Source organism: Mauremys reevesii, linkage group 22 (genome assembly GCF_016161935.1).
Source record: "Mauremys reevesii isolate NIE-2019 linkage group 22, ASM1616193v1, whole genome shotgun sequence".
Taxonomy (NCBI): Eukaryota; Metazoa; Chordata; order Testudines; family Geoemydidae; genus Mauremys; species Mauremys reevesii.
In genome coordinates, this window is record NC_052644.1 from 12,753,169 (window position 1) to 12,825,257 (window position 72,089).

At 43.4% G+C, this 72,089-nt stretch overlaps 4 long non-coding RNA genes across 4 annotated transcripts; all 4 read left to right on the plus strand.

Moving 5' to 3' along the window:
• The first annotated feature begins 17,317 nt into the window (after nt 1–17,317).
• Nucleotides 17,318–19,674, plus strand: LOC120388915. Its single transcript, XR_005590672.1, has 4 exons — nt 17,318–17,338; nt 18,268–18,288; nt 18,721–18,741; nt 19,653–19,674. It is a non-coding gene; the product is annotated as an uncharacterized LOC120388915 (long non-coding RNA).
• Nucleotides 19,675–23,335: 3,661 nt separating this feature from the next.
• On the plus strand, nt 23,336–25,682 carry LOC120388912. The gene is made up of 4 exons (XR_005590670.1): nt 23,336–23,356; nt 24,278–24,298; nt 24,730–24,750; nt 25,661–25,682. It is a non-coding gene; the product is annotated as an uncharacterized LOC120388912 (long non-coding RNA).
• Nucleotides 25,683–29,346: 3,664 nt separating this feature from the next.
• LOC120388914 lies at nt 29,347–31,696 on the plus strand. Its single transcript, XR_005590671.1, has 4 exons — nt 29,347–29,367; nt 30,292–30,312; nt 30,745–30,765; nt 31,675–31,696. It is a non-coding gene; the product is annotated as an uncharacterized LOC120388914 (long non-coding RNA).
• Nucleotides 31,697–37,356: 5,660 nt separating this feature from the next.
• Nucleotides 37,357–39,702, plus strand: LOC120388916. Its single transcript, XR_005590673.1, has 4 exons — nt 37,357–37,377; nt 38,300–38,320; nt 38,752–38,772; nt 39,681–39,702. It is a non-coding gene; the product is annotated as an uncharacterized LOC120388916 (long non-coding RNA).
• The last annotated feature ends 32,387 nt before the right edge of the window (nt 39,703–72,089 follow it).

Genomic DNA, 72,089 nt, shown 5'->3' on the forward strand with positions numbered 1-72,089 from the left:
TTAAGGCCTCATTTTCAATATTCTTTTATGTTGTACTCAGTAAAGCTTCCATGCCTCCTTTTCTATTATTTTTTACTTACAGTGTGTGCAGGATGTTGCCATAAGATATTCTTGTTTTTTAATTTTCAGGATGTAATTTTTTAATGACATGCTGTGTTGTATTAATTCAGGAATTTGTTTTGAGGAGATAAAAATATCTCTTGTGTACATTTTTTGCATCCTTGTGGAACCATAAATCTATAAATTTCAACAAATTATTTGCTTTGTATTCTTAGCCACACCTTTTTCGTGCTGCTCTCAATAAACAAATTCCTGCCCTAGAAAAAAAGAAAAAATGACCTATTAAACTTTTCTCACATTCTACTGTGTTCTGCATCATTCCCTTTTAATCCAGCTACTTATGTGCCATATTCTCAACTTGTTCCTTACTTTAAATTTTGCTACAGGTTTGCATATTGAAAGACTTGTATTATTTTGAAATAATTTTTATATTTTCATTTTTTTCAGAGGTGCTTAAGAATGAGAAAGGTAGGTTCACTTTGATGTTTGAGTTAAGTTTTCATCAGACTCTGGGCAAATTACTCAGAAGGTGGGCATTTTAAACCAGAAGGCCATGCAGTTTGGGCTGGGTCTCCTGTTTTGTGCAAGCTCAGGGCCTTTGATCTGTGTAGTTTTGGAAGGCAAGATTCTGAGTTGTGGCTGATGGATCAGGTGTTGTGTGTAGGAAAGGGGATGGATGAGAAAAATGGCAGCTGTGACTAGGGAGGTCTGCAGGGAGATCTCCCTGAGTGAGGTAAAATAAAATGTGTTCATCCAATTTCTAAATGAAATCATGCTGTTCATTTGCAGCCCAACTTCAAAACCAAAATGATAAGTCATTTCTGATTTCTCATCCATTTTTTTCCATTAGAAGAATGTACTCAAATGAAAACAGCTGTTTCTTCAGTTCCTTTTCTTTCTTGAATCCAAGGAGAGTTCATTATCCATGAGATTGCTTTTAAATCTCACAACAGAAATGTTGAAGCCTGTCTTTCAAAGGACATTATTGACCTAGACTAGAACATATGTCCTTATTTTCTCTCTAACCTCAAAGTAAAGGACTCATTTTCAATATCCCTTTACAGTATACATAGAACAAAAATGCCATATCTCCACTTCAGTTACTTTTCATTTTGAGTGTATGCATGAGGCAGACATAAGCACTTTATGGTATTCATTTTTGGGGATGTAATATTTTTTTGAAGATATGGTGTCTGTTAGTGATTCAGGAAATGGTTTTGAGATAACATAAGAACATAAGAACATAAGAAAGGCCGTACCGGGTCAGACCAAAGGTCCATCTAGCCCAGTATCTGTCTACCGACAGTGGCCAATGCCAGGTGCCCCTGAGGGAGTGAACCTAACAGGCAATGATCAAATGATCTCTCTCCTGCCATCCATCTCCATCCTCTGACGAACAGAGGCTAGGGACACCATTCTTACCCATCCTGGCTAATAGCCATTTATGGACTTAGCCACCATGAATTTATCCAGTCCCCTTTTAAACATTGTTATAGTCCTAGCCTTCACAACCTCCTCAGGTAAGGAGTTCCACAAGTTGACTGTGCGCTGCGTGAAGAAGAACTTCCTTTTATTTGTTTTAAACCTGCTGCCTATTAATTTCATTTGGTGACCCCTAGTTCTTGTATTATGTGAATAAGTAAATAACTTTTCCTTATCCACTTTCTCAACATCACTCATGATTTTATATACCTCTATCATGTCCCCCCTTAGTCTTCTCTTTTCCAAACTGAAGAGTCCTAGCCTCTTTAATCTTTCCTCATATGGGACCCTCTCTAAACCCCTAATCATTTTAGTTGCTCTTTTCTGAACCTTTTCTAGTGCTAGAATATCTTTTTGAGGTGAGCAGACCACATCTGTACACAGTATTCGAGATGTGGGCGTACCATGGATTTATATAAGGGCAATAATATATTCTCCGTCTTATTCTCTATCCCCTTTTTAATGATTCCTAACATCCTGTTTGCTTTTTTGACCGCCTCTGCACACTGCGTGGACATCTTCAGAGAACTATCCACGATAACTCCAAGATCTTTTTCCTGACTCGTTGTAGCTAAATTAGCCCCCATCATGTTGTATGTATAGTTGGGGTTATTTTTTCCAATGTGCATTACTTTACATTTATCCACATTAAATTTCATTTGCCATTTTGTTGCCCAATCACTTAGTTTTGTGAGATCTTTTTGAAGTTCTTCACAATCTGCTTTGGTCTTAACTATCTTGAGTAGTTTAGTATCATCTGCAAACTTTGCCACCTCACTGTTTACCCCTTTCTCCAGATCATTTATGAATAAATTGAATAGGATTGGTCCTAGGACTGACCCTTGGGGAACACCACTAGTTACCCCTCTCCATTCTGAGACATAACATATGTATAAATTCAAAGTTTTTCTCACATTCTAATATTTTCTGTATGCTTTCTCTTTAGTCTTGCTTCCTCTGTGCCATGTTGTCAATCTGTCCCTTACTTAAAAATTTGCTACTTTTTTGCATATTAAAAGACTTCCATTATTTTGAATTTCTTTTTTTCTTTTTTTTTACATTCTTCAGAAGCGCTTGTGAAGGAGACCAGTAGGTTTACTCTGATTTTTTATTTTAGTCTTAAAATAGTATTTTTTTAGTATCACAATAATTCCTTTAAGGTTCAAGCTGTTGTCAGTAATAAAAAAAATAATTGGAGATATACCAATCTCCTAGAACTGGAAGGGACCTTGAAGCCAGCCCCCTGCCTTCACTAGCAAGACCAATTTTTGCCCTAGATGGCCCCCTCAAGGATTGAACTCACAACCTGGGGTTTAGCAGGCCAATGCTCAAAACACTGAGCTATCCCTCCCCCAGTATGTGACTATGGCAATGCATGGCAGGCAGATGGGTATTTCTAACCAGGAGTGAGTGGGTTGTGGGCTGGGTTTCCAGCTTTGTGTGTGCCCAGGGCAGGGGCAGCTCTAGGATTTCCGCCACCCCAAGGAGGGCGGCACGCTGCGGGGGGCGCTCTGGCGGTCGCCGGTCCCGCGGCTCCAGTGGACCTCCTGCAGATGTGCCTCCAGAGGGTCCGCTGGTCCCGCGGCTCCGGTGGACCTCCCGCAGGCATGCCTGCGGATGCTCCACCGGAGCCGCGGGGCCAGCAGACCCTCCGCAGGCATGCCTGCAGGAGGTCCACTAGAGCCGCCTGCCGCCCTGCCACGGGATGCCGCCCCAAGCGCACGCTTGGCGCGCTGGGGTCTGGAGCCGGCCCTGGCCCAGGGCCTCCATTTTGTTTAGTTTTGGAAGGCAAGATTCTGGGCTGTTACTAGCTCTGCCTAATCTACCAAGTGTGGTGTGTAGGAAAGGGGATGGATGAGGAAACTGGCAGCTGTGAGTGGGAAGGTCTGCAGGGAGATCTCCTTCAGTGAAATAAGGAAAGATGTGCTCATCCAATTTCGAATTAAAATCACACTGTCTTTTTGGAGGCGCAATCTAAAAGTAAATTCCTAAATTCTCTTTTTTTTTAGTTTTTTCATGGTTAAATATTCTTTTTTTATTATCTGATGTGTATTAATTTGGAAAATCATTTTGAGAAAATACAAATGTTATCTATATTAAATGTTTTACACTGCTGTGGAATGGCAACTCTTTGAATGTAATAAAACACTTTGTTTCATATTCTAAGCCATATTGCAGCTTCTTCATGCTGCACTGATTAGAATTACTACCCCACTAAAAATTTTTTTATATGAATAGTAGAGGATTGCCTTTGTACAGGGGAATATTCATATGGTGCAGAACCACTAAATATGTTACTTTTTAACCCTCCTTCTGGCCCAGTGCAAGAGACTGGCTAGCAGTAAGGGAGTATGAGAAGAAAGGGATGGTGGGAAGCTTTGGCTTCTATATTATCTACTTTCTGCAATAGCCATGTGTCAAGGTTCCCTCCCCACTCTGAACTTTAGGGTACAGATGTGGGGACCTGCATGAAAGAACCCCTAAGCTTACTTTTACCAGCTTAGGTTAACAGTCCACTGCCACCACTCTGTTCCAAATATTTAGGGAGAGCCACTTGGACCTCTGCCTTTCCCCAAATATCTCCCAAGTCCCTAACCCGTCCTTTCCTGTGCAGACTTGAGAATAATTCCTCCCCCAAGCCCCTACACCCCTTTTCCCTGGGAAGGCTTGAGAATCCCCCTCACCAATTAGTCCTGGTGAACACAGATCCAAACCCTTGGATCTTAAAATGCTGAAAAATCAATCAGGTTCTTAAAAGAAGAATTTTAATTAAAGAAAAAAGATGAAAGGAGCATAAGAACATAAGAAAGGCCGTACCAGGTCAGACCAAAGGTCCATCTAGCCCAGTATCTGTCTACCGACAGTGGCCAATGCCAGGTGCCCCAGAGGGAGTGAACCTAACAGGCAATGATCAAGTGATCTCTCTCCTGCCATCCATCTCCATCCTCTGACGAACAGAGGCTAGGGACACCATTCTTACCCATCCTGGCTAATAGCCATTTATGGACTTAGCCACCATGAATTTATCCAGTCCCCTTTTAAACATTGTTATAGTCCTAGCCTTCACAACCTCCTCAGGTAAGGAGTTCCACAAGTTGACTGTGCGCTGCGTGAAGAAGAACTTCCTTTTCTTTGTTTTAAACCTGCTGCCTATTAATTTCATTTGGTGACCCCTAGTTCTTGTATTATGGGAATAAGTAAATAACTTTTCCTTATCCACTTTCTCAACATCACTCATGATTCTATATACCTCTATCATGTCCCCCCTTAGTCTTCTCTTTTCCAAACTGAAGAGTCCTAGCCTCTTTAATCTTTCCTCATATGGGACCCTCTCTAAACCCCTAATCATTTTAGTTGCTCTTTTCTGAACCTTTTCTAGTGCTAGAATATCTTTTTTGAGGTGAGGAGACCACATCTGTACACAGTATTCGAGATGTGGGCGTACCATGGATTTATATAAGGGCAATAATATATTCTCAGTCTTATTCTCTATCTCCTTTTTAATGATTCCTAACATCCTGTTTGCTTTTTTGACCGCCTCTGCACACTGCGTGGACATCTTTAGAGAACTATCCACGATAACTCCAAGATCTTTTTCCTGACTCGTTGTAGCTAAATTAGCCCCCATCATGTTGTATGTATAGTTGGGGTTATTTTTTCCAATGTGCATTACTTTACATTTATCCACATTAAATTTCATTTGCCATTTTGTTGCCCAATCACTTAGTTTTGTGAGATCTTTTTGAAGTTCTTCACAGTCTGCTTTGGTCTTAACTATCTTGAGTAGTTTAGTATCATCTGCAAACTTTGCCACCTCACTGTTTACCCCTTTCTCCAGATCATTTATGAATAAATTGAATAGGATTGGTCCCAGGACTGACCCTTGGGGAACACCACTAGTTACCCCTCTCCATTCTGAGAATTTACCATTAATTCCTACCCTTTGTTCCCTGTCCTTTAACCAGTTCTCAATCCATGAAAGGACCTTTCCTTTTATCCCATGACAGCTTAATTTACATAAGAGCCTTTGGTGAGGGACCTTGTCAAAGGCTTTCAGGAAATCTAAGTACACTATGTCCACCGGATCCCCCTTGTCTACATGTTTGTTGACCCCTTCAAAGAACTCTAATAGATTAGTAAGATATGATTTCCCTTTACAGAAACCATGTTGACTATTGCTCAAGAGTTTATGTTTTTCTATGTGTCTGACAATTTTATTCTTTACTATTGTTTCAACTAATTTGCCCGGTACCGACGTTAGACTTACCGGTCTGTAATTGCCGGGATCACCCCTAGAGCCCTTTTTAAATATTGGCGTTACATTAGCTAACTTCCAGTCATTGGGTACCAAAGCCGATTTAAAGGACAGGTTACAAACCTTGGTTAATAGTTCCGCAACTTCACATTTGAGTTCTTTCAGAACTTTTGGGTGAATGCCATCTGGTCCCGGTGACTTGTTAATGTTGAGTTTATCAATTAATTCCAAAACCTCCTCTAGTGACACTTCAATCTGTGACAGTTCCTCAGATTTGTCACCTACAAAAGCCAGCTCAGGTTTGGAAATCTCCCTAACATCCTCAGCCGTGAAGACTGAAGCAAAGAATCCATTTAGTTTCTCCGCAATGACTTTATCGTCTTTAAGCGCTCCGTTTGTATTTTCATTGTCAAGGGGCCCCACTGGTTGTTTAGCAGGCTTCCTGCTTCTGACGTACTTAAAAAACATTTTGTTATTACCTTTGGAGTTTTTGGCTAGCCGTTCTTCAAACTCCTCTTTGGCTTTTCTTATTACACTCTTGCACTTAAGTTGGCAGTGTTTGTGCTCCTTTCTATTTGCCTCACTGGGATTTGACTTCCACTTTTTAAAGGAAGTCTTTTTATCTCTCACTGCTTCTTTTACATGGTTGTTAAGCCACGGTGGCTCTTTTTTAGTTCTTTTACTGTTTTTCTTAATTTGGGGTATACATTGAAGTTGGGCCTCTATTATGGTGTCTTTAAAAAGGGCCCACGCAACTTGCAGGGATTTCACTTTAGTCACTGTACCTTTTAATTTCTGTTTAACTAATCCCCTCATTTTTGCATAGTTCCCCCTTTTGAAATTAAAGGCCACAGTGTTGGGCAGTTGAGATGTTCTTCCCACCACAGGGATGTTGAATGCTATTGTATTATGGTCACTATTTCCAAGCGGTCCTGCTATAGTTATCTCTTGGACCAGCTCCTGCGCTCCACTCAGGATTAAATCTAGAGTCGCCTCTCCCCTTGTGGGTTCCCGTACCAGCTGCTCCATGAAGCAGTCATTTAAAGTATCGAGAAATTTTATCTCTGCATTTCGTCCTGAAGTGAAATGTTCCCAGTCAATATGGGGATAATTGAAATCCCCCACTATTATTGGGTTCTTAATTTTGATAGCCTCTCTAATTTCCCTTAGCATTTCATCATCACTATTACTGTCCTGGTCAGGTGGTCGATAATAGATCCCAACTGTTATATTTTTACTAGAGCATGAAATTTCTATCCATAGAGACTCTATGGAACCTGTGGATTCGCTTAAGATTTTTACTTCATTTGAATCTACACTTTGTTTAACATATAGTGCCACTCCTCCCCCTGCATGGCCTGTTCTGTCCTTCCGATATATTTTGTACCCCGGAATGATTGTGTCCCATTGATTGGTCTCAGTCCACCAGGTTTCTGTGATGCCTATTATATCTATATCCTCCTTTATCACAAGGCACTCTAGTTCACCCATCTTATTATTTAGACTTCTGGCATTTGTGTACAAGCACTTTAAAAACTTGTCCCTGTTTATTAGCCTGCCTTTTTCTGATGTGCCAGCTTCTTTTTTATGTGACTGTTTATCATCTGATCCGGCCCTTACATTATACTTCTCATTCCTCTGCTCCTGACTATAACCTGGAGATTCTCTATCATCAGACTCTCCCCTAAGAGAAGTCTGTGTCCGATCCACACGCTCCTCTGCAGCAGTCGGCTTTCCCCCATCTCCTAGTTTAAAAACTGCTCTACAACCTTTTTAATGTTTAGTGCCAGCAGTCTGGTTCCACTTTGGTTTAGGTGGAGCCCATCTCTCCTATATAGGCTCCTCCCATCCCAGAAGTTTCCCCAGTTCCTAATGAACGTGAACCCCTCCTCTCTACACCATCGTCTCATCCACGCATTGAGACTCTGAAGCTCTGCCTGCCTACCTGGCTCTGCGCGTGGAACTGGGAGCATTTCTGAAAATGCCACCATAGAGGTCCTGGATTTCAGTCTCTTCCCTAGCAGCCTAAATTTGGCTTCCAGGACATCTCTCCTATCCTTCCCTATGTCATTGGTACCTACATGTACCACGACCACCGGCTCCTCCCCAGCACTACACATAAGTCTATCTAGATGCCTCGAGAGATCCGCAACCTTCGCACTAGGCAGGCAAGTCACCGTACGGTTCTCCCGGTCATTACAGACCCAGCTATCTACATTTCTAATAATCGAATCTCCCATTACTAACACCTGCCTTTTCCTAGAAACTGGAGTTCCCTCCCCCGGAAAGGCAACCTCAGTGTGAGAGGCAACCCCAGCACCATCTGGAAGGAGGGTCCCAACTACGGGAAGGTTTCCCTCTGCTCCCATCGACTGCTCTACTTCCCTGGGCCCTTCTTCCTCCTCAACAGCACAGGAGCTGTCTAAGCAGAGGTGGGACAATTCTACAGTGTCCCGGAAAGCCTCATCAACATACCTCTCTGCCTCTCTCAGCTCCTCCAGTTCCGCCACCCTGGCCTCCAAAGCCCGTACATGGTCTCTGAGGGCCAGGAGCTCCTTGCACCGACTGCACACATACGCCACCCGCCCACAGGGCAGGTAATCATACATGCAACAGTCAGTACAATAAACTGGATAGCCCCCACTCTGCTGCTGGGCTTCTGCCTGCATTGTCTCCTAGTTAGTGAAAGGGTGGTTTACGGAAAGTAGTTTTGGACTGTGGTTTGGTTTATAGGTTTTAGGGGGGGCCCACGGGGACGGGGTTAGGGCTGGCGAGGGGCTCCCACTCCCTTCCCACTCCCCTTCTAAACTCCCTTGCGAAACTCCCTGTTAGCAGCCCCTGTTCGCAAAGCTCCCTGGTCACTTGTGCGCGGCTTTATAAAGCCCTGGCCTGAGTGAATGCCCCGCCCACTGATTAAGGCTCAGCCAATTACCAGAGGCTTCGAGCTTTCAAACCTGCCTCCAACTGCCAGCCAAAGCACACGGTCCCTCAAACAAACAAACACACAAACAGACTGACAAACACAAGCTCAGCACACAGCAAGTAATCCCCAAACACAAACAAACACACACTACAGACAGTCACTTACCCCACAGATGCTGTATTAGCTCCTCCTTCACCTGGAGAACTCCCTTGCGAAACTCCCTGTTAGCAGCCCCTGTTCGCAAAAGAATACCTCTGTGAGATTGGAATGCAAGATAATCTCACAGACAAACAGATTCAAAACACAGAGGGTTTCCCTCTGGGCAAAACTTTAAAGTTACACAAAGAACCCAAATTTATCTTCCATCTTATTTGCAAAAGGACTCACAACCAGAAAATAAAGTAATCTACCACATTCCTTCTCTAAATACTCATTAAATTTAAAAAGGGTTAGATGTCTGTTTCCTGGATCTCTGGCTCCCACAAAAGCCCACACAGCACAGACAAAAGACTTTTCCCCCTTGATGTCCTCCCTTTTTGCTGCTGGGACCCGATAAGGCCTTAAAGTTACCTTTGCCCCAGGGTCCGTGATAAGGTGGTGATATGCTTCAGTAGTCTGGCCTGGTTTGGTTGAAACCACGTCCTACTATTGGTTGATCATCTAAGTTACCTCCTTCTTCTCGTTCAGTGTCAGATCAGTGGATATCCTGATCTGTTTATGCTGGTTATTTCCCTGGATCGGGGTCTCTAGAGCCACTACACATGCCTGTCATTGGTGCCAAGGCTTTAAGAGGTTAATGTGATAAATATGGTCTTGTTTTCGGTGTCCTGGCTGCCGCTCCTTGTAGGTTACTTCCCATGGGTTCAACCACCTCATAGGGCCCCTGCCATTGGGCCAAAAGTTTGCTTTCTTCCGTGGGTACCAACACCATCATCCGATCCACTGGTCGGAACTGTCGGACTTTTGCCTGGCAATTGTAATGGGTTCACTGGGCCTCCTGCGCCTTTTCCAAATGTTCCCGTACAATAGGGGTGATCTGGACGATCTGGTCTTGCATCTGCAAGACATGTTCAATTATACTTCTCCTCTCATTGGGTTCCTCTTCCCAGATTTCTTTGGTGATATCTAGTATGCTACAGGAGTGGTGCCCATATAATAATTCAAAGGGAGGAAAAACCAGTTGAGACCTGAGGTACCTCCCAGATGGCGAACATAGAGTAAGGTAGTAGGGTGTCCCAATCCTTCCCATCCCAACATACCACCTTCCTGTACCCTGCTCCATATACATACCCTGAGAAGTTCAGTCTATCATCCACAGACCGATGGGCTGGTAGAAAGGTTTAACCGAACCTTGCAACCTTGAGGGTTCGGTTAAACCTTTCTACCAGCCCATCGGTCTGTGGATGATAGACTGAACTTCTCAGGGTATGTATATGGAGCAGGGTACAGAGGTCCTTCATTAGCTTTGACATAAGTGGGGTTCCTTGGTCTGTTAATATCTCCTTCGGTAGCCCCACTCAGGCAAAAATCCCCACCAGCCTATCGTTTTAGAGGCCGTGTTCCACAAGGGGACGCCTTCTGGATAGCGAGTAGCACAGTCCAGAATGACAAGTATATATTGATGGCCTCAAGCCATCTTCTCCAGGGGTCCCACTAGGTCAATGGCTATTCACTCAAAGGGGACCTCTATTATGGGAAGGGTTACTAAAGGTGCCCTTAAGTGAGGGCCAGGACTGTGCAGCTGACACCCGGCAGGAGGCACAGTACCTCTACACTTCTTTATGTATTCTGGGCCAGAAGAACCATCACAGGACCTGTGCCAGGGTCTTTTCTACCCCCAAATGCCCCCCAAAAAGATGACTATGGGCAAGGCTTAATACAGCATTCTGGTGTTTTTGAGATACTATAAGCTGCTGTGCCTTCTGCCCCTGCACTGAAGCAACAAGAGATCCTTTTTCATTATGAAGTAGGGTCCTGATCCCTGGGTTTTCCCTTCCACGGGGACCCCATCTACCTCCTTCCTAATGTTGTCATACCTTGGGTCTTTAGCATGGTCCCGTCCAAAATTTTCTCTCATGGGACTAATCTGCCCAAGCTCTAGGGGGCCAGTCTGTGTTGCCTCTCATGGTTCAGAGACATTAGGGTGGGGGGTGACACTCAGATGCTTCCTCCTCTGGGGCAGCCTCCTTTCCAGCTACCCTGGTCCACCTGCCCCCAATCCTCTAATTTGTCTAGGTCCCTCTGTATCCTATCCCTACCCTCCAGCATATCTACCACTCCTCCCAGTTTAGTGTCATCTGCAAACTTGCTGAGAGTGCAGTCCACACCATCCTCTAGATCATTAATGAAGATATTGAACACAACCGGCCCCAGGACTGACCCTTGGGGCACTCTGCTTGATACCGGCTGCCAACTAGACATGGAGCCATTGATCACTACCTGTTGAGCCTGATGATCTAGCCATCTTATTATCCCCCTAGAGTACATTCTAATGAGAGTATCCTCTTCCCCTTCAGTGCTCCGACTCTTTGTGGCCTCCTGTGGGCCTTCAACCCCTCTTTTATCCACCTGGGCCCTCCTGGTGGCCCAGTCACCCAAGCGCTGGGGCTTGGTGCTGTTAGTTTAACCCAGGATGCCTCTTCCTTAACTGGTCGGATCAGCTCCCTCGCCGTCCTTCGCCTCTCTACCAGTGCAACAACCTCATCGTATGTGGAGGGTTTGTTCTGTCTTACCCAGGTGTGAAGGTTTAGCGGTAGTCCCCTCATGTACCGGTCAATGACCAGAACCTCTAGTATCTCCTCCGGACTCCGGGACTCAGTTTGTAACCACTTTCATGTGAGATGGATAAGGTTATATAATTGGGACCCTGAGGTTTTGTTTTCCTGGTACCACCATCATGATACCACTGGGCCTGCACTGCGGTCATTACCCCATATCTGGCCAGGACCTCTGCTTTCAGCTGGGGGTAGTCTACCACAGCCTCTTCAGACATATCATAGTAGACCTTCTGGGCCTCTCCACACAGGAATGGGGCAAGGATGCCAAACCACTGATCTTGAGGCCAAGCCTCCTGTAGGGCTGTCCTCTCAAAGGCCAGGAGGTATGCATCTACGTCATCCTCCTGCATCATTTTCTGCAGGCAATGTCTGGCCCATATGATCCGCATCCTATCATGGCTGCGGTTCAGCTCTGTAAAGGCCTTTACCTGGTTTACCAGTTCCTGCAACACAGTCTTGAGCAACCTGGTTCACCAAAAGGCTATTGGTCTCCTGCTGCAGCCGCACTGCCTCCTGTTGGGTGGCAGCATGGATACAGGTAGCCTCCTGCTGGGCAGTCGTGGCTCCTATCAGTGTCCACAATACGTCATCCATTGTGGTGAGAAAAAAACCCCAGAAAAACCCTAGCTTTTTTTTTAATAACACCAACCTTCTTCCTCCACGCTGTGCACACCAAAACCCACTGTTCACACCAGTTGTGACAAAATTCCTCCTCTACCTTGATGGGTCCTGCACCTATTGACGGATTTACTAGCCTCAGAGATTCACAGCAGCCCTCGGTTTGGCTATTTTTGCCACCTGCCGTTCACTCAGCAAACTTCATCACTGCCTAGCATGGGGAAAAGGAGGAGACCAATCCCAGCAGTCTCTGCTGATTCACCTACTGGGTCAGGGGACAGGCAAGGGACCTTCCCCTCTGGTGAAACCCATAGTCCAGGTCAACTCCTCTTGTAACAAAATAGGGAGCTGGGAGGATGGAAGAAACCCAGGCCCACTCTCTACTCCAGGTTCCAGCCCAGGGCCCTATGGATTGCACCTGTCTACAGTTTTTCCTGTAAAAGCTGTGTGACAGCTACAACTCCCTGGGCTACTATCCCATGGCCTCCTCCCAACACCTTCTTGTACTCATCGCAGAACCTTCCTCCTGATACCTGATGACATTTGTATTACTCAGTCCTAAAGCAAGACACCTTCTCACAATCAGCTATTTGCATGCCTCTTGCTCCCAGCTAGTCACACGCACCTCACTAACTAAAGTGAGATCCTTCTTAAAACAGGTGCCCTGATTTGCCTGCCTTTCCTAATTAATTCTAGGAGCATCTTCATTGGCTATAGGTTTACTAATTAGATTGCCTGCAATAACTGATTCCAGCAACTTCCTGATTGTTCTGGAACAGCCCATTATTTTCCCCAGGGAAAAGAGAACTGCTTAACCTACGGTTAATGTATCTATCCTCTATCACTCTTCCTGATCCTATCACAAAAATGAACTTTACTGCCTAGGGATCGCATCTTTTTTTTATACTTTCCGTTGATTTGCAGAGAGTGTGGGTTTAAGTTTCAGAGTTGTTGAGCACTCCTATTTCTCAATTAACTCAAGAGGAGAGACAGGATATCTGGACATATAAGGTCACAAATATACTCTCTGAAAATCAGGGACCACTCATACAAATTCAGCTACAAAATGTGCAACAGCATAAGGAAACTCAGTTTAGACTCTGAACAGACCTTTCCTTTTTCCTGGGTTTTCCTAATTCTCTTATATTTCCCAGAAAAATATGTTTTTACACGCCTCCAAGGTGGGATGGAGCCCATTTGTGAATGCTGAAATGTTGATTTTTTTTTCAGGACAACTGGAGGAAAAGATTAGTAAGTACTGATGGGATTGTCCAGGGGCTTCACAGGCCCCCAAGAAATGAAATGAAATACGTCCACATATAACTAAACAACAGTGGGGAAAAAACAAGAAAAACCCTCTATAATGGAAGAAAATTATGATTTGTTTCTCAAACTTTGTCTTTTCTAAGCTCAAAAATGAACTTTTACTGCCTAGGGATTGCATCTTTTCTTATACTTTCCGTTGATTTGTAGAGACAGTGTGGGTTTGATTTTCAGAGTTGTTCAGCACTCCTCACTCGCAAATAACTCAAGAGGAGAGACAGGATGTCTGAACATATAAGATCACTAAAATACGCTCTTAAAATCAGGGCCACTCTTAAAAATTCAACTTCAAGATTTCCAACAGCAAAAGGGAAGTCAGCTTAGACTCTCAACAGACCTTTCCCCTTTCCTTAGTTTACCCCTTTCTATTATTTATTGTGGGAGAAAAAAACACATTTCAATTTTCTCTCACATTCTAATGTTTTCTGCATCTTTCCTCTTTAATCTTCTTCCCAATGTGCCATGGTCTCATTCTTCCCGTTGCTCTTTCAGTCCTCCCATTTTGCGTACATCAAACCAATATAGAGATGAATAGAGTGTAAATTTTGTGATAGAGTCAGTTTTCAAGATTGCCTTTTCATTATTAAAATAGTGATCGTACATTATTCATTGCTTGTGGGTATCATAACCTTTCCATCAACAGACTCAGTGTTCAAGCCAGTGTAGATGAGGTGTCTGTGGCAACGGGTGTCTGGGAGATGGGCATTTCCAAGCACGAGTGAGTGGAGTTTGTGCGAGCCTAGGGCCTTTTCTTTGTTTGATTCCGGAAAGCAAGATTCTGAGTTGTTACTAGATCTGGCTGATGGGTGAGGTGTGGTGAGTAGGAAAAGGGATGATTGAGAACCCTAGCACCTGTCACTGGCGAGTTCTGCAAGGAGTGGGGGAAAGAAAGAAGTGTTCATCCAATTTCTAATTGAAATCACACTGTCCTTTTGCAGGTGAACTCCATAGATTAAATGGTATATTCTGTGAGATTTCTCAACTATATTTTTTTCCCGATAGAAGACTGTTTTTAAATAAAATCAGCTATTTCTTCATTTCCTTGTTTCCCCTCAATCCATGGAGACATCGTTACCCATCAGATTGCTTTTCACCCCATAGTGGAACCATTGAGGGCTCTTGCTCACAGAAAGTTATTTAACTAGCATAGAATAGTTTCTCTTTGGCCTCAAATTGAGGGACAGATTTTAAGTATCCTTTTTGGTATAAACAATAATAATGCCATGCCTCCTCTTCCATTAACTTTCACTTTCCCTGTATTCAGGAGGCTAGCATAAGATATTGATGGTGCTTATTTTTTGAGGATTAAACCTTTTTCTTTAGCTGGTGTGCGTTATTAATTATGGAAATCATTAGAAGAAGATGCAAAAATTATCTTTTTTATGTGCTGTGCACCTCTATGAAACAGTATTTCTATGAGTTTCAACAAATACTTTGTTTCCTCTTCTCAGTCGCACTGTAGCTTCTGCATGCTGCTCTCACTGCACAAACTCCCTCCCATGAAAACAAAAAAAAAAACTAAATAAAGGATGTGAGTTCTCGGGGAATGCCCTTGCATTGGGGAAATATTGTGTGGCATTGAGCCAGTCACTATGTCTCCATTTCCCCCTTTTTCTTCCCCAGTGTGGGGGGTTTGGCAAGGAAAAAGGGGCACGGCTCGGGATTCAGATAACCTGCCATCTGGAATACCCATGGTATGGGATCTGTTGGTATCGAGAACGGTTTATCGCATCCTTCAGGATGCTGTATCTGACAAGGTGGGGATTTCTGTCTGCAAGAGCTGTCTCAGAATTGGAAGGAAAGATGAAAGCAGAATCTTTCATCACTCATTCTCCCCACTCCTATCCTGAGCATCCTTGGGCGTTCTTTAGCCACTAATCCAGATCTCTCTAATAACCTTCAGGCCGGTGATTAGGGCACTCTGGTGAGTGGCGGGAAATCCAAGCTGAAATTCCTGATCCACCTCAGGCAGAGGGGAACTAACTGGGGCTCCCACCTCCTCGGTGAGCGGCGTAGCAAGAGGCCCTGGTTTACACATGGCTTGTGTGTGTATGCAAGAGGATCTTGAGCCGAGAAGGGCAGTTGCTCCCTTTGTCCATTTCTGAAGAAATGAACAACACTGCTGCAACTGACCTTTTGTGCATTTCCTCGCATTCTCATATAAGCTGTTTGCACGCCTCCAAGGTGGGCTTGAGCCCGTTTGTGAATGCTGAAATATTGATTTTCTTTTTCAGGAGAACTGCAGGAAAAGAATAGTAAGTACTGATGGGTTTGTCCGGTGGCTTCACCGGCCCCGAAGAAATGAAATAAAATACGTCCACCTATAACTAAAAAACAGTGGGGAGGGAAAACCAAGAAAATACCTCTATAATAGAAGAAAATTATGATTTGTTTCTCACTTTGTCTTTTCTGAGCTCAAAAATGAACTTTTACTGACTAGGGATCGTATCTTTTCTTATACTTTCCGTTGATTTGCAGAGAGTGTGGGTTTGATTTTCAGAGTCGTTGAGCACTCCTAACTCCCAATTAATTCAGGAGGAGAGACAGGATGTCTGGACATATAAGGTTACTAAAATACGCTCTTAATATCAGGAGCCACTCTTACAAATTCAACTTCAAAATGTGCAACAGCATAAGGAAACTCAGCTTAGACTCTGAACAGACCTTTCCATTTTCCTTAGTTTTCCTAATTCTGTTATATTTCCCAGAAAAAATATGTTTTAACTTTCTCCCCGTTTTAATGTTTTCTACATGGTTTCTCTTTAATCGTCTTACCAGTCTGCCATGGTCTCATTCCTCCTGTTGCTGTCTGAGTCCACCCATTTCTCCTCCGTCGAGTCAATTTAGCGATTAATACAGTTTAAGATTTGTGATAGAGTCAGTTTTCAAGACTACCTTTTCATTATTAAAATATTATAGACGTATCACCATCTCATGTCATGTCAGGATATTCGTGTACTCTTTCCTGTCTCATACCTCAAATGCTTGCCTTAATGTTGGATTTCATAGTGATGAATCACATGTCCCAGCTACTGTGTAGGCATATCCTGTGTGTCACCAAAGGAAGTAAAGCTGGACAGGGAATCTGTCCCTTACTTTTAATTTGGCTACGGGCTTCCAATTGAAAAACTTGCTTTGTATTTTGAAATAATTTTAATTTAGGATGTGCGTTTAATAAAGGATGTGCGTTCTCGGGGAATGCCCTTGAGATGGGGAAATATTGTGTGGCATTAAGCCAGTCTCTATGCCTCCATTTCCCCCTTCTTCTTCCCCAGTGTGGGGGGTTTGGCAAGGAAAAATGGGGCAAGGCTCGGGATTCATATGATGTGGCTTCTGGAATACCCATTGTGTGGGATCTGTTGGTATCGAGAACGGTTTATCGCATCCTTCAGGATGCTGTATCTCACAAGGTGGGGATTTCTGTCTGCAAGCGCTGTCTCAGAATTGGAAGGAAAGATGAAAGCAGAACCTTTCATCACTCCTCCTCCCCACTCCTATCCTGAGCATCCTTGGGCGTTCTTTAGCCACTACTCCAGATCTCTCTAATATCCTTCAGGCCGGTGATTAGGGCGCACTGGTGAGTGGTGGGAAATCCAAGCTGAAATTCCTGATCCACATCAGGCAGAGGGGAACTCACTGGGGCTCCCACCTCCTCGGTGAGCGGTGTAGCAAGAGGCCCTGGTTTACACATGGCTTGTGTGTATATGCAGGAGGATCTTGAGCTGAGAAGGGCAGTTGCATCCTTTCTTCAGAAATGGACAACACTGTTGCAACTGACCTTTTGTACATTTCCTCGCATTCTCATATAAGCTGTTTGCACGCCTCCAAAGTGGGATGGAGCCCGTTTGTGAATGCTGAAATATTGATTTTCTTTTTCAGGAGAAATGGAGGACAAGAATAGTAAGTACTGACGGGACTGTCCAGTGGCTTCACCGGCCCACAAGAAATGAAATGAAATACGTCCACCTATAACTAAAAAACAGGGCGGGAGGGGAAAATACCTCTATAATAGAAGAAAATTATGATTTGTTTCTCACTTTGTCTTTTCTGAGCTCAAAAATGAACTTTTACTGCCCAGGGATCGCATGTTTTCTCATATTTCTGTTGATTTGCAGAGTGTGGGTATGATTTTTAGAGTTGTTGAGCACTCCTAACTCCCAATTAACTCAAGAGGAGAGACAGCATGTCTGGACATATAAGGTCACTAAAGACGCTCTTAAAATCAGGGGCCACTCTTACAAATTCAACTTCAAGATGTGCAACAGCACGAGGGAAGTCAGCTTAGACTCTCAGCAGACCTTTCCCCTTTCCTTAGTTTACCCCTTTCTATTATTGATTGTGGGAGAAAAAAACACATTTCAATTTTCTCTCACATTCTAGTGTTTACTGCATCTTTCCTCCTTAATCTTCTTCCTAATGTGCCATGGTCTCATTCTTCCCGTTGCTCTTTCAGTCCTCCCATTTCGCGTCCATCGAACCAACATAGAGATGAATAGGGTGTAAAATTTGTGATAGAGTCAGTTTTCAAGATTACCTTTTCATTATTAAAATAGTGTAGATCTATCGCCCTCTCACGTCATGTCAGAACATTCTTGTATTCTTTCCTGTCTCATACATCCAATACATCCCTTGATGTTGGATTTCATAGTGCTGAATCACACCTCCCAGATGCTGTGCAGACAGACCGTGTGTGTCACAAAGGAAGTGAAGTAGGGCAGGGAGTGTGTTCCTATCTTTAAATTTCACTACGGGTTTGCATATTGAAAGACTTGCATTATTACTATTTTGAAATACTATTTTTCTTTTTCCTTTTTTTTCCACTTTTCCAGAGGCGCTTGAGACGCAGAATGGTAGGTTTGCTTTGATTTTTGAGTGTAGTGTTAATCAGAGTGATCGCAAATTATTCGTTGCTTGTGGGTATCACAATCATTCCGTCATCAAACTCAGGGTTCAAGCCAGTGTAGATGAGGTGTCTGTGGCAATGAGTGACTGGGAGATGGGCATTTCCAAGCACGAGTGAGTGGAGTGTGGGCTGGATCTCCAACCTCCTGGGTGAATGCCATAACAAGAGGCCTTAGTTTAGAGAAGGGTTGTGTGTGGATGTAGGAGGATCTTGAGCTGAGAACCGCAGTTGCATTGTCTGTCCTTTTTTAAGAAATGAACAATACTGTTGTAACCCGGCATTAGTGCATTTCCTTGCATTTTCATGTGTGCGCTTTCTACGTCTCCAAGGCGGGCTGGATCCCATTTGTGAATGTTGAAATATTGATTGTCTTTTTCAGGAGAACTTCAGGAAAACAATCGTAAGTATTGATGGCATTATCCAGTGCCTTCACTAGCAGCAAATGAAATGAAATTCACCAACCTATATATAAATAGCGAAGAGAAATCCCTTTATAATGGAAGAAAATTATGATTTGTTTCTCCAACTTTTTCTTGTCTGAGCTGAACAATGAATTTTACTCCTGTGGATCACTTTTTTTGTTATACTTTCCATTGATTTTGCATCTCCACCTTCAGAGATTGTGGGTCTGATTTTCAGAGTTGTTGAGCACTCCTATCTCTCAATTAACTCAAGAGGAGAGACAGGATCTCTGGACATATAAGGTCACAAATATACTCTCTGAAAATCAGGGGCCACTCATACAAATTCAGCTTCAAAATGTGCAACAGCATAAGGAAACTCAGCTTAGACTCTGAACAGACCTTTCCATTTTCCTTAGTTTTCCTAATTCTGTTATATTTCCCAGAAAAAATATGTTTTAACTTTCTCCCCGTTTTAATGTTTTCTACATGGTTTCTCTTTAATCGTCTTACCAGTCTGCCATGGTCTCATTCCTCCTGTTGCTGTCTGAGTCCACCCATTTCTCCTCCGTCGAGTCAATTTAGCGATTAATACAGTTTAAGATTTGTGATAGAGTCAGTTTTCAAGACTACCTTTTCATTATTAAAATATTATAGACGTATCACCATCTCATGTCATGTCAGGATATTCGTGTACTCTTTCCTGTCTCATACCTCAAATGCTTGCCTTAATGTTGGATTTCATAGTGATGAATCACATGTCCCAGCTACTGTGTAGGCATATCCTGTGTGTCACCAAAGGAAGTAAAGCTGGACAGGGAATCTGTCCCTTACTTTTAATTTGGCTACGGGCTTCCAATTGAAAAACTTGCTTTGTATTTTGAAATAATTTTAATTTTTCCTTTTTCAGAGGCCCTTGAGATGCAGAATGGAGGTTTACTTTGGTTTACTCCATTTTGTGTTAATCAGACTGATTGCAAATAATTTCTAGGTTGTTGGTATCACAATCATTCCTTCAACAGAGGCAGGGTTCAAGCCATTGTAGATGAGGTGTCTGTGGCAATGGGTGATTGGGAGATGGGCATTTCCAAGCAGGAGTGAGTGGAGTGTGGGCTGGGTCTCCAGTTTTGTGCGAGCCCAGGGCCTTTTCTCTGTTTAGTTCCGGAATGAAAGATTCTGAGCTGTCACTCCTCTGGCTGATGGATCAGGTGTGGTGTGTAGGAATGGGGATGAATGAGAAAACTGATGGTTGTAACTGGGCAGGGCCGCAGTGAGGTAAGGTAAGTTGTGTTGATCCAATTTCTAATTGAAATCTCACGGTTTTTTGCAGGCAAACTCCTGACATTGAACAGTAAGTTCTGCAAGATTTCTCAATTGCCTTTTTATCCTATAGAAGACTGTTCTTAAATGAAAACAGCTATTTCTTCATTTCCTAGTTTCCAGTCAATCCACGGAGTGATCGTTACCCATCAGATTGCTTTTCACCCCTTAGTGGAACCATTGAGGGCTCTTGCTCACAGAAAGTTATTTCACTAGCCTAGAATAGTTTCTCTTTGGCCTCTAATTGAGGGATAGATTTTAAGTATCCTTTTTGGCATAAACAGTAATAATGCCATGCCTCCTCTTCCATTAACTTTCACTTCCCCTGTATTCAGGAGGCTAGCATAAGATATTGATGGTGCTTATTTTTTGAGGATTAAACCTTTTTCTTTAGCTGGTGTGCGTTATTAATTATGGAAATCATTTGAAGAAGATGCAAAAATTATCTTTTTTATGTGCTGTGCGCCTCTATGGAACAGTATTTCTATGAGTTTCAACAAATACTTTGTTTCCTCTTCTCAGCCACTCTGTAGCTTCTGCATGCTGCTCTCGCTGCACAAACTCCCTCCCATGAAAACAAAAAAAACTAAATAAAGGATGTGCGTTCTCGGGGAATGCCCTTGAGATGGGGAAATATTGTGTGGCATTAAGCCAGTCTATATGTCTCCATTTCCCCCTTCTTCTTCCCCAGTGTGGGGGGTTTGGCAAGGAAAAACGGGGCAAGGCTCGGGATTCATATGACGTGGCTTCTGGAATACCCATTGTGTGGGATCTGTTGGTATCGAGAACGGTTTATCGCATCCTTCAGGATGCTGTATCTCACAAGGTGGGGATTTCTGTCTGCAAGCGCTGTCTCAGAATTGGAAGGAAAGATGAAAGCAGAACCTTTCATCACTCCTCCTCCCCACTCCTATCCTGAGCATCCTTGGGCGTTCTTTAGCCACTACTCCAGATCTCTCTAATATCCTTCAGGCCGGTGATTAGGGCGCACTGGTGAGTGGTGGGAAATCCAAGCTGAAATTCCTGATCCACATCAGGCAGAGGGGAACTCACTGGGGCTCCCACCTCCTCGGTGAGCGGTGTAGCAAGAGGCCCTGGTTTACACATGGCTTGTGTGTATATGCAGGAGGATCTTGAGCTGAGAAGGGCAGTTGCATCCTTTCTTCAGAAATGGACAACACTGTTGCAACTGACCTTTTGTACATTTCCTCGCATTCTCATATAAGCTGTTTGCACGCCTCCAAAGTGGGATGGAGCCCGTTTGTGAATGCTGAAATATTGATTTTCTTTTTCAGGAGAAATGGAGGACAAGAATAGTAAGTACTGACGGGACTGTCCAGTGGCTTCACCGGCCCACAAGAAATGAAATGAAATACGTCCACCTATAACTAAAAAACAGGGCGGGAGGGGAAAATACCTCTATAATAGAAGAAAATTATGATTTGTTTCTCACTTTGTCTTTTCTGAGCTCAAAAATGAACTTTTACTGCCCAGGGATCGCATGTTTTCTCATATTTCTGTTGATTTGCAGAGTGTGGGTATGATTTTTAGAGTTGTTGAGCACTCCTAACTCCCAATTAACTCAAGAGGAGAGACAGCATGTCTGGACATATAAGGTCACTAAAGACGCTCTTAAAATCAGGGGCCACTCTTACAAATTCAACTTCAAGATGTGCAACAGCACGAGGGAAGTCAGCTTAGACTCTCAGCAGACCTTTCCCCTTTCCTTAGTTTACCCTTTCTATTATTGATTGTGGGAGAAAAAAACACATTTCAATTTTCTCTCACATTCTAGTGTTTACTACATCTTTCCTCCTTAATCTTCTTCCTAATGTGCCATGGTCTCATTCTTCCCGTTGCTCTTTCAGTCCTCCCATTTCGCGTCCATCGAACCAACATAGAGATGAATAGGGTGTAAAATTTGTGATAGAGTCAGTTTTCAAGATTACCTTTTCATTATTAAAATAGTGTAGATCTATCGCCCTCTCACGTCATGTCAGAACATTCTTGTATTCTTTCCTGTCTCATACATCCAATACATCCCTTGATGTTGGATTTCATAGTGCTGAATCACACCTCCCAGATGCTGTGCAGACATACCGTGTGTGTCACAAAGGGAGTGAAGTAGGGCAGGAGTGTGTTCCTATCTTTAAATTTCACTACGGGTTTGCATATTGAAAGACTTGCATTATTACTATTTTGAAATACTATTTTTCTTTTCCTTTTTTCCACTTTTCCAGAGGCGCTTGAGACGCAGAATGGTAGGTTTGCTTTGATTTTTGAGTGTAGTGTTAATCAGAGTGATCGCAAATTATTCGTTGCTTGTGGGTATCACAATCATTCCGTCATCAAACTCAGGGTTCAAGCCAGTGTAGATGAGGTGTCTGTGGCAATGAGTGACTGGGAGATGGGCATTTCCAAGCACGAGTGAGTGGAGTGTGGGCTGGATCTCCAACCTCCTGGGTGAATGCCATAACAAGAGGCCTTAGTTTAGAGAAGGGTTGTGTGTGGATGTAGGAGGATCTTGAGCTGAGAACCGCAGTTGCATTGTCTGTCCATTTTTAAGAAATGAACAATACTGTTGTAACCTGGCATTAGTGCATTTCCTTGCATTTTCATGTGTGCGCTTTCTAATTAAGCCAGTCTCTATGCCTCCATTTCCCCTTCTTCTTCCCCAGTGTGGGGTTTGGCAAGGAAAATGGGGCAAGGCTCAGGATTCATATGACGTGGCTTCTGGAATACCCATTGTGTGGGATCTGTTGGTATCGAGAACGGTTTATCGCATCCTTCAGGATGCTGTATCTCACAAGGTGGGGATTTCTGTCTGCAAGCGCTGTCTCAGAATTGGAAGGAAAGATGAAAGCAGAACCTTTCATCACTCCTCCTCCCCACTCCTATCCTGAGCATCCTTGGGCGTTCTTTAGCCACTACTCCAGATCTCTCTAATATCCTTCAGGCCGGTGATTAGGCGCACTGGTGAGTGGTGGGAAATCCAAGCTGAAATTCCTGATCCACATCAGGCAGAGGAACTCACTGGGGCTCCACCTCCTCGGTGAGCGGTGTAGCAAGAGGCCCTGGTTTACACATGGCTTGTGTGTATATGCAGGAGGATCTTGAGCTGAGAAGGGCAGTTGCATCCTTTCTTCAGAAATGGACAACACTGTTGCAACTGACCTTTGTACATTTCCTCGCATTCTCATATAAGCTGTTTGCACGCCTCCAAAGTGGGATGGAGCCTGTTTGTGAATGCTGAAATATTGATTTTCTTTTCAGGAGAAATGGAGGACAAGAATAGTAAGTACTGACGGGACTGTCCAGTGGCTTCACCGCCCACAAGAAATGAAATGAAATACGTCCACCTATAACTAAAAACAGGGCGGAGGGGAAAATACCTCTATAATAGAAGAAAATTATGATTTGTTTCTCACTTTGTCTTTTCTGAGCTCAAAAATGAACTTTTACTGCCCAGGGATCGCATGTTTTCTCATATTTCTGTTGATTTGCAGAGTGTGGGTATGATTTTTAGAGTTGTTGAGCACTCCTAACTCCCAATTAACTCAAGAGGAGAGACAGCATGTCTGGACATATAAGGTCACTAAAGACGCTCTTAAAATCAGGGGCCACTCTTACAAATTCAACTTCAAGATGTGCAACAGCACGAGGGAAGTCAGCTTAGACTCTCAGCAGACCTTTCCCCTTTCCTTAGTTTACCCCTTTCTATTATTGATTGTGGGAGAAAAAAACACATTTCAATTTTCTCTCACATTCTAGTGTTTACTACATCTTTCCTCCTTAATCTTCTTCCTAATGTGCCATGGTCTCATTCTTCCCGTTGCTCTTTCAGTCCTCCCATTTCGCGTCCATCGAACCAACATAGAGATGAATAGGGTGTAAAATTTGTGATAGAGTCAGTTTTCAAGATTACCTTTTCATTATTAAAATAGTGTAGATCTATCGCCCTCTCACGTCATGTCAGAACATTCTTGTATTCTTTCCTGTCTCATACATCCAATACATCCCTTGATGTTGGATTTCATAGTGCTGAATCACACCTCCCAGATGCTGTGCAGACAGACCGTGTGTGTCACAAAGGAAGTGAAGTAGGGCAGGAGTGTGTTCCTATCTTTAAATTTCACTAGGGTTTGCATATTGAAAGACTTGCATTATTACTATTTTGAAATACTATTTTTCTTTTCCTTTTTTCCACTTTTCCAGAGGCGCTTGAGACGCAGAATGGTAGGTTTGCTTTGATTTTTGAGTGTAGTGTTAATCAGAGTGATCGCAAATTATTCGTTGCTTGTGGGTATCACAATCATTCCGTCATCAAACTCAGGGTTCAAGCCAGTGTAGATGAGGTGTCTGTGGCAATGAGTGACTGGGAGATGGGCATTTCCAAGCACGAGTGAGTGGAGTGTGGGCTGGATCTCCAACCTCCTGGGTGAATGCCATAACAAGAGGCCTTAGTTTAGAGAAGGGTTGTGTGTGGATGTAGGAGGATCTTGAGCTGAGAACCGCAGTTGCATTGTCTGTCCTTTTTAAGAAATGAACAATACTGTTGTAACCCGGCATTAGTGCATTTCCTTGCATTTTCATGTGTGCGCTTTCTACGTCTCCAAGGCGGGCTGGATCCCATTTGTGAATGTTGAAATATTGATTGTCTTTTTCAGGAGAACTTCAGGAAAACAATCGTAAGTATTGATGGCATTATCCAGTGCCTTCACTAGCAGCAAATGAAATGAAATTCACCAACCTATATATAAATAGCGAAGAGAAATCCCTTTATAATGGAAGAAAATTATGATTTGTTTCTCCAACTTTTTCTTGTCTGAGCTGAACAATGAATTTTACTCCTGTGGATCACTTTTTTGTTATACTTTCCATTGATTTTGCATCTCCACCTTCAGAGATTGTGGGTCTGATTTTCAGAGTTGTTGAGCACTCCTATCTCTCAATTAACTCAAGAGGAGAGACAGGATCTCTGGACATATAAGGTCACAAATATACTCTCTGAAAATCAGGGGCCACTCATACAAATTCAGCTTCAAAATGTGCAACAGCATAAGGAAACTCAGCTTAGACTCTGAACAGACCTTTCCATTTTCCTTAGTTTTCCTAATTCTGTTATATTTCCCAGAAAAAATATGTTTTAACTTTCTCCCCGTTTTAATGTTTTCTACATGGTTTCTCTTTAATCGTCTTACCAGTCTGCCATGGTCTCATTCCTCCTGTTGCTGTCTGAGTCCACCCATTTCTCCTCCGTCGAGTCAATTTAGCGATTAATACAGTTTAAGATTTGTGATAGAGTCAGTTTTCAAGACTACCTTTTCATTATTAAAATATTATAGACGTATCACCATCTCATGTCATGTCAGGATATTCGTGTACTCTTTCCTGTCTCATACCTCAAATGCTTGCCTTAATGTTGGATTTCATAGTGATGAATCACATGTCCCAGCTACTGTGTAGGCATATCCTGTGTGTCACCAAAGGAAGTAAAGCTGGACAGGGAATCTGTCCCTTACTTTTAATTTGGCTACAGGGCTTCAATTGAAAAACTTGCTTTGTATTTTGAAATAATTTTAATTTTTCCTTTTTCAGAGGCCCTTGAGATGCAGAATGGAGGTTTACTTTGGTTTACTCCATTTTGTGTTAATCAGACTGATTGCAAATAATTTCTAGGTTGTTGGTATCACAATCATTCCTTCAACAGAGGCAGGGTTCAAGCCATTGTAGATGAGGTGTCTGTGGCAATGGGTGATTGGGAGATGGGCATTTCCAAGCAGGAGTGAGTGGAGTGTGGGCTGGGTCTCCAGTTTTGTGCGAGCCCAGGGCCTTTTCTCTGTTTAGTTCCGGAATGAAAGATTCTGAGCTGTCACTCCTCTGGCTGATGGATCAGGTGTGGTGTGTAGGAATGGGGATGAATGAGAAAACTGATGGTTGTAACTGGGCAGGGCCGCAGTGAGGTAAGGTAAGTTGTGTTGATCCAATTTCTAATTGAAATCTCACGGTTTTTGCAGGCAAACTCCTGACATTGAACAGTAAGTTCTGCAAGATTTCTCAATTGCCTTTTTATCCTATAGAAGACTGTTCTTAAATGAAAACAGCTATTTCTTCATTTCCTAGTTTCCAGTCAATCCACGGAGTGATCGTTACCCATCAGATTGCTTTTCACCCTTAGTGGAACCATTGAGGGCTCTTGCTCACAGAAAGTTATTTCACTAGCCTAGAATAGTTTCTCTTTGGCCTCTAATTGAGGGATAGATTTTAAGTATCCTTTTTGGCATAAACAGTAATAATGCCATGCCTCCTCTTCCATTAACTTTCACTTCCCCTGTATTCAGGAGGCTAGCATAAAATATTGATGGTGCTTATTTTTTGAGGATTAAACCTTTTTCTTAGCTGGTGTGCGTTATTAATTATGGAAATCATTTGAAGAAGATGCAAAAATTATCTTTTTTATGTGCTGTGCGCCTCTATGGAACAGTATTTCTATGAGTTTCAACAAATACTTTGTTTCCTCTTCTCAGCCACTCTGTAGCTTCTGCATGCTGCTCTCGCTGCACAAACTCCCTCCCATGAAAACAAAAACTAAATAAAGGATGTGCGTTCTCGGGGAATGCCCTTGAGATGGGGAAATATTGTGTGGCATTAAGCCAGTCTATATGTCTCCATTTCCCCCTTCTTCTTCCCCAGTGTGGGGGGTTTGGCAAGGAAAAACGGGGCAAGGCTCGGGATTCATATGACGTGGCTTCTTGAATACCCATTGTGTGGATCTGTTGGTATCGAGAATGGTTTATCGCATCCTTCAGGATGCTGTATCTCACAAGGTGGGGATTTCTGTCTGCAAGCGCTGTCTCAGAATTGGAAGGAAAGATGAAAGCAGAACCTTTCATCACTCCTCCTCCCCACTCCTATCCTGAGCATCCTTGGGCGTTCTTTAGCCACTACTCCAGATCTCTCTAATATCCTTCAGGCCGGTGATTAGGGCGCACTGGTGAGTGGTGGGAAATCCAAGCTGAAATTCCTGATCCACATCAGGCAGAGGGGAACTCACTGGGGCCCACCTCCTCGGTGAGCGGTGTAGCAAGAGGCCCTGGTTTACACATGGCTTGTGTGTATATGCAGGAGGATCTTGAGCTGAGAAGGGCAGTTGCATCCTTTCTTCAGAAATGGACAACACTGTTACAACTGACCTTTTGTACATTTCCTCGCATTCTCATATAAGCTGTTTGCACGCCTCCAAAGTGGGATGGAGCCCGTTTGTGAATGCTGAAATATTGATTTTCTTTTCAGGAGAAATGGAGGACAAGAATAGTAAGTACTGACGGACTGTCCAGTGGCTTCACCGCCCACAAGAAATGAAATGAAATACGTCCACCTATAACTAAAAAACAGGGCGGGAGGGGAAAATACCTCTATAATAGAAGAAAATTATGATTTGTTTCTCACTTTGTCTTTTCTGAGCTCAAAAATGAACTTTTACTGCCCAGGGATCGCATGTTTTCTCATATTTCTGTTGATTTGCAGAGTGTGGGTATGATTTTTAGAGTTGTTGAGCACTCCTAACTCCCAATTAACTCAAGAGGAGAGACAGCATGTCTGGACATATAAGGTCACTAAAGACGCTCTTAAAATCAGGGCCACTCTTACAAATTCAACTTCAAGATGTGCAACAGCACGAGGGAAGTCAGCTTAGACTCTCAGCAGACCTTTCCCCTTTCCTTAGTTTACCCCTTTCTATTATTGATTGTGGGAGAAAAAAACACATTTCAATTTTCTCTCACATTCTAGTGTTTACTACATCTTTCCTCCTTAATCTTCTTCCTAATGTGCCATGGTCTCATTCTTCCCGTTGCTCTTTCAGTCCTCCCATTTCGCGTCCATCGAACCAACATAGAGATGAATAGGGTGTAAAATTTGTGATAGAGTCAGTTTTCAAGATTACCTTTTCATTATTAAAATAGTGTAGATCTATCGCCCTCTCACGTCATGTCAGAACATTCTTGTATTCTTTCCTGTCTCATACATCCAATACATCCCTTGATGTTGGATTTCATAGTGCTGAATCACACCTCCCAGATGCTGTGCAGACATACCGTGTGTGTCACAAAGGGAGTGAAGTAGGGCAGGGAGTGTGTTCCTATCTTTAAATTTCACTACGGGTTTGCATATTGAAAGACTTGCATTATTACTATTTTGAAATACTATTTTTCTTTTTCCTTTTTTTTCCACTTTTCCAGAGGCGCTTGAGACGCAGAATGGTAGGTTTGCTTTGATTTTTGAGTGTAGTGTTAATCAGAGTGATCGCAAATTATTCGTTGCTTGTGGGTATCACAATCATTCCGTCATCAAACTCAGGGTTCAAGCCAGTGTAGATGAGGTGTCTGTGGCAATGAGTGACTGGGAGATGGGCATTTCCAAGCATGAGTGAGTGGAGTGTGGGCTGGATCTCCAACCTCCTGGGTGAATGCCATAACAAGAGGCCTTAGTTTAGAGAAGGGTTGTGTGTGGATGTAGGAGGATCTTGAGCTGAGAACCGCAGTTGCATTGTCTGTCCATTTTTAAGAAATGAACAATACTGTTGTAACCTGGCATTAGTGCATTTCCTTGCATTTTCATGTGTGCGCTTTCTACGCAATTAAGCCAGTCTCTATGCCTCCATTTCCCCCTTCTTCTTCCCCAGTGTGGGGGGTTTGGCAAGGAAAAATGGGGCAAGGCTCGGGATTCATATGACGTGGCTTCTGGAATACCCATTGTGTGGGATCTGTTGGTATCGAGAACGGTTTATCGCATCCTTCAGGATGCTGTATCTCACAAGGTGGGGATTTCTGTCTGCAAGCGCTGTCTCAGAATTGGAAGGAAAGATGAAAGCAGAACCTTTCATCACTCCTCCTCCCACTCCTATCCTGAGCATCCTTGGGCGTTCTTTAGCCACTACTCCAGATCTCTCTAATATCCTTCAGGCCGGTGATTAGGGCGCACTGGTGAGTGGTGGGAAATCCAAGCTGAAATTCCTGATCCACATCAGGCAGAGGGGAACTCACTGGGGCTCCCACCTCCTCGGTGAGCGGTGTAGCAAGAGGCCCTGGTTTACACATGGCTTGTGTGTATATGCAGGAGGATCTTGAGCTGAGAAGGGCAGTTGCATCCTTTCTTCAGAAATGGACAACACTGTTGCAACTGACCTTTTGTACATTTCCTCGCATTCTCATATAAGCTGTTTGCACGCCTCCAAAGTGGGATGGAGCCGTTTGTGAATGCTGAAATATTGATTTTCTTTTCAGGAGAAATGGAGGACAAGAATAGTAAGTACTGACGGGACTGTCCAGTGGCTTCACCGGCCCACAAGAAATGAAATGAAATACGTCCACCTATAACTAAAAACAGGGCGGGAGGAAAATACCTCTATAATAGAAGAAAATTATTATTTGTGTTTCTCTTTGTCTTTTCTGAGCTCAAAATGAACTTTTACTGCCCAGGGATCGCATGTTTTCTCATATTTCTGTTGATTTGCAGAGTGTGGGTATGATTTTTAGAGTTGTTGAGCACTCCTAACTCCCAATTAACTCAAGAGGAGAGACAGCATGTCTGGACATATAAGGTCACTAAAGACGCTCTTAAAATCAGGGGCCACTCTTACAAATTCAACTTCAAGATGTGCAACAGCACGAGGGAAGTCAGCTTAGACTCTCAGCAGACCTTTCCCCTTTCCTTAGTTTACCCCTTTCTATTATTGATTGTGGGAGAAAAAAACACATTTCAATTTTCTCTCACATTCTAGTGTTTACTACATCTTTCCTCCTTAATCTTCTTCCTAATGTGCCATGGTCTCATTCTTCCCGTTGCTCTTTCAGTCCTCCCATTTCGCGTCCATCGAACCAACATAGAGATGAATAGGTGTAAAATTTGTGATAGAGTCAGTTTTCAAGATTACCTTTTCATTATTAAAATAGTGTAGATCTATCGCCCTCTCACGTCATGTCAGAACATTCTTGTATTCTTTCCTGTCTCATACATCCAATACATCCCTTGATGTTGGATTTCATAGTGCTGAATCACACCTCCCAGATGCTGTGCAGACATACCGTGTGTGTCACAAAGGAAGTGAAGTAGGGCAGGGAGTGTGTTCCTATCTTTAAATTTCACTACGGGTTTGCATATTGAAAGACTTGCATTATTACTATTTTGAAATACTATTTTTCTTTTTCCTTTTTTTTCCACTTTTCCAGAGGCGCTTGAGACGCAGAATGGTAGGTTTGCTTTGATTTTTGAGTGTAGTGTTAATCAGAGTGATCGCAAATTATTCGTTGCTTGTGGGTATCACAATCATTCCGTCATCAAACTCAGGGTTCAAGCCAGTGTAGATGAGGTGTCTGTGGCAATGAGTGACTGGGAGATGGGCATTTCCAAGCACGAGTGAGTGGAGTGTGGGCTGGATCTCCAACCTCCTGGGTGAATGCCATAACAAGAGGCCTTAGTTTAGAGAAGGGTTGTGTGTGGATGTAGGAGGATCTTGAGCTGAGAACCGCAGTTGCATTGTCTGTCCATTTTTAAGAAATGAACAATACTGTTGTAACCCGGCATTAGTGCATTTCCTTGCATTTTCATGTGTGCGCTTTCTACGTCTCCAAGGCGGGCTGGATCCCATTTGTGAATGTTGAAATATTGATTGTCTTTTTCAGGAGAACTTCAGGAAAACAATCGTAAGTATTGATGGCATTATCCAGTGCCTTCACTAGCAGCAAATGAAATGAAATTCACCAACCTATATATAAATAGCGAAGAGAAATCCCTTTATAATGGAAGAAAATTATGATTTGTTTCTCCAACTTTTTCTTGTCTGAGCTGAACAATGAATTTTACTCCCTGTGGATCACTTTTTTTGTTATACTTTCCATTGATTTTGCATCTCCACCTTCAGAGATTGTGGGTCTGATTTTCAGAGTTGTTGAGCACTCCTATCTCTCAATTAACTCAAGAGGAGAGACAGGATCTCTGGACATATAAGGTCACAAATATACTCTCTGAAAATCAGGGGCCACTCATACAAATTCAGCTTCAAAATGTGCAACAGCATAAGGAAACTCAGCTTAGACTCTGAACAGACCTTTCCATTTTCCTTAGTTTTCCTAATTCTGTTATATTTCCCAGAAAAAATATGTTTTAACTTTCTCCCCGTTTTAATGTTTTCTACATGGTTTCTCTTTAATCGTCTTACCAGTCTGCCATGGTCTCATTCCTCCTGTTGCTGTCTGAGTCCACCCATTTCTCCTCCGTCGAGTCAATTTAGCGATTAATACAGTTTAAGATTTGTGATAGAGTCAGTTTTCAAGACTACCTTTTCATTATTAAAATATTATAGACGTATCACCATCTCATGTCATGTCAGGATATTCGTGTACTCTTTCCTGTCTCATACCTCAAATGCTTGCCTTAATGTTGGATTTCATAGTGATGAATCACATGTCCCAGCTACTGTGTAGGCATATCCTGTGTGTCACCAAAGGAAGTAAAGCTGGACAGGGAATCTGTCCTTACTTTTAATTTGGCTACAGGCTTCCAATTGAAAACTTGCTTTGTATTTTGAAATAATTTTAATTTTTCCTTTTCAGAGGCCCTTGAGATGCAGAATGGAGGTTTACTTTGGTTTACTCCATTTTGTGTTAATCAGACTGATTGCAAATAATTTCTAGGTTGTTGGTATCACAATCATTCCTTCAACAGAGGCAGGGTTCAAGCCATTGTAGATGAGGTGTCTGTGGCAATGGGTGATTGGGAGATGGGCATTTCCAAGCAGGAGTGAGTGGAGTGTGGGCTGGGTCTCCAGTTTTGTGCGAGCCCAGGGCCTTTTCTCTGTTTAGTTCCGGAATGAAAGATTCTGAGCTGTCACTCCTCTGGCTGATGGATCAGGTGTGGTGTGTAGGAATGGGGATGAATGAGAAAACTGATGGTTGTAACTGGGCAGGGCCGCAGTGAGGTAAGGTAAGTTGTGTTGATCCAATTTCTAATTGAAATCTCACGGTTTTTGCAGGCAAACTCCTGACATTGAACAGTAAGTTCTGCAAGATTTCTCAATTGCCTTTTTATCCTATAGAAGACTGTTCTTAAATGAAAACAGCTATTTCTTCATTTCCTAGTTTCCAGTCAATCCACGGAGTGATCGTTACCCATCAGATTGCTTTTCACCCCTTAGTGGAACCATTGAGGGCTCTTGCTCACAGAAAGTTATTTCACTAGCCTAGAATAGTTTCTCTTTGGCCTCTAATTGAGGGATAGATTTTAAGTATCCTTTTGGCATAAACAGTAATAATGCCATGCCTCCTCTTCCATTAACTTTCACTTCCCCTGTATTCAGGAGGCTAGCATAAGATATTGATGGTGCTTATTTTTTGAGGATTAAACCTTTTTCTTTAGCTGGTGTGCGTTATTAATTATGGAAATCATTTGAAGAAGATGCAAAAATTATCTTTTTTATGTGCTGTGCGCCTCTATGGAACAGTATTTCTATGAGTTTCAACAAATACTTTGTTTCCTCTTCTCAGCCACTCTGTAGCTTCTGCATGCTGCTCTCGCTGCACAAACTCCCTCCCATGAAAACAAAAAAAACTAAATAAAGGATGTGCGTTCGGGAATGCCCTTGAGATGGGGAAATATTGTGTGGCATTAAGCCAGTCTATATGTCTCCATTTCCCCTTCTTCTTCCCCAGTGTGGGTTTGGCAAGGAAAAACGGGGCAAGGCTCGGGATTCATATGACGTGGCTTCTGGAATACCCATTGTGTGGGATCTGTTGGTATCGAGAACGGTTTATCGCATCCTTCAGGATGCTGTATCTCACAAGGTGGGGATTTCTGTCTGCAAGCGCTGTCTCAGAATTGGAAGGAAAGATGAAAGCAGAACCTTTCATCACTCCTCCTCCCCACTCCTATCCTGAGCATCCTTGGGCGTTCTTTAGCCACTACTCCAGATCTCTCTAATATCCTTCAGGCCGGTGATTAGGGCGCACTGGTGAGTGGTGGGAAATCCAAGCTGAAATTCCTGATCCACATCAGGCAGAGGGGAACTCACTGGGGCTCCCACCTCCTCGGTGAGCGGTGTAGCAAGAGGCCCTGGTTTACACATGGCTTGTGTGTATATGCAGGAGGATCTTGAGCTGAGAAGGGCAGTTGCATCCTTTCTTCAGAAATGGACAACACTGTTACAACTGACCTTTTGTACATTTCCTCGCATTCTCATATAAGCTGTTTGCACGCCTCCAAAGTGGGATGGAGCCCGTTTGTGAATGCTGAAATATTGATTTTCTTTTTCAGGAGAAATGGAGGACAAGAATAGTAAGTACTGACGGGACTGTCCAGTGGCTTCACCGGCCCACAAGAAATGAAATGAAATACGTCCACCTATAACTAAAAAACAGGGCGGGAGGAAAATACCTCTATAATAGAAGAAAATTATGATTTGTTTCTCACTTTGTCTTTTCTGAGCTCAAAAATGAACTTTTACTGCCCAGGGATCGCATGTTTTCTCATATTTCTGTTGATTTGCAGAGTGTGGGTATGATTTTTAGAGTTGTTGAGCACTCCTAACTCCCAATTAACTCAAGAGGAGAGACAGCATGTCTGGACATATAAGGTCACTAAAGACGCTCTTAAAATCAGGGGCCACTCTTACAAATTCAACTTCAAGATGTGCAACAGCACGAGGGAAGTCAGCTTAGACTCTCAGCAGACCTTTCCCCTTTCCTTAGTTTACCCTTTCTATTATTGATTGTGGGAGAAAAACACATTTCAATTTTCTCTCACATTCTAGTGTTTACTACATCTTTCCTCCTTAATCTTCTTCCTAATGTGCCATGGTCTCATTCTTCCCGTTGCTCTTTCAGTCCTCCCATTTCGCGTCCATCGAACCAACATAGAGATGAATAGGGTGTAAAATTTGTGATAGAGTCAGTTTTCAAGATTACCTTTTCATTATTAAAATAGTGTAGATCTATCGCCCTCTCACGTCATGTCAGAACATTCTTGTATTCTTTCCTGTCTCATACATCCAATACATCCCTTGATGTTGGATTTCATAGTGCTGAATCACACCTCCCAGATGCTGTGCAGACATACCGTGTGTGTCACAAAGGGAGTGAAGTAGGGCAGGGAGTGTGTTCCTATCTTTAAATTTCACTACGGGTTTGCATATTGAAAGACTTGCATTATTACTATTTTGAAATACTATTTTTCTTTTTCCTTTTTTTTCCACTTTTCCAGAGGCGCTTGAGACGCAGAATGGTAGGTTTGCTTTGATTTTTGAGTGTAGTGTTAATCAGAGTGATCGCAAATTATTCGTTGCTTGTGGGTATCACAATCATTCCGTCATCAAACTCAGGGTTCAAGCCAGTGTAGATGAGGTGTCTGTGGCAATGAGTGACTGGGAGATGGGCATTTCCAAGCACGAGTGAGTGGAGTGTGGGCTGGATCTCCAACCTCCTGGGTGAATGCCATAACAAGAGGCCTTAGTTTAGAGAAGGGTTGTGTGTGGATGTAGGAGGATCTTGAGCTGAGAACCGCAGTTGCATTGTCTGTCCATTTTTAAGAAATGAACAATACTGTTGTAACCTGGCATTAGTGCATTTCCTTGCATTTTCATGTGTGCGCTTTCTACGCAATTAAGCCAGTCTCTATGCCTCCATTTCCCCCTTCTTCTTCCCCAGTGTGGGGGGTTTGGCAAGGAAAAATGGGGCAAGGCTCGGGATTCATATGACGTGGCTTCTGGAATACCCATTGTGTGGGATCTGTTGGTATCGAGAACGGTTTATCGCATCCTTCAGGATGCTGTATCTCACAAGGTGGGGATTTCTGTCTGCAAGCGCTGTCTCAGAATTGGAAGGAAAGATGAAAGCAGAACCTTTCATCACTCCTCCTCCCCACTCCTATCCTGAGCATCCTTGGGCGTTCTTTAGCCACTACTCCAGATCTCTCTAATATCCTTCAGGCCGGTGATTAGGGCGCACTGGTGAGTGGTGGGAAATCAAGCTGAAATTCCTGATCCACATCAGGCAGAGGGGAACTCACTGGGGCTCCACCTCCTCGGTGAGCGGTGTAGCAAGAGGCCCTGGTTTACACATGGCTTGTGTGTATATGCAGGAGGATCTTGAGCTGAGAAGGGCAGTTGCATCCTTTCTTCAGAAATGGACAACACTGTTACAACTGACCTTTTGTACATTTCCTCGCATTCTCATAAAAGCTGTTTGCACGCCTCCAAAGTGGGATGGAGCCCGTTTGTGAATGCTGAAATATTGATTTTCTTTTTCAGGAGAAATGGAGGACAAGAATAGTAAGTACTGACGGGACTGTCCAGTGGCTTCACCGGCCCACAAGAAATGAAATGAAATACGTCCACCTATAACTAAAAAACAGGGCGGGAGGGGAAAATACCTCTATAATAGAAGAAAATTATGATTTGTTTCTCACTTTGTCTTTTCTGAGCTCAAAAATGAACTTTTACTGCCCAGGGATCGCATGTTTTCTCATATTTCTGTTGATTTGCAGAGTGTGGGTATGATTTTTAGAGTTGTTGAGCACTCCTAACTCCCAATTAACTCAAGAGGAGAGACAGCATGTCTGGACATATAAGGTCACTAAAGACGCTCTTAAAATCAGGGGCCACTCTTACAAATTCAACTTCAAGATGTGCAACAGCACGAGGGAAGTCAGCTTAGACTCTCAGCAGACCTTTCCCCTTTCCTTAGTTTACCTCTTTCTATTATTGATTGTGGGAGAAAAAAACACATTTCAATTTTCTCTCACATTCTAGTGTTTACTACATCTTTCCTCCTTAATCTTCTTCCTAATGTGCCATGGTCTCATTCTTCCCGTTGCTCTTTCAGTCCTCCCATTTCGCGTCCATCGAACCAACATAGAGATGAATAGGGTGTAAAATTTGTGATAGAGTCAGTTTTCAAGATTACCTTTTCATTATTAAAATAGTGTAGATCTATCGCCCTCTCACGTCATGTCAGAACATTCTTGTATTCTTTCCTGTCTCATACATCCAATACATCCCTTGATGTTGGATTTCATAGTGCTGAATCACACCTCCCAGATGCTGTGCAGACATACCGTGTGTGTCACAAAGGGAGTGAAGTAGGGCAGGAGTGTGTTCCTATCTTTAAATTTCACTACGGGTTTGCATATTGAAAGACTTGCATTATTACTATTTTGAAATACTATTTTTCTTTTTCCTTTTTTTTCCACTTTTCCAGAGGCGCTTGAGACGCAGAATGGTAGGTTTGCTTTGATTTTTGAGTGTAGTGTTAATCAGAGTGATCGCAAATTATTCGTTGCTTGTGGGTATCACAATCATTCCGTCATCAAACTCAGGGTTCAAGCCAGTGTAGATGAGGTGTCTGTGGCAATGAGTGACTGGGAGATGGGCATTTCCAAGCACGAGTGAGTGGAGTGTGGGCTGGATCTCCAACCTCCTGGGTGAATGCCATAACAAGAGGCCTTAGTTTAGAGAAGGGTTGTGTGTGGATGTAGGAGGATCTTGAGCTGAGAACCGCAGTTGCATTGTCTGTCCATTTTTAAGAAATGAACAATACTGTTGTAACCTGGCATTAGTGCATTTCCTTGCATTTTCATGTGTGCGCTTTCTACGCAATTAAGCCAGTCTCTATGCCTCCATTTCCCCCTTCTTCTTCCCCAGTGTGGGGGGTTTGGCAAGGAAAAATGGGGCAAGGATCGGGATTCATATGACGTGGCTTCTGGAATACCCATTGTGTGGGATCTGTTGGTATCGAGAACGGTTTATCGCATCCTTCAGGATGCTGTATCTCACAAGGTGGGGATTTCTGTCTGCAAGCGCTGTCTCAGAATTGGAAGGAAAGATGAAAGCAGAACCTTTCATCACTCCTCCTCCCCACTCCTATCCTGAGCATCCTTGGGCGTTCTTTAGCCACTACTCCAGATCTCTCTAATATCCTTCAGGCCGGTGATTAGGGCGCACTGGTGAGTGGTGGGAAATCCAAGCTGAAATTCCTGATCCACATCAGGCAGAGGGGAACTCACTGGGGCTCCCACCTCCTCGGTGAGCGGTGTAGCAAGAGGCCCTGGTTTACACATGGCTTGTGTGTATATGCAGGAGGATCTTGAGCTGAGAAGGGCAGTTGCATCCTTTCTTCAGAAATGGACAACACTGTTGCAACTGACCTTTTGTACATTTCCTCGCATTCTCATATAAGCTGTTTGCACGCCTCCAAAGTGGGATGGAGCCCGTTTGTGAATGCTGAAATATTGATTTTCTTTTTCAGGAGAAATGGAGGACAAGAATAGTAAGTACTGACGGGACTGTCCAGTGGCTTCACCGGCCCACAAGAAATGAAATGAAATACGTCCACCTATAACTAAAAAACAGGGCGGGAGGGGAAAATACCTCTATAATAGAAGAAAATTATGATTTGTTTCTCACTTTGTCTTTTCTGAGCTCAAAAATGAACTTTTACTGCCCAGGGATCGCATGTTTTCTCATATTTCTGTTGATTTGCAGAGTGTGGGTATGATTTTTAGAGTTGTTGAGCACTCCTAACTCCCAATTAACTCAAGAGGAGAGACAGCATGTCTGGACATATAAGGTCACTAAAGACGCTCTTAAAATCAGGGCCACTCTTACAAATTCAACTTCAAGATGTGCAACAGCACGAGGGAAGTCAGCTTAGACTCTCAGCAGACCTTTCCCCTTTCCTTAGTTTACCCCTTTCTATTATTGATTGTGGGAGAAAAAAACACATTTCAATTTTCTCTCACATTCTAGTGTTTACTACATCTTTCCTCCTTAATCTTCTTCCTAATGTGCCATGGTCTCATTCTTCCCGTTGCTCTTTCAGTCCTCCCATTTCGCGTCCATCGAACCAACATAGAGATGAATAGGTGTAAAATTTGTGATAGAGTCAGTTTTCAAGATTACCTTTTCATTATTAAAATAGTGTAGATCTATCGCCTCTCACGTCATGTCAGAACATTCTTGTATTCTTTCCTGTCTCATACATCCAATACATCCCTTGATGTTGGATTTCATAGTGCTGAATCACACCTCCCAGATGCTGTGCAGACATACCGTGTGTGTCACAAAGGAAGTGAAGTAGGGCAGGAGTGTGTTCCTATCTTTAAATTTCACTACGGGTTTGCATATTGAAAGACTTGCATTATTACTATTTTGAAATACTATTTTTCTTTTCCTTTTTTCCACTTTTCCAGAGGCGCTTGAGACGCAGAATGGTAGGTTTGCTTTGTTTTTGAGTGTAGTGTTAATCAGAGTGATCGCAAATTATTCGTTGCTTGTGGGTATCACAATCATTCCGTCATCAAACTCAGGGTTCAAGCCAGTGTAGATGAGGTGTCTGTGGCAATGAGTGACTGGGAGATGGGCATTTCCAAGCACGAGTGAGTGGAGTGTGGGCTGGATCTCCAACCTCCTGGGTGAATGCCATAACAAGAGGCCTTAGTTTAGAGAAGGGTTGTGTGTGGATGTAGGAGGATCTTGAGCTGAGAACCGCAGTTGCATTGTCTGTCCATTTTTAAGAAATGAACAATACTGTTGTAACCCGGCATTAGTGCATTTCCTTGCATTTTCATGTGTGCGCTTTCTACGTCTCCAAGGCGGGCTGGATCCCATTTGTGAATGTTGAAATATTGATTGTCTTTTTCAGGAGAACTTCAGGAAAACAATCGTAAGTATTGATGGCATTATCCAGTGCCTTCACTAGCAGCAAATGAAATGAAATTCACCAACCTATATATAAATAGCGAAGAGAAATCCCTTTATAATGGAAGAAAATTATGATTTGTTTCTCCAACTTTTTCTTGTCTGAGCTGAACAATGAATTTTACTCCTGTGGATCACTTTTTTTGTTATACTTTCCATTGATTTTGCATCTCCACCTTCAGAGATTGTGGGTCTGATTTTCAGAGTTGTTGAGCACTCCTATCTCTCAATTAACTCAAGAGGAGAGACAGGATCTCTGGACATATAAGGTCACAAATATACTCTCTGAAAATCAGGGGCCACTCATACAAATTCAGCTTCAAAATGTGCAACAGCATAAGGAAACTCAGCTTAGACTCTGAACAGACCTTTCCATTTTCCTTAGTTTTCCTAATTCTGTTATATTTCCCAGAAAAAATATGTTTTAACTTTCTCCCCGTTTTAATGTTTTCTACATGGTTTCTCTTTAATCGTCTTACCAGTCTGCCATGGTCTCATTCCTCCTGTTGCTGTCTGAGTCCACCCATTTCTCCTCCGTCGAGTCAATTTAGCGATTAATACAGTTTAAGATTTGTGATAGAGTCAGTTTTCAAGACTACCTTTTCATTATTAAAATATTATAGACGTATCACCATCTCATGTCATGTCAGGATATTCGTGTACTCTTTCCTGTCTCATACCTCAAATGCTTGCCTTAATGTTGGATTTCATAGTGATGAATCACATGTCCCAGCTACTGTGTAGGCACATCCTGTGTGTCACCAAAGGAAGTAAAGCTGGACAGGAATCTGTCCTTACTTTTAATTTGGCTACGGCTTCCAATTGAAAAACTTGCTTTGTATTTTGAAATAATTTTAATTTTTCCTTTTTCAGAGGCCCTTGAGATGCAGAATGGAGGTTTACTTTGGTTTACTCCATTTTGTGTTAATCAGACTGATTGCAAATAATTTCTAGGTTGTTGGTATCACAATCATTCCTTCAACAGAGGCAGGGTTCAAGCCATTGTAGATGAGGTGTCTGTGGCAATGGGTGATTGGGAGATGGGCATTTCCAAGCAGGAGTGAGTGGAGTGTGGGCTGGGTCTCCAGTTTTGTGCGAGCCCAGGGCCTTTTCTCTGTTTAGTTCCGAATGAAAGATTCTGAGCTGTCACTCCTCTGGCTGATGGATCAGGTGTGGTGTGTAGGAATGGGGATGAATGAGAAAACTGATGGTTGTAACTGGGCAGGGCCGCAGTGAGGTAAGGTAAGTTGTGTTGATCCAATTTCTAATTGAAATCTCACGGTTTTTGCAGGCAAACTCCTGACATTGAACAGTAAGTTCTGCAAGATTTCTCAATTGCCTTTTTATCCTATAGAAGACTGTTCTTAAATGAAAACAGCTATTTCTTCATTTCCTAGTTTCCAGTCAATCCACGGAGTGATCGTTACCCATCAGATTGCTTTTCACCCTTAGTGGAACCATTGAGGGCTCTTGCTCACAGAAAGTTATTTCACTAGCCTAGAATAGTTTCTCTTTGGCCTCTAATTGAGGGATAGATTTTAAGTATCCTTTTGGCATAAACAGTAATAATGCCATGCCTCCTCTTCCATTAACTTTCACTTCCCTGTATTCAGGAGGCTAGCATAAGATATTGATGGTGCTTATTTTTGAGGATTAAACCTTTTCTTTAGCTGGTGTGCGTTATTAATTATGGAAATCATTTGAAGAAGATGCAAAAATTATCTTTTTATGTGCTGTGCCTCTATGGAACAGTATGTCTATGAGTTTCAACAAATCCTTTGTTTCCTCTTCTCAGCCACTCTGTAGCTTCTGCATGCTGCTCTCGCTGCACAAACTCCCTCCCATGAAAACAAAAAAAACTAAATAAAGGATGTGCGTTCTCGGGGAATGCCCTTGAGATGGGGAAATATTGTGTGGCATTAAGCCAGTCTATATGTCTCCATTTCCCCCTTCTTCTTCCCCAGTGTGGGGGGTTTGGCAAGGAACAACGGGGCAAGGCTCGGGATTCATATGACGTGGCTTCTGGAATACCCATTGTGTGGGATCTGTTGGTATCGAGAACGGTTTATCGCATCCTTCAGGATGCTGTATCTCACAAGGTGGGGATTTCTGTCTGCAAGCGCTGTCTCAGAATTGGAAGGAAAGATGAAAGCAGAACCTTTCATCACCTCCTCCCCACTCCTATCCTGAGCATCCTTGGGCGTTCTTTAGCCACTACTCCAGATCTCTCTAATATCCTTCAGGCCGGTGATTAGGGCGCACTGGTGAGTGGTGGGAAATCCAAGCTGAAATTCCTGATCCACATCAGGCAGAGGGGAACTCACTGGGGCTCCCACCTCCTCGGTGAGCGGTGTAGCAAGAGGCCCTGGTTTACACATGGCTTGTGTGTATATGCAGGAGGATCTTGAGCTGAGAAGGGCAGTTGCATCCTTTCTTCAGAAATGGACAACACTGTTGCAACTGACCTTTTGTACATTTCCTCACATTCTCATATAAGCTGTTTGCACGCCTCCAAAGTGGGATGGAGCCCGTTTGTGAATGCTGAAATATTGATTTTCTTTTTCAGGAGAAATGGAGGACAAGAATAGTAAGTACTGACGGGACTGTCCAGTGGCTTCACCGGCCCACAAGAAATGAAATGAAATACGTCCACCTATAACTAAAAAACAGGGCGGGAGGGGAAAATACCTCTATAATAGAAGAAAATTATGATTTGTTTCTCACTTTGTCTTTTCTGAGCTCAAAAATGAACTTTTACTGCCCAGGGATCGCATGTTTTCTCATATTTCTGTTGATTTGCAGAGTGTGGGTATGATTTTTAGAGTTGTTGAGCACTCCTAACTCCCAATTAACTCAAGAGGAGAGACAGCATGTCTGGACATATAAGGTCACTAAAGACGCTCTTAAAATCAGGGGCCACTCTTACAAATTCAACTTCAAGATGTGCAACAGCACGAGGGAAGTCAGCTTAGACTCTCAGCAGACCTTTCCCCTTTCCTTAGTTTACCCCTTTCTATTATTGATTGTGGGAGAAAAAAACACATTTCAATTTTCTCTCACATTCTAGTGTTTACTACATCTTTCCTCCTTAATCTTCTTCCTAATGTGCCATGGTCTCATTCTTCCCGTTGCTCTTTCAGTCCTCCCATTTCGCGTCCATCGAACCAACATAGAGATGAATAGGGTAAAATTTGTGATAGAGTCAGTTTTCAAGATTACCTTTTCATTATTAAAATAGTGTAGATCTATCGCCCTCTCACGTCATGTCAGAACATTCTTGTATTCTTTCCTGTCTCATACATCCAATACATCCCTTGATGTTGGATTTCATAGTGCTGAATCACACCTCCCAGATGCTGTGCAGACATACCGTGTGTGTCACAAAGGAAGTGAAGTAGGGCAGGGAGTGTGTTCCTATCTTTAAATTTCACTACGGGTTTGCATATTGAAAGACTTGCATTATTACTATTTTGAAATACTATTTTTCTTTTTCCTTTTTTTTCCACTTTTCCAGAGGCGCTTGAGACGCAGAATGGTAGGTTTGCTTTGATTTTTGAGTGTAGTGTTAATCAGAGTGATCGCAAATTATTCGTTGCTTGTGGGTATCACAATCATTCCGTCATCAAACTCAGGGTTCAAGCCAGTGTAGATGAGGTGTCTGTGGCAATGAGTGACTGGGAGATGGGCATTTCCAAGCACGAGTGAGTGGAGTGTGGGCTGGATCTCCAACCTCCTGGGTGAATGCCATAACAAGAGGCCTTAGTTTAGAGAAGGGTTGTGTGTGGATGTAGGAGGATCTTGAGCTGAGAACCGCAGTTGCATTGTCTGTCCATTTTTAAGAAATGAACAATACTGTTGTAACCCGGCATTAGTGCATTTCCTTGCATTTTCATGTGTGCGCTTTCTACGTCTCCAAGGCGGGCTGGATCCCATTTGTGAATGTTGAAATATTGATTGTCTTTTTCAGGAGAACTTCAGGAAAACAATCGTAAGTATTGATGGCATTATCCAGTGCCTTCACTAGCAGCAAATGAAATGAAATTCACCAACCTATATATAAAATTATGATTTGTTTCTCCAACTTTTTCTTGTCTGAGCAGAACAATGAATTTTACTCCCTGCGGATCACTTTTTTTTGTTATACTTTCCATTGATTTTGCATCTCCACCTTCAGAGAGTGTGGGTCTGATTTTCAGAGTTGTTGATCACTCCTATCTCTCAATTAACTCAAGAGGAGAGACAGGATCTCAAGGGTTCAAGCCATTGTAGATGTGGTGTCTGTGGCAATGAGTGACTGGGAGATGGGCATTTCCAAGCAGGAGTGAGTGGAGTGTGGGCTGGGTCTCCAGTTTTGTGCGAGCCCAGGGCCTTTTCTCTGTTTAGTTCCGGAATGAAAGATTCTGAGCTGTCACTCCTCTGGCTGATGGATCAGGTGTGGTGTGTAGGAATGGGGATGAATGAGAAAACTGATGGTTGTAACTGGGCAGGGCCGCAGGGACATATCCTTCAGTGAGGTAAGGTAAGTTGTGTTGATCCAATTTCTAATTGAAATCTCACGGTTTTTTGCAGGCAAACTCCTGACATTGAACAGTAAGTTCTGCAAGATTTCTCAATTGCCTTTTTATCCTATAGAAGACTGTTCTTAAATGAAAACAGCTATTTCTTCATTTCCTAGTTTCCAGTCAATCCACGGAGTGATCGTTACCCATCAGATTGCTTTTCACCCCTTAGTGGAACCATTGAGGGCTCTTGCTCACAGAAAGTTATTTCACTAGCCTAGAATAGTTTCTCTTTGGCCTCTAATTGAGGGATAGATTTTAAGTATCCTTTTTGGCATAAACAGTAATAATGCCATGCCTCCTCTTCCATTAACTTTCACTTCCCCTGTATTCAGGAGGCTAGCATAAGATATTGATGGTGCTTATTTTTTGAGGATTAAACCTTTTTCTTTAGCTGGTGTGCGTTATTAATTATGGAAATCATTTGAAGAAGATGCAAAAATTATCTTTTTTATGTGCTGTGCGCCTCTATGGAACAGTATTTCTATGAGTTTCAACAAATACTTTGTTTCCTCTTCTCAGCCACTCTGTAGCTTCTGCATGCTGCTCTCGCTGCACAAACTCCCTCCCATGAAAACAAAAAAAACTAAATAAAGGATGTGCGTTCTCGGGGAATGCCCTTGAGATGGGGAAATATTGTGTGGCATTAAGCCAGTCTATATGTCTCCATTTCCCCCTTCTTCTTCCCCAGTGTGGGGGGTTTGGCAAGGAAAAATGGGGCAAGGCTCGGGATTCATATGACGTGGCTTCTGGAATACCCATTGTGTGGGATCTGTTGGTATCGAGAATGGTTTATCGCATCCTTCAGGATGCTGTATCTCACAAGGTGGGGATTTCTGTCTGCAAGCGCTGTCTCAGAATTGGAAGGAAAGATGAAAGCAGAACCTTTCATCACTCCTCCTCCCCACTCCTATCCTGAGCATCCTTGGGCGTTCTTTAGCCACTACTCCAGATCTCTCTAATATCCTTCAGGCCGGTGATTAGGGCGCACTGGTGAGTGGTGGGAAATCCAAGCTGAAATTCCTGATCCACATCAGGCAGAGGAACTCACTGGGGCTCCCACCTCCTCGGTGAGCGGTGTAGCAAGAGGCCCTGGTTTACACATGGCTTGTGTGTATATGCAGGAGGATCTTGAGCTGAGAAGGGCAGTTGCATCCTTTCTTCAGAAATGGACAACACTGTTGCAACTGACCTTTTGTACATTTCCTCACATTCTCATATAAGCTGTTTGCACGCCTCCAAAGTGGGATGGAGCCCGTTTGTGAATGCTGAAATATTGATTTTCTTTTTCAGGAGAAATGGAGGACAAGAATAGTAAGTACTGACGGGACTGTCCAGTGGCTTCACCGGCCCACAAGAAATGAAATGAAATACGTCCACCTATAACTAAAAAACAGGGCGGGAGGGGAAAATACCTCTATAATAGAAGAAAATTATGATTTGTTTCTCACTTTGTCTTTTCTGAGCTCAAAAATGAACTTTTACTGCCCAGGGATCGCATGTTTTCTCATATTTCTGTTGATTTGCAGAGTGTGGGTATGATTTTTAGAGTTGTTGAGCACTCCTAACTCCCAATTAACTCAAGAGGAGAGACAGCATGTCTGGACATATAAGGTCACTAAAGACGCTCTTAAAATCAGTGGCCACTCTTACAAATTCAACTTCAAGATGTGCAACAGCACGAGGGAAGTCAGCTTAGACTCTCAGCAGACCTTTCCCTTTCCTTAGTTTACCCTTTCTATTATTGATTGTGGGAGAAAAAAACACATTTCAATTTTCTCTCACATTCTAGTGTTTACTACATCTTTCCTCCTTAATCTTCTTCCTAATGTGCCATGGTCTCATTCTTCCCGTTGCTCTTTCAGTCCTCCCATTTCGCGTCCATCGACCCAACATAGAGATGAATAGGGTGTAAAATTTGTGATAGAGTCAGTTTTCAAGATTACCTTTTCATTATTAAAATAGTGTAGATCTATCGCCCTCTCACGTCATGTCAGAACATTCTTGTATTCTTTCCTGTCTCATACATCCAATACATCCCTTGATGTTGGATTTCATAGTGCTGAATCACACCTCCCAGATGCTGTGCAGACATACCGTGTGTGTCACAAAGGAAGTGAAGTAGGGCAGGGAGTGTGTTCCTATCTTTAAATTTCACTACGGGTTTGCATATTGAAAGACTTGCATTATTACTATTTTGAAATACTATTTTTCTTTTCCTTTTTTTTCCACTTTTCCAGAGGCGCTTGAGACGCAGAATGGTAGGTTTGCTTTGATTTTTGAGTGTAGTGTTAATCAGAGTGATCGCAAATTATTCGTTGCTTGTGGGTATCACAATCATTCCGTCATCAAACTCAGGGTTCAAGCCAGTGTAGATGAGGTGTCTGTGGCAATGAGTGACTGGGAGATGGGCATTTCCAAGCACGAGTGAGTGGAGTGTGGGCTGGATCTCCAACCTCCTGGGTGAATGCCATAACAAGAGGCCTTAGTTTAGAGAAGGGTTGTGTGTGGATGTAGGAGGATCTTGAGCTGAGAACCGCAGTTGCATTGTCTGTCCATTTTTAAGAAATGAACAATACTGTTGTAACCCGGCATTAGTGCATTTCCTTGCATTTTCATGTGTGCGCTTTCTACGTCTCCAAGGCGGGCTGGATCCCATTTGTGAATGTTGAAATATTGATTGTCTTTTTCAGGAGAACTTCAGGAAAACAATCGTAAGTATTGATGGCATTATCCAGTGCCTTCACTAGCAGCAAATGAAATGAAATTCACCAACCTATATATAAAATTATGATTTGTTTCTCCAACTTTTTCTTGTCTGAGCAGAACAATGAATTTTACTCCCTGCGGATCACTTTTTTTTGTTATACTTTCCATTGATTTTGCATCTCCACCTTCAGAGAGTGTGGGTCTGATTTTCAGAGTTGTTGATCACTCCTATCTCTCAATTAACTCAAGAGGAGAGACAGGATCTCAAGGGTTCAAGCCATTGTAGATGTGGTGTCTGTGGCAATGAGTGACTGGGAGATGGGTATTTCCAAGCAGGAGTGAGTGGATTGTGGGCTGGGTCTCCAGTTTTGTGCGAGCCCAGGGCCTTTTCTTTGTTTAGTTCCGGAATGAAAGATTCTGAGCTGTCACTCCTCTGGCTGATGGATCAGGTGTGGTTTGTAGGAATGGGGATGAATGAGAAAACTGACAGTTGTAACTGGGCAGGGCCGCAGGGACATATCCTTCAGTGAGGTAAGGTATCATAGAATCATAGAATCATAGAATCAGGGTTGGAAGGGACCTGAGGAGGTCATCTAGTCCAACCCCCTGCTCAAAGCAGGACCAAACCCAACTAAATCATCCCAGCCAGGGCTTTGTCAAGCCTGACCTTAAAAACCTCTAAGGAAGGAGATTCCACCACCTCCCTAGGTAACCCATTCCAGTTCTTCAGCACCCTACTAGTGAAAAAGTTTTTCCTAATATCCAACCTAAACGTCCCCCTCTGCAACTAGAGACCATTACTCCTTGTTCCGTCATCTTCTACCATTGAGAACAGTCTAGATCCATCCTCTTTGGAACCCCCTTTCAGGTAGTTGAAAGCAGCTATCAAATCCCCCCTCATTCTTCTCTTTTGCAGGCTAAACAATCCCAGTTCCCTCAGCCTCTCCTCATAAGTCATGTGTTCCAGCCCCCTAATCATTTTTGTTGCCCTCCGCTGGACTCTCTCCAATTTATCCACATCCTTCTTGTAGTGTGGGGCCCAAAACTGGACACAGTATTCCAGATGAGGCCTCACCAGTTCTGAATAGAGGGGAATGATCACTTCCCTCGATCTGCTGGAAATGCCCCTACTTATACAACCCAAAATGCCATTAGCCTTCTTGGCAACAAGGGCACACTGTTGACTCATATTCAGCTTTTCGTCCACCGTAACCCCTAGGTCCTTTTCTGCAGAACTGCTGCCCAGCCATTCGGTCCCTAGTCTGTAGCAGTGCGTGGGATTCTTCCGTCCTAAGTGCAGGACTCTGCACTTGTCCTTGTTGAACCTCATCATATTTCTTTTGGCCCAGTCCTCTAATTTGTCTAGGTCCCTCTGTATCCTATCCCTACCCTCCAGCATATCAACCACTCCTCCCAGTTTAGTGTCATCTGCAAACGTGCTAAGGGTGCAGTCTACACCATCCTCTAGATCGTTAATGAAGATATTGAACAAAACCAGCCCCAGCACTGACTCTTGGGGCACCCCACTTGATACCGGCTGCCAACTAGACATGGAACCATTGATCACTACCCATTGAGCCCGACCATCTAGCCAGTTTTCTATCCACCTTACCGTCCATTCATCCAGCCCAGACTTCTTTAACTTGCTGGCAAGAATACTGTGGGAGACTGTATCAAAAGCTTTGCTAAAGTCCAGAAATAGCACATCCACTGCTTTCCCCTCATCCACAGAGCCGGTTATCTCATCATAGAAGACAATTAGGTTAGTCAGGCATGACTTGCCCTTGGTGAATCCATGCTGACTGTTCCTGATCACTTTCCCCTCCTTTAAGTGGTTCAGAATTGATTCCTTGAGGACATGTTCCATGATTTTTCCAGGGACTGAGGTGAGACTGACTGGCCTGTAGTTCCCTGGATCTTCCTTCTTCCCTTTTTTAAAGATGGGCACTACATTAGCCTTTTTCCAATCATCAGGGACCTTCCCCGATCGCCATGATTTTTCAAAGATAATGGCCAAAGGCTCTGCAATCTCATCGGCCAACTCCTTTAGCACCCTCGGATGCAGCGCATCCGGCCCCATGGACTTGTGCTCGTCCAGCTTTTCTAAATAGTTCCGAACTACTTCTTTCCCCCCAGAGAGCTGGTCACCTCCTCCCCATACCGTGCTGCAGAGTGCAGCTGTCTGGGAGCTGACCTTGTCTGTGAAGACAGAGGCAAAAAAAGCATTGAGTACATTAGCTTTCTCCACATCCTCTGTCACTAGGTTCCCTCCCTCATTCAGCAAGGGGCCCACACTTTCCTTGACTTTCTTCTTGTTGCTAACATATCTGAAGAAACCCTTCTTGTTACTCCTAACATCTCTGGCTAGCTGCAACTCCAAGCATGATTTGGCCTTCCTAATTTCACTCCTGCATGCCTGAGCAATACTTTTATACTCCTCCCTGGTTATTTGTCCAATCTTCCACTTCTTGTAAGCTTTTTTTTTGTGTTTAAGACGAGCAAGGATTTCACTGTTAAGCCAAGCTGGTCGCCTGCCATATTTACTTTTCTTCCTACACATCGGGATGGTTTGTTCCTGCAACCTCAATAAGGATTCTTTAAAATACAGCCAGCTTCCCTCGACTCCTTTCCCCGTCATGTTATTCTCCCAGGGGTCCTTGCCCATCAGTTCCCTGAGAGAGTCAAAGTCTGCTTTTCTGAAGTCCAGGGTCTCTGTTCTATTGCTCTCCTTTCTTCCTTGTGTCAGAATCCTAAACTCGACCATCTCATGGTCACTGCCTCCCAGGTTCCCATCCACTATTGCTTCCTCTACTATTTCTTCCCTGTTTGTGAGCAACAGGTCAAGAAGAGCTTTTCCCCTAGTTGGTTCCTCCAGCACTTGCACCAGGAAATTGTCCCCTACACTTTCCAGAAACTTCCTGGTTTGCCTGTGCACTGCTGTATTGCTCTCCCAGCAGTTATCGGGGTGATTAAAGTCACCCATGAGAACCAGGGCCTGTGATCTAGCAACTTCTGTTAGTTGCTGGAAGAAAGCCTCGTCCACCTCATCCCCCTGGTCCGGTGGTCTGTAGCAGACTCCCACCACGACATCACCCTTGTTGTTCATACTTCTAAATTTAATCCAGAGACTCTCAGGTTTTTCTGCAATTTCATACTGGAGCTCTGAGCAGTCATTCCGCTCTCTTACATACAACGCAACTCCCCCACCTTTTTTGCTCTGCCTGTCCTTCCTGAACAGTTTATATCCATCCATGACAGTACTCCAATCATGTGACAGGTTTCAGAGTAGCAGCCGTTTTAGTCTGTATCCGCAAAAAGAACAGGAGTACTTGTGGCACCTTAAAGACTAACAAATTTATTTTAGCATGAGCTTTCGTGAGCTGCAGCTCACTTCTTCGGATGCATAGAATGGAACACACAGACAGGGGATATTTATACATACATACATACATACATGTATAAATATCCCCTGTCTGTGTGTTCCATTCTATGCATCCGAAGAAGTGAGCTGCAGCTCATGAAAGCTCATGCTAAAATAAATTTGTTAGTCTTTAAGGTGCCACAAGTACTCCTGTTCTTTTTTGCCAATCATGTGAGTTATCCCACCAAGTCTCAGTTATTCCAATTACATCATAATTCCTTGACTGTGCCAGGACTTCTTGTTCTCCCTGCTTGTTCCCCAGGCTTCTTGCATTTGTGTATAGTCACTTAAGATAACTCGCTGATTGTCCCGCTTTCTTGGTCTGAGACAGGAGTCCTCCCCTCTTGCAGTTTCCTGCTTGTGCTTCCTCCCGGAATCCCACTTCCCCACTTACCTCAGGGCTTTGGTCTCCTTCCCCCGGTGAATCTAGTTTAAAGCCGGGGCAGGTCTACACTAAGGGTGGGGGTCGAACTAGGGTACGCAAGTTCAGCTACGTGAATAGCGTAGCTGAATTCGAAGTACCCTAGTTCGAACTACTCACCCATCCAGATGCCGCGGAATCGAAGTCCGCGGCTCCAAGGTCGACTCCGCCACCGCCGTTTGCAGTGGTGGAGTACCGGAGTCGACCGCGGTGCTTCCGGAGTTCGAACTATCGCGTCCAGATTAGATGCGATAGTTCGAACTCCGAGAAGTCGAACTCACCGCGTCGACCCGGCTGGTAAGTGTAGACTAGCCCTAGGTTAGCCAGCCTGCTTGCAAAGATGCTCTTCCCTCTCTTCGTGAGGTGGAGCCCGTCTCTGCCTAGCAATCCTTCTTCTTGGAAGACCATCCCATGGTCAAATAATCCAAACCCTTCTCTCTGACACCATCTGCGTAGCCATTCGTTGATTTCCACAATTCGACGGTCTCTACCCTGGCCTTTTCCTGCCACAGGGAGGATAGACGAGAACACCACTTGCTCCTCAAACTTCTTTATCCTTCTTCCCAGAGCCACGTAGTCTGCAGTGATGCGCTCAAGGTCATTCTTGGCAGTATCATTGGTGCCCACGTGGAGAAGCAGGAAGGGGTAGCGAACCGAGGACTTGATGAGTCTCGGCAGTCTCTCCGTCACATCGTGAATCCTAGCCCCTGGCAAGCAGCACACCTCTCGGTTTTCCCGGTCAGGGCGGCAGATAGATGACTCAGTCCCCCTGAGGAGAGAGTCCCCCACCACCACCACCACCCTCCTCTTCCTCCTCCTGGGAGTGGTGGTCATGGAACCCCCATCCCTAGGACGGTGCATCTCGTGCCTTCCAATCAGTGGAGTCTCCTTCTGCTCTGTTCCCTCAGGTGTATCATCCACTCCACTCTCTGCACTAGTACCTGTGGAGAGAACATGAAAACGGTTGCTCACCTGTATCTGTGTTTCTGGTACATGGATGTTTCTGGTACTCTTTCCCCTTCTGGAAGTCACATGCCACCACTTATCCTCGCTGGCCTTCTGTCCCCGCTGAGTAGCCTGCTCTGAATCTTCAGAACATTGTGCCCGCTGCAGCTGATCCTGACGTCTATCCAGGAAATCTTCATTTTCTTTTATGGAATGCAGGGTTGTTATTCGTTTCTCCAGACCTTGAATCTTCTCTTCCAAGATGGAGATCAGCTTGCACTTTGTACAGACAAAGTCGCTTCTATCCTGTGAAAGGAAGACAAACATGGCGCATCCTGTGCAGGTCACAACGGCGGATTGCTCAGCATCCATGGTCTCTTCCTTCTAAGAGCTCTCTCCAGGCGAACTCCCAGGCAAACTCCTTCTGTTTGCCTCTCTGCTGTTCCCTGCTCAGCTGGTTCGCAGCTGACTGCCTTTTTATAACAGTCAGGCTCAGCTGGAACAAAGCACTCCCAAATCAAACTGGTCAAACAAGCAATCAAACAATCAAGCACACAGTCAAACTGCCCCCCCAACAGACACTCAGATACTCACCAGTGCAGTCCCCCTACTGCAGCACTTAGTGTACCTCTGCTCAGAGGGATCCCAGGCAAACACCTTCTGTTTGCCTCTCGGCTGTTCGCTGCTCAGCTGGTTCGCAGCTGACTGCCTTTTTATAACAGTCAGGCCCAGCTGGAACAAAGCACTCCCAAATCAAACTGGTCAAACAAGCAATCAAACAATCAAGCACACAGTCAAACTGCCAAACTGCCCCCCCAACAGACACTCAGATACTCACCAGCGCAGTCCCCCTACTGCAGCACTTAGCGTACCTCTGCTCAGAGGGATCCCAGGCAAACTCCTTCTGTTTGCCTCTCTGCTGTTCGCTGCTAGGTAAGATGTGTTGATCCAATTTCTAATTGAAATCTCACCGTTTTTTGCAGGCAAACTCCTGACATTGAACAGTAAGTTCTGCAAGATTTCTCAATTGCCTTTTTATCCTATAGAAGACTGTTCTTAAATGAAAACAGCTATTTCTTCATTTCCTAGTTTCCAGTCAATCCACGGAGTGATCGTTACCCATCAGATTGCTTTTCACCCCTTAGTGGAACCATTGAGGGCTCTTGCTCACAGAAAGTTATTTCACTAGCCTAGAATAGTTTCTCTTTGGCCTCTAATTGAGGGACAGATTTTAAGTATCCTTTTTGGCATAAACAATAATAATGCCATGCCTCCTTTTCCATTAACTTTCACTTCCCCTGTATTCAGGAGGCTAGCATAAGATATTGATGGTGCTTATTTTTTGAGGATTAAACCTTTTTCTTTAGCTGGTGTGCGTTATTAATTATGGAAATCATTTGAAGACGATGCAAAAATTATCTTTTTTATGTGCTGTGCGCCTCTATGGAACAGTATTTCTATGAGTTTCAACAAATATTTTGTTTCCTCTTCTCAGCCACACTGTAGCTTCTGCATGCTGCTCTCGCTGCACAAATTCCCTCCCATGAAAACAAAAAAAACTAAATAAAGGATGTGCGTTCTCGGGGAATGCCCTTGAGGTGGGGAAATATTGTGTGGCATTGAGCTAGTGTCTATGTCTCCATTTCCCTCTTCTTCTTCCCCAGTGTGGGGGGTTTGTCAAGGAAAAACGGGGCAAGGCTCGGGATTCATATGACGTGGCTTCTGGAATATCCATTGTGTGGGATCTGTTGGTATCGAGAACGGTTTATCGCATCCTTCAGGATGCTGTATCTCACAAGGTGGGGATTTCTGTCTGCAAGCGCTGTCTCAGAATTGGAAGGAAAGATGAAAGCAGAACCTTTCATCACTCCTCCTCCCCACTCCTATCCTGAGCATCCTTGGGCATTCTTTAGCCACTACTCCAGATCTCTCTAATAACCTTCAGGCCGGTGATTAGGGCGCTCTGGTGAGTGGTGGGAAATCCAAGCTGAAATTCCTGATCCACATCAGGCAGAGGGGAACTCTCCGGGGCTCCCACCTCCTCGGTGAGCGGTGTAGCAAGAGGCCCTGGTTTACACATGGCTTGTGTGTATATGCAGGAGGATCTTGAGCTGAGAAGGGCAGTTGCATCCTTTCTTCAGAAATGGACAACACTGTTGCAACTGACCTTTTGTACATTTCCTCGCATTCTCATATAAGCTGTTTGCACGCCTCCAAAGTGGGGTGGAGCCCGTTTGTGAATGCTGAAATATTGATTTTCTTTTTCAGGAGAACTGGAGGAAAAGAATAGTAAGTACTGATGGGATTATCCAGTGGCTTCACCGGCCCCCAAGAAATGAAATGAAATACGTCCACCTATAACTAAATAATGGGGGGGGGGGGTGGAAAACCAAGAAAATACCTCTATAATAGAAGAAAAATATTATTTGTTTCTCACTTTGTCTTTTCTGAGCCCAAAAATGAACTTTTACTGCCCAGGGATCACATCTTTTCTTATATTTCTGTTGATTTGCAGAGTGTCCCAGCTACTGTATAGACATATCCTGTGTGTCACCAAAGGAAGTGAAGTAGAGGAAGGACTCTGTCCCTTACTAATAATTTCTCCACAGGTTTGCATCTTGAAAGACTTGCATTATTTTGAAATAATTTTTATTTTTACATTTTCAGTGTCACTTGAGATGCAGAATGGTAGGTTTATTTTGATTTTTGGGTTTAGTGTTAATCAGACTGATTGCAAATTATTTCTAGGTTGTTGGTATCACAATCATTCCTTCATCAGACTGAGGATATAAGCTATTGTAGATATTGTGTTTGTGGCAATGTGTGGCTCAGAAATGGGCATTTCTAAGCATGAGTCAGTGGAGAGTGAGCTGGGTCTCCACTTTTGTGCGAGCCCAGTGCCTTTGCTTTGTTTAGTTCTGGAAAGCAGGATTCATAGCTGTTACTAGATCTGGCTGATGGGTCAGGCATGGTGTGTAGGTAAGGGGATGAATGAGAGAGCTGTCATCTGTCACTGGGGCGGTCTGCAAGGAGATCTCCTTGAATGAGGTAAGTTAAAAAGTCTCAACCAGTCTCTAATTGAAAACACACTTTTCTCTTGCAGGGCAATTAAAAAAGGAAATTCGTAAGTTCTCTTTGTTTTCTCAACTTTTTTTTAGAAGAATATTATTAAATAAAAAGAGATTTCTTCATTTCACTGCTTTCCTTCAATCCAACGACAGATCATTATCCATCAGATTGTTTTTAAACCGCATAACAGAACTGTTAAGGACTCTTTCTCAATGAAGTTTATAAGTAGCCTAGAATATTTGTACCTATTTTTCTCTATGCTCTCAACTTAAGGCCTCATTTTAAGTACACCTTTACGGTATCCACAGTAATTATTCCATGCCTCCTCTTCCATTAATTTTCTCTTTGTGCATATTCAGGATGTTAGAATAAGAGATTTATGATGTGGTGTGTGTTATTAATTCAGGAAATCATTTTGAGAAAATTATCTCTCTTTTGCATGTGTGGCACGACTGTGTAACTGTAACTGTATAAATTTCAATAAATGCTTTATTTCATATTCTCAACCATACTGTAGTTTCTACATAGTGCTCTCACTACACAAATTTTATATATCCATATATATGGCTCCCTGCCATCGCAGGTTGAATCACTGGTGCACTTTGTCCTCTGACGTGCCTCACACACTTACAGTATGTCTAAACTTAAAACCCTACAGTGGCACAAGTACACTGCTGCAGAGGTCCCATTGCAACACTACAGTGTATACACTATCTATACCCAGGGGCGGCTCTAGGAATCTGGCCGCCCCAAGCACGGCGGCATGCCGCAGGGGGCGCGCCAGGCGCCGGTCCCGCGGCTCCTGGTGTTCTCTTGCAGATGTGACTGCAGAGGGGCTGCTGGTCCCGCGGCTCTGGTGGAGCTTCCACAAGCATGCCTGCGGGAGGTCCACCCGAGCCACGGGACCAATGGACCCTCCGCAGTCATGCCTGCGGGAGGTCCGCTGTCCCGCGGCTCCAGTGGACCTCCCGCAGGCATGACTGCGGAAGGCCCGCCGGAGCCGCCTGCCACTCTTCCGGCAAAATGCCGCCCCACGCGTGCGCTTGGCATGCTGGGGTCTAGAGCCGGCCCTGTCTATACCAACAGCAGGGATTCTCCCATTGGAATTCTCCCATCTCTCTGAGAGGCAGTAGCTGAGGTCTTGTCTACACTTACAGGTGTACCACTGTAGAACTTAGTGAAGACACTATGTATGCCAACAGGAGAGGTTTTCCTACTGGTGTAGGCACTCCACCTCCCTGGAAGGGGGCAGTTGTAACAATGGGAGAAGACTGCCCATCGACATAGTGCTGTCTTCACCAGGGCTTAGGTCATTATCACCATGGTGCTCAGGGGTGTGGAAAATCTATACATAGGAGCTACGTAGGTATACTGACATATGTTGTTAAAAACAGATCTGTAAGTCGTGTCCTTGGTTTCAAAAGGGATAACTTCAAAAAATTAAGGGAATTAGTTAGGGAAGTTGGGGTTGGTCCTGCTTTGAGCAGGGTGTTGGACTAGATGACCTCCTGAGGTCTCTTTCAATGCTAATCTTCTTCTATGATTCTAAGTGGACTGGACTGAAGAACTCAATGATCTGAATGTCAAGGAGGCTTTGTCATAGTTGCAGAAACTATCTGAAGCCTGCATCCCGAGCAAGGGAAAAAAATTCATAGGGAAGGGTTCATAGATCATGTTGGATGAGAAAGCATCTCAAACAGGGGATTAGGAGAAAGCAAAAGCCTACAAGGAATGGAAGATGAGATGGATCAGCAAGGAAAGCTACATCTTGGAGGTGAGAAAGTGTGGGGATACAGTGAGAACTGCCAAAAGCCAAGCAGATCTTGCAAAGTGAATTAAAACTAACAGTAAAATGCTCTAAAGCGATATAAATAAGAAAAAAGCAAGGAAAGAATAAGTGGGGCTGCTAAACACTGAGAATGGGGTGGAGATTAAAGATAATTTAGCAAGGGCCTAACACCGAAACAAATAGCCTCCGTTTTTAATTAGGCTAATGGAGAATTTAGGGGTAGTGGAAAGATAACTAATGGGAAGAAGGATATGGAGGTAGAAATGACCACATTCAAGTTGGAAATCAAACTCAAACAGCTTAATGGGACTAAACCGGGGAACCCAAATAAACTCCATCCAAGAATATTAAAGGAACTAGTGCATGAAATTGCAAGACCAATAGCAAGGAGTTTTAATGAATCTATAAACTTGAGGGTAACACTGAGAGGGAGGAAAACGAAGTAAGAAAGGATACAGCTGTGGATAAGAGAATGTACATAAGGAGGAAGGGTAGTGTAGATACAAGTCTAATAGGTGATACTGACGGTAGAATGTCTAGGCCTAATCGGCTAAAGAATGTGAGCGAAGCCAAGCAGCAAAAATTAAGATGTTGTACACTAATGAAAGGAGCCTAGGTAACAAAATGGAGGAACTAGAGCTACTGGTGCAGGAAGTGAAACCAAATATTATAGGAATAACAGAAACATGGTGTAATAGTAGTCATGACTATTGTATGTGCTGTTTAGGAAAGACAGAAAGAAAGGCAAAGGTGGTGGAGTAGCATTGTATATGAATGATGAGGTTAACTGTACAGAAATAAGAAGGGATGGAATGGATAAGACAGAGTCTGTGTGGGCAAAAATCACATTGGGGAAGAAAGCTACTAGAGCCTCCCCTGGGATAGTGCTTGGGGTGTGCTATAGACCATCGGGATCCGACTTGGATATGGATAGAGACCTCTTTAATGTTTTTAATGAAGTAAATACTAATGGGAATTGTGTGATCGTGGGAGACTTTAACTTCCCAGATATCGACTGGAGGACAAGTACTAGTAATAATAGGGCTCAGATTTTCCTGGATGTTATAGCTGATGGATTCCTTCACCAAGTAGTTGCTGAACCAACAAGAGGGGATGCCATTTTAGATTTGGTTTTAGTGAGTAGTGAGGACCTCATACAAGAACAAATAGATATAAACTGGCCATCAGGGAGTTTAGATTTGAAATTAGATGAAGGTTTCTAATAATCAGAGGAGTGAAGTTCTGGAATAGCCTTCCAAGGGGAGCAGTGGGGGCAAAAGACATATCTGTCTTCAAGACTAAGCTTGATAAATTTATGGAGGGGATGGTATGATGTTCACGACCTTGCATAGAATTGAGGTCAAACTAACAGGCTTGTAAGTTTGACCTCAATTATATGCAAGGTCTTGAACAAATTTTGAAAGAGAAATAGTTAAGGACATAGAGGAAAATGGTAATTGGGATAAAATACAACATATTTTTACAAAAGATCGACCTTGCCAGGCCAACCTGATCTTCTTTGAGAAGATAACTGTTTTTGTAGACAAAGAAAATGCAGTATTTCTTATGTTCCATGTATTTCATTAAAGCATTTTATATAGTTCCACATGTGAGATTATTAGTTAATTTGGAGATGGGGATTAATATGAGAATTGAAAGTTGGATAAGAAACTGGTTAAAGGGTAGACTACAATGGGTCATACTGAAAAGTGAACTGTCAGGTTGGAGGGAGGTTACTAGTGGAGTTCCTCAGGGATCAGTCTTGGAACCAATCTTATTTAAGATTTTTATTACTGACCTTGGCACAAAAAGTGGGAGTATGATAATAAAATTTGAGAATGACACAAAGTTGGGAGATATTGCCAATACAATGGATGACCAGAATATCAGAAAAGATCTGGAGCACCTGTAAACTGAAGTAATAGAAATGGGATGAAACTTAATAATGCAAAATGAAAAGTCATGCATTTAGGGCCTAACAAGAAAAATATTGGCCATAAGATGAGGAAGTAACAGAGGAGGAGAAAGATCTGGGTATATTGGTTGATCACAGGATGACTATGAGCCTTCAATGTGATGCAGCCATGAAAAAAGCTGATGCAGTTCTAGTATCATTATGTAAGGCACTGGTGAGAATATCATCTGGAATATTTTGTGCAATTCTTGTCAGGGCTGGCTCCAGGTTTTCTGCCACCCCCAGCGGGAAAAAAAAAGCAGCGGCTTCGCAATCACTCCACTCTTCGGCGGGAATTCGGCAGCAGGTCCTTCGCTCCAAGAGGGACCGAGAGACCTGCCACCAATGACCCGAACGTGCTGCCCCAATAGTGGCCGGAGTGCCGTCCCTTGGTACTGGCTGCCCCAAGCACCTGCTTCTTTAGCTGGTGCCTGGAGCCAGCCCGCCCTGATTCTTGGTTCAAGAAAAATGAATTCAAACTGAAACAGATACAGAGAAGGGCTAGTAGGATGATCCAAGGAATGGAAAACCTACCTTATGAAAAGAGATTGAAAGAGCTTGGCTTGTTTAGCCTAATCAAAAGAAGTCTGAGGGGAGATTGATTGCTCTCTATAAATATATCAGAGGGATAAATACCAGGGAGGGAGAAGAATTTTTTAAAGTTAAGCACCCTTATGGACACAAGAAAAAATGGTTATAAACTGGCCACCAAAAAATTTAGACATGTAATTAGATGAAGATTTCTAACCATCAGAGGCGTGAAGCTCTGAAGCAGCCTTCCAAGGGCAGCAGTGGATGTAAAAAACTTAACTGACTTCAACACTGAGCTTGATAAGCTTATGGAGGGGATGGTGTGATGAGACTATCTTCAATGACATGCAGCTGATCTCTACCTGGTAATAGCAAATATCTCCAACAGTCAGTTATTACTAGATGGGGAGGGCTCTGAGTTACTACAGAGAACTCTTTTCCAGGTGTCTGGCTGGTGGGTCTTGCCCCCATGCTCAGGATCTAATTGATTGCCATATATGGGATTCAGAAGCAATTTTCCCCCAGGTCAGATTGGCAGAGACCCTCTTTTTTGTTTTCTTGTGTTTTTCTCCCCTTCCTATGTATGGGGCCTGGGCATGTGTCACTTGCAGGTTTAAACTAATGTAAATGGTGGATTCTCTATAACTTGAAGACTTTAAACAATGATTTGAGGAATTCAGTAATTCAGCCAGTTGTTAGGGGTCTATTACAAGAGTGGGCGGCTGAGGTTTTGTGGCCTGCAGTGTGCAGGAAGTCAGACTAGATGATCATGATGGTCCCTTCTGACCGTAAAGTCTATGAGTCACACCAAAAAAAGAGTGGGTTACATGATGAGATGAGGTATTGACTTGAGGTGCAAGACAGACAAAGCAGTTCTTAGGCAGACCAAGATTCTTGTTCAGGTTCTAATCATAGGAGTTAGCAAAGCCCACATGTACATATGGTGTATTATGTCTGTCTGTTTGTGCATTCTAGGGAGATTTTTTGTGTGCATTTTAATATCACATTTCCAGATTCATTAAAATCTTTAGTATGAGTTTCTTTTAATTCAATGTCTGTTTTCTCTCACTCTGATTCCAGAATGGAGAAAAGCTCGCAATGAAACAGGTAACAAACTCCACATTTCTTCCAGTATTAAGAAATCATTTTGTTAACACAGCAATTAACCTATATGCATACCTTAAAAAGCTGTTATCCTGAGAACAAATCCTGAGAGCTATGCTCAATTTTTACACCATCTTTTATTAGGCAAAACTCCTATATAAATATATATATCAGGAACTAATGCTGACCACATACCAATTTCACACCAGTGTAAGTTCATAGATTTATGTGATCAGAGTCAGCACTCACTGAGAGTTAGATCTGGGTAAGGATGGAGGATTTGGAGCAGGGTAAAAGCACTGAACAAGCTCATTCAGTGAGTCAGTGTCAAAGAGGGGAATTCTCCATCCCCACGTCTAGCCTCTAGGTAAAACATTATTTTCATTAGTAAAATAGTCCATTATAACATACAGTACAGTACAGTAATGAAGACAATGGGAAGTATAATGATCCAACATAACAGGTGCAATAATTTTCTTCTCTACAGTCTGATTGTATAGAGATTAATGTCTTCTCCAAGGCCCCAGACCTTCAAGCTATTTAAGCAAGGGCTAAATATAAAGTATATTGAAGAGTGCCATCTCCTCATCTGAGCACATCTACTGGATCAGGCCACAGAGGCAGGTTAGGCAGGGGAACCCCCTTGTTTGTGAATCCTGCTGGGGCATGAGCATGACTTGGGTGCCAAACTGCTAAGCAATGTCAGGACTTAACTGGCTGAGTACATGGCCAGCTGACAAAGTTTCGGCACCTTGGGCACTTCAGTGGTGGAAACCTAGATTTCTAGGTAACTTAGATACATGGAGAGTTAGGCAGCATTCTGTGAATTTCAATGTCACCTAAATGTTGAACATATTTGCTTATATCTCCCCTTGTGAATGCCATCCAAATAATTCAGAATCACTTTCAGTTTTGTGTGAACCTCACACAACTCTCATATATCTGAAATATTTACATAGAACAAAAGCATTGTCAAGCAGGCTTTAATCAAGCCTTTTAATCCCTTGTAAACATCCCATTATCCCCACTCAGACTGACATTAGACTAGTGCTTTTCAAAACCCAGTCTCTCTTTTCAGATGACATCACTCTTGATGCAGGAACAGCCCATCCCAACCTCTCCATTGCTGGGGATAAGAAAAGTTTGAAACATGAAGTCCAACCTCAAAAAGTTTCATCTAACCCCGAGAGGTTTGATTCGACTGTCTGTGCATTGGGTTCTGAAGGATTCTCCTCTGGAAAGCACTACTGGGAGGTGGATGTCAGGAACAGCACTGACTGGGACCTGGGAGTGGCCATAAAATCCATAGAGAGAAAAGGAAAACTTTCCTTGTCCCCTAAAGAAGGATTCTGGGCTCTGGGTCTGAGTGGGAGAGATTATTGGGCAAAAACAGATCCATGGACCCGGGTCATGGTTCAGAAAAAGCCCAAGAAAATTGGAGTTTACCTTAGTTGCCAAGATAGGCAAGTGACCTTTTTCAGTGTAACTGACATGTCTGTGTTGTTCACATTTAATGAATGTTCATTCTCAGGAGATGTTTATCCATTCTTTAAAAATTCCCACAAAGAAACAACAATGAGAGTTTGTTCAATTAAAGAAGAGGAATCAATTTAAAATGGCAGTGATGCTTAGTTTTGTTGACCAAACTAATCCTAAAGACCCCTGCATCGTGCCACTCTTGATCAAACTGAACCAATGTTAGAGAATGCTTCGTAGCCAGATGAAATACAAAGTGGAAAAACATTGCCTGTGAAATTTTAGTTATATACATTGCTAATGCTGCAGGGATGGCTCCCTATGTAACAGATGGAGCTGTACTGGAATGTATAACTGAGCGCTCACAAACAGAGCTATAAACTAGGATTTTTTTATTGCTAACTACTAGTTTAATCTGGCTAAGGTATATTAGCAACTAAGCGAATAATATATTATGCTAATGGATTTGTGCTAAATTGTACAACCAATTTTGGAATCAGGTATAAATAGAGGTGGGGAATGCACACAAACTTGAGAAAATTTGACCAGGTGCACTGCTGTCTTCAGGATGGGTTAGTAACAAATTGACTTTTCCTTTCTGTATTATGCTGTGTTAATCTTTGATTAATCATTTTGATTAATAAAATTTGATTGAGCCTAGTTATTTGACATCTCATAATACTAATTTATATCGATCTATACCAATGTATACTGATGCATCTTTGTGGAAGAAAAAAAGATGAGCTGTTTACTATTTGTGATGCCATCTTATCTGTATGTTTTCCATAAAATAAGTGTTCAGCCTCTTGGCAAATACTGATATCTGCATAGCCATTAAAGAACATAAAGTTTCTGACACAGACTTTGAGGATTTTACTGAGGAAAACCCAGCACTGTCTCATATCATCATTGGTTAACATTGTCCTTGGAAACAAAATAACATCAAGTTTATTACTAATTTATTTTCAACATATTTCTGTACAATCAGTGGACCAGATTCAAGTCTGATTAATAACTATAAGCTGGGTCTATATTCAACTGAATTAATTTCTCTGTGTACACCTCACCCCACCAGCAGAGATAACGGGAGCTCATCTACAGCCAGCTCCAGTCAGAAGTCTTTGAAAGCAATTTTACCCTTCACAGGTAAATGCAGCACAGAGGAGGTGGGGTAATCATACTTTCCCTCTTCTGATATAGAGGATGTTTGAACTATGGATGTGTCTACACTGCCCCCTTCTTTCTGCATTATGTCCTGTACACACACACCTAGTCCCACTATGACAAGTATAAATAGCAGTGTAGCCAGGGATGCATGGCTTAAGCACATGGAGTAAAGTTAGGATACGAGTACATACTCTACACAGCTCTCTATTTGCCCAAGCCATGCCACCTTGTCTACACTGCTATTTTTAGCAGGGAAAAGCTCTGCCAGCTCCCTGCTGCTTGAGCACTTCTTCACCACAGGGAAAGAGTCCAAGTTCGGCAGTAGGGAGAGGCTCTGGCAGTCAGAAGGCAGCGGGGAAAGGTGTCTCCTACCCCTTCCCCCAAGCCTTTTCTCATGGCAATGAAAGTGCCACTGAAGCCTTTTCCCACTGCCAGGCCATTCTGGATGTGGTGTGCATGTCACTGTGGTTTGTAGCTACATGCACACTACACAGCTCCACCAGTGGTGGGTGATAGCGATGTATCTGAAGAGACGAACACATGACTGCATCCATATGATCTGCAGGATGAAGGCTGAGAGTCTCATAGTAGTGTACAACCCTCCCAATGGAAACACTGTCAACCCAGGAGGAACTCACAGAGCTGCCACCCAACACAGCAGTGGAATCCCCCATATTCCTTGTTCTCAGGGACAGCTAGCTTCACTTACACAATACCAGTTATACCATAATACGTGATCTCCTGGTCTACATGGGACTCTCCCAGACAATCTCTGGACCTACACATGCCTCCATACATACGGTGAATCCTAGCTTCAGTCTAGGACTGGAAATTTGAGTTGTCCCCAATGTATCACTCTCGTGACCTGAGCACCTCTTCATCCAGGCAGAGGTCAGAGCCTTCCCTCCGTCCCACCTTGGTAGCAAACAGTCAAAACTGGTCATCCCTAAAGATTCCTGAACTCTCTAGTTTTGCAACTTACCCTCAGAGAACAAGCACCAAGGTGCTGATGACTTAATACAGTCACCTGGTGTCCATTACCAGATGCCTAAGTCTCAAGCTGCCCCCTCCCCCTATGCCAACCGGTAAGACCACCATCTTTCATAGGTGAACTACAGCAGATGAAGTGCACATGTAACCCACACACCTTCTGGGTGTGGTGTTCTGTCCCATCTAATGGCACCGCGACCACTTAGAGAGACAGAGAGAGAATGAGTCTGCTCTACAGCCTTGGCTAACAGTCAGTTGGCTTGTGTGAAAGAAAGCATAGTCATATACCAGGGATGGGCAAACTATGGCCCGTGGGCCAGATCCGGCCCTTCAGGGCTTTGGATCCGGCCCGCGGGATTACCCCTGGTGGTGCTGCGGGCCCGGCGCTGCTCTCAGAAGCAGCCCCCGGGCCAGGAGGCAAAGGGCTCCATGTGCACACGCAGAGCCCTCTGCCCCCCCCCCCACCACCAGGGGCCGCAGCACTTCCTGGAGTGGCGTGGGGACAGGGCAGGCATGCAGGGAGCCTGCCCTGGCCCTGGTGTGCGCCACTGCCACCCCGGAGCCACTTTAGGTAAGCGGCACCGGGCTGGAGCTCAAAGCCCTCCTGCCCCCCGCCCCCAACTTCCTGCCCTAAGCTCTCTGCCTGTACCTCGCACTCTTCCTGCACCCAACTCCCTGCCCTGAGCCCCTTTCTGCACTCCTGTGCATTCCAACCACCTGCCCTGAGCTCCCTGCTGCACCCTGCACCCCGTGCACCCCAACTCCCTGCCCTGAGCCCCATCCTGCACTCCGCACCCCTCCTGTACCCCAACCCCTTTCCCTGAGCCCCCTCTTACACTCTGCACCCCTTCTCTGCCCCAATGCCTTGTCCTGAGCCCCTTCCTCCACATCCCGCACTCCACCCGCCCTGCCCCGGCCCTGCATAAAATTTCCTCACCCAGATGTGGCCCTCGCCCCAAAAAGTTTGCCCACCCCTTTCATATACAGTACAAATCTTAAATTAAGCAAAATGTAGCATAGAATCTCTGTGAATAGAAATTCCATTTTTGAATAATGACTATAATAGTAGGAATATTATTGACCACTTGACCAGGGTGGTGATGGTGATTGTGAACTGCTCAAGGAGATTATAGCACTTATAAAAACAGAAAAATCAATAATAACAGTGAGTTCAACTATCCCTATATTGACTGTGAACATGTCACCTAAGGAAGGGATGCAGAGATAAAATTTATGAACATTTTAAGGACAGTCCTGGAACCCACAGAGGGAGAGGCAATTCTTCACTTAATCCTAAAGTGGAGCTCAATATCTGGTCCAAGAACTGACTATAGGTGAACCACTAACTTACAGCAACCATAAAGTAATGAAATTTAACATCCTTTCAAGGGGTGAAATACCAAAGAAACCTACCATGATAGCATTAAGCTTCAAGAATGGGAACTAAATGAAAATGAAGACACTACCTAAATGGAAATTAAAGGAAGAGTCACAAGAGTGTAATGCTTGCATGCTGCATGGATAACACTATAATAGGACCTCAAACTAAACTATCACCCAAAGAATAAAAGGACTAAAAAAGAAATGTCACAAAGGCTAAATAACAAAGTAAAAGAGGTGATTTAAGACAGAAAAAAAGGTATCCTTTAAGAATTGGAAATCAAATCCTACTGAGGAAAATAGAAAGGCACATAATCTCTGGCAAGTGTAAAACCATCATTAGGTTGGCCAGAAAGGAATTTGAAAAACAATTAGCAAAGGACAGAAAAACTATGAGCACATTTAGTTTTAAGTATAGCTGAGTCAGGGAGTCTTCCAAACAATAAGTGAGACCATTGGATGATCCAGGTGTCAAAAGGGAACTCAAAGAGGTTGCAGAGAAGCTAAACACATTCTTTTTATCAGTCATCACAGCAGAGAATATGAGGGAGATTCGCACACATAAGATATTATTTTTAGGTGACAAATCTGAGGAACTGCTACACACTGAGGTGTCAGTATCAGAGATTTTGGAATAAATTGATAAGTTAAACAATAACAAATCATCGGGACCAGATTATATTCACCCAAGAATTCCTAAGGAACTTAAATATAAAACTGCATAACTGCTAACTATAGTATGAAATCCTACTGCTTAAATCAACCTCTGTACCAAATGGAGAATGGCTAATGTAATGCTGATTTTGAAAAAGGAGGTTCTAGCGGTGAACCTGGCTTGTAAGCCTAACTTCAGTACCAGGTGAATAGGTTGAAACTATAGTAAAGAAATCAATTTTCAGATACATAGATTATCATGTAAAAGTGGCAAAGAATCCTATGGCACCTTATAGACTAACAGACGTTTTGCAGCATGAGCTTTCGTGGGTGAATACCCACTTCTTCGGATGCAAGAAGTGCATCCGAAGAAGTGGGTATTCACCCACGAAAGCTCATGCTGCAAAACGTCTGTTAGTCTATAAGGTGCCACAGGATTCTTTGCTGCTTTTACAGAACCAGACTAACACGGCTACCCCTCTGATACTAGATTATCATGATGTGTTGGGGAAGCATCAATATTATTTTTGTAAAGTGAAATCATGCCTCACCAATCTGTTAGAATTCTTTGATGGAGTCAACAAGCATATGAATAAGGGTGATCCAGTTGATGCTGTGTACTGAGACTTTCAGAAAGCCTTTGACAAAGTTCCACAGCAAAGTCTTTTAAGTAAAATAAGTGATCATGAGATAAGAGGGAAGGTCCTCTCCGGCATCAGTAATTGGTTAAAAGATAGGAAACAAAGATTAGGAATAAATGGCCAGTCTTCACGATGGAGAGAAATCAATAGTGAGGAACCCCCAAGGATCTGTACTGTGACTTGTGCTGTTCTACATTTTCATAAAAATATCTGAAAAGGGGGGGTGAACAGTGTGGTTGCAAAATTTTCAGATTACACAAAAGTACTTAAATTAGTTAAGTCTAAAGCTGACTGCAAAGAGATATAAAGGAATCTTATTACACTAAGCTATTGAAAAATGATAGATGAAATTCAATGTTGATAAGAGCAAAGTAATGAACATTGCAAAACATATCCCCAACAAACAAAATTATGGGATCTAAATTAGAAGTAACCACTCAAAAATGGGGGAAGGATATCTTGGAGTCATGGGTGAATAGTTCTCTGAAAACATCTGTTCAGTGTGAAGCAGTAGTCAAAAATCTAGCAGAATATTACAAACTATTAGGAAAGGGATAGATAATAAGAAAGAAAATATTATAATGTCCCTATGTAAAACCATGGTACACCCATATCTTGAATACTATGTATAGTTCTGGTTGCCCCATCAGAAAAAGAAGATACATTAGAAATGGAAAAGTTGCACAGAGGGACAACACATATGATTACTGGTATGGAGCAGTTTTCGTATGTGGAGAGATTAAAATGACTAAGAGCGTTCAACTTAGAAAAGAGATGACTAAGAGGGGATATAACAGAGGTCTATAAAATCAGGAATGGTGGAGAGACAATGAATGAGGAAGTGTTATTTACCTCTTCAAATAACAGAAAAAACAGGGATCACCCAATGAAATTAATGGACAGTGGGTTTAAAACACATATAAAGAATTATTTCTTCACACAACACACAGTCAACCTGTGGAACTTTTGCAGGGGACATTATGCAGGCAAAATCATAACTGAGTTAATGAAATAACTAGATAAGTTCATGGGGGATTGGTGCATTAATAGCTATTACCCAAAGCAGTCAGACATGCAATTGCATGCTCTGGATATACCTAAATCTCTGACTGCGAGAAGCTGGATCCGGACAACAGGGGATGGATCACTCGATAATTGTCCTGGTCTATTAATTCTCTCTGAAACACCTGGTTACTATCAGAAGAGAGCATAATGGGCTAGATGGACCATTAGTCTGACCCAGTACGGCCATTCATAGGTTTTTATAAATATATGTTGAGTTAATTGGGAAAGAAGGCTGAAAAATATTAAAGATACTACCTGTGGGGTCCCACAGGGATCTGTGCTTCTTCCCCTTCCATTCAATACTTTCATAAATTATTTGGATAATGGCATAGAAAGTACACTTATAAAGTTTGTGGATGATTCCAAGCTAGAAGGGGTTGCAAGTGCTTTGAAGGACAGAGTTAGAATTCAGAATGATCTTGACAAATTGGAGAAATGGTCAGAAATAAATAGGATGAAATTAAATAAGGACAAATGCATAGTACTACATTTTGGAAGGAATAATCAATTGCACAAATACAAAACAGGAAATGATTGCCTAGGAAGGAGTACTGCATGAAAGTACAGGGGGTTATAGTTAATCAAAAACTAAACATAAGTCAACAATATAATACTGCTGGGGAAAAAAGGAACATCATTCTGGGAGGTATTAGCAGGAATGTTGTAAGGAAGACACAAGAAATAATTCTTCCACTATACTAAACACTGATAAGGTCTTAATTTGGAAGACTGTTTTGAACTCTGGGCACCACACTTTGGGAAAGATGTGGACAAATTGGGGAAAGTCCAGAGGAGAGCAACATAAATTATTAAAGTTCTAGAAAGCATGACCTCTAAGGAAAGATCTGAAAAATTGGGTTTGTTTAGTCTGGAGAAGAGCAGACTGAGGGGGGGAATGAGAATGAAGGATCCTAGAAATCCATTTGTTATGCAAAAATGTGGAATATGCAGAATTTGTGTTTTTACAGAGAATCTTTAGTATTTACCAGGGCCACCCAGAGAATTCAGGGGGCCTGGGGCAAAGAAATTTTGGGGGCCCCTTCTATAAAAAAATTGCAATACTATATTCTCCTGAGGGCCCTTGTGGGGCCCACAGCAAATTGCCCCACTTGCTCCCCCCCCCCCCACAGGTGCCGCTGGGAAAAATAAACCTTCCACATTTTGGCACAAACCCAGTTTTGAAAAAATTTCTTTACAAGGTATCACTGGTTCTCAGCATCAGCTAGTGCTAAAAGGCACTAAAGCTCATTAAAAGGGTTGGACAAATATTTTCCATCAAAAATTTTTCTGGATCAAAAACTAGAGGTTTTTAAAAAGCAGAAAAATATCACGGACAATGTCTGCTTTCCTTCAAAATTTGTTGTTTTTTAATTGAAAAGCTGAAATTAGTCTGCCAAAACCTGAACATGGTTTGAGGTTTCAGAAGTGGGTGGCCAAATATTTGTTGCTTGCTGTGTTTCATTGTTTAAAGAAACAATAAAAAAAAATTCTGCTTAAAAGAAAATCCAAAACTTTTGAACCACCTCAGCTTGTAACCAAACACCTGAGCCCATCCAGGCAGAGATTTTTCCAGGTTTCTGATACTCTGCTGGCTTCCTTGACTCATATCTGTCTCCATAACTTTTGGGTTCATTTAGGTTAGAACATAAGAACAGCCATACTGGGTCAAACCAAAGGCCATCATGCCCAGTATCCTGTCTACTGACAATGGCCAATGCCAAGTGCCCCAGAGTGAGTGAACCTATCAGGTAATGATCAAGTGATCTCGCTCCTGCCATCCATCTCCACTCTCTAAGAAACAGAGGCTAGGGACACCATTCCTTACCCATCCTGGCTAACAGCCATTAATGGACTTAACCTCCATGAATTTATCTGTTTCCTAGAGACTGGCTCCACGGCGTCCCTCACAAACTGGAGACGGTTACTGTGGGTTTGTCTTTAGTATAGCTTACGTACATACTCCACGAACTGAGCATTTGAGCTTGTTCCAGCATCTGGGATGAGCCTATGTTGTCAAAACTGAAATGCTCAAAATAGCACATGCATGTGAATGGACCCAGGGTGCTAAAATTAAATTAATCCTGGGGTTCTCAGGCTGAAGGTCAGGACCCCTCAGGGGGTCACGAGGTTATTATTGGGGGTCGTGAGCTGTCAGCCTCCTCCTCAAACCCCACTTTGCCTCCAGCATTTATAATAGTGTTAAATTTATAAAAAAGTGTTTTCAATTTATAAGGGGGGGGTCACACTCTGAGGTTTGCTATGTGAAGGGTCACCAGGACAAAAGTTTGAGAACTCCTGAATTAACCCCTCTGGAGCCTCAGAGAATGCAGGGGAGGGGGGTCTTCCTTGGTAGGGTTGGGAAGGATATTGCTCTTCCCATGTGATCCCTCTCCCCAGTGGCTAATTTTAAATGAAGCTACCCTCCCCTGACAAGAATCTCCCTATGGCACTGAAATTAAATATAGACTATAATTTGGCATTTGAGAAGTGAAAGGGATGGGAGCCCTAATGGAAAAGCTAACAGCTTGGCTCTTCTGCAAGCCTCAAACTGCTGAATGAGCTTTAGGGTAGGGAAGGCTGTGCCTCCCAGACAGCCCGGCCCTACCCCCTATCCGACCCCCACCCACTTCCTGCCCCCAACTGCCCGCCCCACCCCTCAGAATCCCCGACCCATCCTGCTCCTTGTCCCCTCACCGTCCTCCAGAGACCCCCCACCACCCTGGGACTCCACCCCTGCTCCCTGTCTGCCCCAACCCCTATCCACTCCCCCCACCCCCACTGAGTCCTGACAGACCCCCGGAACACCCACAATCCAACCCCCATTTCCCTGCCCCTGACCAGCTTCCCAACCTCTGCCCCCTCCCTGTGCCCTGACTGTCTCTGGGACTTCTTGCCCCTTAGCCAACTCCCTGGCCCGAGCCTCTTAGCCCCAGCTCCCTCCTCGCCCAGAGCCTCAGCGCCTCACTGAACAGCAGCAGCATGTGTCCGGCGGGGCCTGAGCCCCGCCCTGCTCCGAGCCGCGTGGTGAGGGGTCGGGGCTGTGAGCTCCTCACCGAGCGAAGGAGCTGAGCTCAGCCTAGAGCTCGCAGCCCCACCCCCTCACCACGCAGCTCAGAGCGGGGCGGGGCTCAGGGGCCCCGCCGGAGGCACGCTGCGGCGCTGTCTGCTGAGGCTCCAGGAGAGGGGAGGAGGTGGGAGCCTCAGCTGTTCTCTTGGGGGCCCCTGCGGAGCCCGGGGCCCGGGGCAAATTGCCCCACTTTCTCTCCCCCCCCCCCCCCGTCTGGGGAGCCCTTGTCTTTACTCCAGCCGCCCAGCTCTGAAGGCCAAGCAGAGAGTGGCTGATGCTGGCTGGGTTCCCAGCTCTAAAGGCAGCACTGCCAACAGCAGCATCCGACGAAGTGAGTATTTACCCATGAAAGCTCATGCTCCAAAACGTCTGTTAGTCTATAAGGTGCCACAGGACTCTTTGCTGCTTTTACAGATCCAGACTAACACGGCTACCCCTCTGATGCTTAACAGCAGCATTGAAGAAGTAAAGGTGGCATGGTATGGTAAAGTGTCTAGGAAATTTGAAGTTCAGTATTTCATTTTCATGGAGGAAAAACTTAGAGTTTTGTAATTTTTTTCAGAGAATTTTGGTTTTTTATCACAGAAAACTAGGACCACTGCTGATAATGATCTTCAAGTATGAAAAAAGTTGTTATAAAAATGAGGGTAATAAACTGTTCTCCATAACCACTGATACCATGGTAAGAATTAATGGGCTTAAATTTCAGCAAGAGAGTTTTAGGTTAGACATTAGGAAAAATTTCCTAATTCTAAGGGAAGTTAGACACTGGAACTAATTACCTAGTGAGGGTGTGGAATCTCTGACATTAGAGGATTTTAAGAACAGGTTAGACAAACACTTGTTGGATCACTTGGATAATATTATATTCATTTCACATAAAATCTTCGAAATGTAGGACTGGAAGGGATCTCAGTGAGTCATCTAGTCCAGTGTACCCTTATGGCTGTTAAAAGCCACTGCAAAATAACCGTGCCCATTGTTAATGGAAATAGCCAATATCTCCTCCAGAGAAGCACACCGACCAAGCTCCATAAAAAGTATGACATTTCACCAAACCCTCAGGAAGCTAACACTTGACTGTGACAATATCTCTGATTACTTGCCCATCTCCAACCTCCCATTCCTGAGAAAAAAATTGAGGAGGCTAGCATAAGATATTTATGGTGCTTATTTTTTGAGGATTAAACCTTTTCCTTTTTCTGGTGTGTGTTTTTAATTATGGAAATCATTTGAAGAAGATGTAAAACTTATCTCTCTTATGTGCTGTGCACCTCTATGGAACAGTAACTCTATGAGTTTCAACAAATATTTTGTTTCCTCTTCTCAGCCATACTGTAGTTCTGCATGCTGCTCTCGCTACACAAACTCCCTCCCATGAAAAATAAAAAAACAAAATAAAGGCTGTTTGTTCTAGGGGAATGCCCTTGCAGTGGGGAAAATTGTGTGGTGTTGAGCCAGTCTCTATGTCTCCATTTCCCCCTTCTTCTTCCCCAGTGTGGAGGGTTTGGCAAGGAAAAAGGGGCACGGCTCGGGATTCATATAACCTGCCTTCTGGAATACCCATGGGATCTGTTGGATTAAGAATTGGCTTATCACATCCTTCAAGATGTTGTATCCCAGAAGGCGGGGATATCTGTCTGAAGAGCCGGCTCAAAATTGGAGGGCAAGATGAAAACAGACCCTTTCATCACTCCTCTTCCCTATTCCTATCCTGAGCATCCTTGGGCATTCATTAGCCACTACTCCGGATCTCTCTAACAGCCTTCAGGCCGGTGATTAAGGCACTCTGGTGAGTGGTGGGAAATCCAAGTTGAAATCCCAGATCCACCTCAGGCAGAGAGGGACTAACTGAATCTCCCATCTCCTCAGTGAGTGGCGTAATAAGAGGCCCTGGTTGAGACGGGCCTTGTGTGTGTATGCAGAGCTGAGAAGGGCAGTTGCATCCTTTGTCCATTTCCGAAGAAATGAACAACTCTGTTGCAACTGACCTTTTGTGCATTTCCTCGCATTCTCATATAAGCTCTTTGCCCGCCTCCAAGGTGGGATGGAGCCCGTTTGTGAATGCTGAAATATTGATATTCTTTCTCAGGAGAACTGCAGGAAAAGAATAGTAAATACTGATGGGATTGTCCGGTGGCTTCACTGGCCCCCAAGAAATGAAATGAAATACGTCCACCTATAACTAAATAACAGGGGGAAAAGACCAAGAAAAAACCTCTCTAATGGAAGAAAATTATGATTTGTTTCTCAAACTTTGTCTTTTCTGAGATCAAAAATGAACTTTACTGCCTAGGGATAGCATTTTTGTTGTACTTTCTGTTGATTTTGCAGAGAGTG